Source organism: Tachyglossus aculeatus (genome assembly GCF_015852505.1).
Source record: "Tachyglossus aculeatus isolate mTacAcu1 chromosome 12 unlocalized genomic scaffold, mTacAcu1.pri SUPER_6_unloc_4, whole genome shotgun sequence".
Classification (NCBI taxonomy): domain Eukaryota; kingdom Metazoa; phylum Chordata; class Mammalia; order Monotremata; family Tachyglossidae; genus Tachyglossus; species Tachyglossus aculeatus.
In genome coordinates, this window is record NW_024044831.1 from 6633087 (window position 1) to 6705175 (window position 72089).

General features: G+C 42.9%; 5 pseudogenes; 4 read left to right on the forward strand and 1 right to left on the reverse strand.

Moving 5' to 3' along the window:
- The first annotated feature begins 10818 nt into the window (after window positions 1-10818).
- LOC119921718 lies at window positions 10819-11772 on the forward strand (annotated as a pseudogene).
- A 5403-nt stretch (window positions 11773-17175) lies between these two features.
- On the forward strand, window positions 17176-17915 carry LOC119921698 (annotated as a pseudogene).
- A 2937-nt stretch (window positions 17916-20852) lies between these two features.
- On the forward strand, window positions 20853-44987 carry LOC119921699 (annotated as a pseudogene).
- A 7557-nt stretch (window positions 44988-52544) lies between these two features.
- Window positions 52545-53481, forward strand: LOC119921700 (annotated as a pseudogene).
- A 16305-nt stretch (window positions 53482-69786) lies between these two features.
- LOC119921701 overlaps window positions 69787-72089 on the reverse strand; it is a 6607-nt pseudogene continuing 4304 nt past the window's right edge.

The following is a 72089-nucleotide window of genomic DNA, read 5'->3' on the forward strand; positions in this document are numbered from 1 at the left end:
AGGCTCGTATCTCCTCCTGCCTTCAGGACATCTCCATTTGGACGTCTGCCCGCCATCTAAAACTCAACATATCCAAGACTGAGCTGCTTATCTCCCTTCCAAACCCTGTCCTCTCCTTGACTTTCACATCACTGTACAAGGCAATACCATCCTTCCTGTCTCACAAGCCTGCAACCTTCGTGCCATCCTTGACCCCACTCTCTCATTCACCCCACACATCCAATACATCACCAAACATGCTGTTCTCACCTCCACAACATCACCAAAATCCGCCCCTTTCCACTCCATCCAAACTGCTACCTTACTAGTTCAATCTCTCATACATTCATTCAATCGTATTTATTGAGCTCTTACTGTGTGCAGAGTGCTGTACTAAGCGCTTGGGAAGTACAAGTCGGCAACATATAGAGACGGTCCCTACCGAAGAATGGGCTCACAGCCTACATGGGGGAGACAGATAACAAAACAAGACATGTAGACAGGTGTCAAAACAGTCAGAATAAATGGAATTACAGCTATATGCACGTCATTAACCAAATAAATTGAGTAGTAAATATGTATAAGTAAATAAATAGAGTAATAAATCTGTACAAATATATACAAGTGTGGGGAGGGTACGGGGAAAGGGCAGATGGGGGATGGGGAGGAGGAGAGAAAAAGGGGGGGCTCAGTCTGGGAAGGCCTACTGGAGGAGGTGAGCTCTCAGTCGGGTTTTGAAAGGAGGACGTTAGTTTCGTGGATATGTGGAGGGAGGGCATTCCAGGCCAGCGGAAGAACGTGGGCCAGGGGCGATAGTGGGACAGGAGAGAACGAGGCACAGTGAGCAGGTTAACAGCAGAGGAGCGGAGGGTGCAGGCTGGGCTGTAGAAGGAGAGAAGGGAGGTGAGGTAGGAGGGGGAGAAGTGATGGAGAACCTTGAAGCCGAGAGTGAGCAGTTTTTGCTTGATTCTTAGGTTGACAGGCAACCACTGGAGATTTTTGAAGAGGGGAGTAACATACCCAGAGCCTTTCTGTACAAAGATAATCCAGGCAGCAGAGGAAAGTATAGACTGAAGCGGGGGGAGACAGGAGGATGGGAGATTAGAGAGGAGGCTGATGCAGTAATCCAATCGGGAAAGGATAAGAGATTGAACCAGCAAGGTAGCGGTTTGGATGGAGAGGAACGGGCAGATCTTGGCGATGTTGTGGAGGTGAGAACGGCAGGTTTTGATGATGGACTGGATGTGTGGGGTGAATGAGAGAGCGGGGTCGAGGATAACACCAAGGTTGCGGGTTTGTGAGTTGGGAAGAATGTTAGTGCTGTCTAAAGTGACAGGAAAGTCAGGGAGAGGACAGGGACGATAAGGAGCTCAGTCTTGGGCATATTGAGTTTTAGTTGGAGGGCAGACATCCAGATCGAGGTGTCCTGAAGGCAAGAGGAGAGCCAGCGCTTAGAACAGTGCTTTGCACTTAGTAAGTGCTTAACAAATGCCATTATTATTATTATATGAGCCTGGAGGGAGGGAAAGAGAGTATAGGCAGAGATGTAAATTTGGGTGTCATCAGCATAGAGATGATAGTTGAAGCTTTGAGAGCAAATGAGTTCACCAAGGGAGTGAGTGTAGACAGAGAACAGAAGGGGACGAAGAACTGACCCTTGAGGAACCCCTACAGTAAGGGGATGGGAGAGGGAGGAGGATCCCTCAAAGGAGACGGAGAATAAACTGACAGAATGATCAGAGAAGAACCAAGTGAGGAAGGAGCCAGTGAAGCCAAGGTTGGATAGCATGTTTAGGAGAAGGGGGTGATCCACAGTGTCGAAGGCAGCTGAGAGGTCGAGAAGTATTAGGATAGAGTAGGAGCCATTGGACCTGGCAAGAAGGAGGTCATTGGTGACCTTTGAAAGGGCAGTTTCAGTGGACTGTAGGGAGCAGAATCCAGATTAGAGGGGGTCTAGGAGAGAGTTGCGGTTGAGGAATTTGAGGCAGCAAGTGTAGGTGACTCCTTCTAGGAGTTTGGAAAGGAAGGGTAGGAGGGAGATAGGGTGATAACTAGAAGGGGCAATGGGGTCAAGGGAGGGTTTTTTTAGGATGGGGGACACGTGGGCATGTTTGAAGGCAGAGGGGAAGGAACCAGTGGAGAGTGAGTGGTTGCAAATGGAATTTAAGGAGGGGAGGAGGGAAGGGGCGAGAGATTTCATAAAATGAGAGGGAATGCGGTCTGAAACACAGGTGGATGGAATAGCACTTGAGAGGAGGGAGGAGATCTCATTTGAAGATACTGCTGAGAAGAATGGAGAGTAGTGGAGGAGGTTGAGAATGGGGGGTATGGAGAAGGGGGATGGGTGACTTTGGGGAGCTCAGACGTAATGTAGTTAATATTACTAATGAAGTAGGAGGCCAGATCTTTGTGGGTGAGGGATGGAGGAGGAGGAGGAACGGGGGCCTGAGAAGGGAGTTTAATGTACGGAACAGCTGACAGGGATGATGGACATGGGTGTCAATAAGGGAGGAGAAATAGTTTTTCCTGGCAGAGGAGAGGGCAGAATTAAGGAAGGAAAGGATACATTTAAAGTGAACAAGTTTCGCTTAATGTTTAAACTTGCCAGCAGCGTTCAGCAGTTCAAGCATAAGAGTGAAGGAGGCGGGCAGTGACAGTAATGCAAGGCTGTGGGTTAGTGGTGCGAGAGCGGTGAAAGGAGAGGGGAACAAGCGCATTGAGTTGAGTAAAGAGGATGGAGTTGAGAGCAGTAATCTGGTCATCAAGAGTGGCTAGAGAGGAGAGGGAGGCGAGGTGGGGTGTGATGCACTGAGAGAGACTGTGGGGGCGGTGGAATACCGCATCAGCCTCCTTTATGATCTCCCATCCCCGTCTCTCCCTCCTTCAGTCTATATACTTCAGTATACTTCACTCTGCTGCCCAGATTATCTTTGTACAGAGATGCTCTGGGCACATCACTCCACTCATCAAGAATCTCCAGTGGTTGCTTGTCAACCTTCGAATCATGCAAAAACTCCTCACTCTCGGCTTCAAGGCTCTCCATCACCTCGTCCCATTCTACTTCATCTCCCTTCTCTCCTTATACAGCCCAGCCCACCCAGTCCACTCCTCTGCTGCTAACCTCCTCACTGTGTCTCATTCTCACCTGTCCCTTCATCGAACCCTGGCCCACGTCCTTTCTCTGGCCTGGAATGCCCTCCCTCCACATATCCGCCAAACTAACTCTCTTCCTCCCTTCAAAAACCTACTGAGAGCTCACCTCCTCCAGGAGGCCTTCCCAGACTGAGCCCTCCCTTTTTTCTCTCCTCCTCTCCCCCTCCTCTCCCTATCGCCCCGTCTCCCTCCCTCTGTCCTACCCTCTTCTGCTCCCCACGGCACTTGTATATGTTTGTACATATTTATTACTCTATTTTATTTGTACATATTTACTATATTCATTTTATTTAATGATGTGTATACATCTATAATTCTATTTATTCTGATGGTATTGACACCTATCTACTTGTTTTGTTTTGTTGTCTGTCTCCCCCTTCTAGACTATGAGCCCGTTGTTGGGCTAGTACAGTGCTCTACACACAGTAAGCCCTTAATAATATGATTGAATGAATTAATGAATAGAACTATACCCAAAACCTTTCTCTGGGGCTGAAGGTTTGTTTTTTCCAATGAAGATATTAAATGATAGGTATTTCTTCTGAAAGTGAAACCTAATTTCGAATTGATCGATTAGAGAAGGCCATTTTTTTATCTGTTTCACAAAGAGAATGTGACACCCAAACAAATTAGTCACTGTAGGCTGTGCCCATACTTGAGAAATGGAAAGCAGGACCAATTTCTAGTACAATGAATAAGGGAAAATCATGGCCTAGAGGAAAGAGCATGAGCCTAGGAGTCACAGGACCTGTGTTCCTATCCTGACTCCACCATTTACCATCTCTGAGACTTTGGGCAAGTCAGTTAATTTCTCAGTGCTGTAGTTTCCTCATCTATAAAATGAGGATTCAATACCTGTTCCTACTCCTACTTAGACTGTGAGCCGCATTTGAGACCTCAATGTCTTGAAATTACTCTAGCACTTAATGCAGTGCTTGGCAGATAGTAAGGGCTTAACAAATAACACAATTATTGTTACTAGTGAAGGAACCAAAATACCAAACTTGTTATTGAGGAAAAGGAGTATTTATTAATCCAAATTATTCAGTTTGGTGGCCCATAATCATTAATTTCTCTACATCATCATTTATTATCAATTACAATTGAACTCATAAAAAACAGATGTTACACTCATTTGCTTTAACTATTAAACAACACATATAAACTCAAAAATTGAGCAATTGTTGACTGAATTTGTTTGATGTTAATAGATATTCAGACTAAGGAATCACTTTTTCCTCACCAGGAGGGAAGTTGCCTCAACTGTCCACTTCACAGTGCCCTTGAAACCCCCTCCTTTCTCCAACTTGGCCTTGTACTTTTGAATTTCTTGCAAACAACACAGAAAATATGATTCTCTGGTCCTCAGCTTTCAAGTGATTATGAATCTTTACTGCTGGGGGATTACAGGGCATTGTTGTCTAAATAAGAAACAATTTCCATCTTCCCTCTGGAGATGACACTAATTTAAATAATTCTTTGCATCTTGAGATCGTTTGCATTCTATATATCCCATGGGAAATGGGAGGAAACTAAAACCACAACATCATTTCAACGAGAACCACCTGAGTGAAGAAAAGCAGGATTTGCACAGTGATTAGCTGCATCCCCTTCCCTAGGGGGGAGGGTAGTAGGTTGGGGAGAGAAGCGGGGGTGTCCCACCTGACCTCTGGAAACAATTTCCATCTACCCTCTGGAGACGACACTCATTTAAAAGATTCTTCACATCTTGAGATCCTTTGCATTCTATGTATCCCATGGGAAATGGGAGCAAACAAAACCCCAGCAACATTTCAACTAGAACCATCTGAATGAAGAAAAGCAGCTTTTCCTCTACAGGTAGGTTGGACCACTGGGCTTATTTTCCACACTAAATCAACTCATTTAGTTCAGCAAAAAACTGTGATAACCAGAAAGTTATCCAAGTTTCCATTTTTGTTGTTCATTTAAGACTCATTCAAGATTGGGAAGCAGCGCGGCTCAGTGGAAAGAGCACGGGCTTTAGAGTCAGTGGTCATGGGTTCAAATCACGGCTCCACCAATTGTCAGCTGTGTAACATTGGGCAAGTCCCTTCACTTCTCTGGGCCTCTGTTACCACATCTGGAAAATGGAGATTAAGACTGTGAGCCCCCTGTGGAACTACCTGATCACATTGTAACCTCCCCAACGCTTAGAACAGTGCTTTGCACATAGTAAGCACTTAATAAATGCCATCATTATTATTATTATTAACCAATAGGATTCTTGTTGAATTTTTGAGTAATTTGTATCTTTGATAATCATAATAATGCTGGCCTGCCCTCTCCCTGACTTTCCCATCTCTGTTGACGGCACTACCATCCTTCCCGTCTCACAAGCCCGCAACCTTGGTGTCATCCTCGACTCCGCTCTCTCTCATTCACGCCTCACATCCAAGCTGTCACCAAAACCTGCCGGTCTCAGCTCCGCAACATTGCCAAGATCCGCCCTTTTCTCTCCATCCATACCGCTACCCTGCTCGTTCAAGCTCTCATCCTATCCCCTCTGGACTACTGCATCAGCCTTCTCTCTGATCTCCCATCCTCGTATCTCTCCCCACTTCAATCCATACTTCATACTGCTGACCGGATTGTCTTTGTCCAGAAACGCTCTGGGCATGTTACTCCCCTCCTCAAAAATCTCCAATGGCTACCAATCAATCTGCGCATCAGGCAGAAACTCCTCACCCTGGGCTTCAAGGCTCTCCATCACCTCGCCCCCTCCTATCTCACCTCCCTTTTCTCCTTCTACAGCCCAGCCCGCATCATCTGCTCCTCTGCTGCTAATCTCCTCACCGTACCTCGTTCTCGCCTGTCCCGCCATCGACTCCCGGCCCACGTCCTCCCCCGGGCCTGGAATGCCCTCTCTCTGCCCATCCGCCAAGATAGCTCTCTTCCTCCCTTGAAGGCCCTAATGAGAGCTCACCTCCTCCAGGAGACCTTCCCAGACTGAGCCCCTTCCTTCCTCTCCCCCTCATCCCACTCTCCATCCCCCCATCTTACCTTCTACCCTTCCCCACAGCACCTGTATATATGTATATATGTTTGTACATATTTATTACTCTATTTATTTATTTATTTATTTTACTTGTACATATCTATTCTATTTATTTTATTTTGTTAGTATGTTTGGTCTTGTTCTCTGTCTCCCCCTTTTAGACTGTGAGCCCACTGTTGGGTAGGGACTGTCTCTATATGTTGCCAACTTGTACTTCCCAAGAGCTTAGTACAGTGCTCTGCACACAGTAAGTGCTCAATAAATACGATTGATTGATTGATTGATTGGTATACGTTAAGCACTTACTATGAGTGCTTCTATGTGTTGGTATGTGTTCTAAGAGCTAGGGTAGTTACAAGGTGATTAGGTTGTCTCACATGGCGCTCACAATCTTAATCCCCATTTTACAGATGAGGTAAATGAGGCACAGAGAAATTAAGTGACTTGCCCAAAGTCACACAGTTGACAAGTGGCAGATTCGGGATTAGAACCCACGACCTCTGACTCCCAAGGCTGTACTCTTTCTGCTAAGCCATGCTGCTTCTCCAATGCTACAGAGAATGTGGATAGAGCCGAGGAGTCAGAAGGTGTTGGATTTTGATTCCAGCTCCGCCACTTGTCTGCCACTTGATTTCCCAAACTAAGGCACTAAAAAGTGAAGTGACTTGCCCTAGGTCAGGCAGCAGGCAAGTGACAGAGCTGGGATTGGAATCCAGGTCTTCTGACCCCTTGACCAGTGCTAATTGTGCTACTCCATGCTGCTGAATTTCAGTGATCTTAGAACTGACTGGGACATATCCAGGTGATTTACGTGTAGCTGGCAGTCCTCAGACTTACTAATCAATTGCTTCCTGAAACTTGCGTTTTAAGCCATAACAATTTGTCAGAAACCAATTGTTTTACTGGCATTTATTATAAACACTTACTGTGTGTCAAACACAGTTCTAGGCGGCTAAGGTAGATACAATTTAATGAGGTTAGATACAGTCCATGTCCCACATGTGGCTCATTTTATTTTATTTTATTTTATTTTATTTTATTTATTTGTCTACCTATTTATATCACTGTCTGTCTTCCGCTTTAGACTGTGAGCTCAGTGTAGGCAGGAATGTGTCTGTTGCTTTAATGTTCTCTCCCAAACGCTTAGTACAGTGCTTTGCACACTGTAAGCTCATTAAATGCAATTGAATGAATGAATGAATGTGTCACATTCTAAACAGGAGGGAAAGCGAGTATTTAATCCTGATTTTACAGTTGAGGAAATTGAGACACAAAGAAGTGAAGAGACTTTCTAAAGATCATACAGCAAGCAATTGGCAGAGCTGGGATTAGAACTCAGGTCCTCTGACTCCCAAACCTGCGCTGTTTCTACTAGACCATGCTGCTTTTCGATTTTCTTCTGGAACAATGTTCTGAATAGAAACTAGTTCCCGTATCAGAGTTGGAGAGTCTACTCTTTCCAAAATTCCCCATAATTGTGTACTCAATCAATGAGAGATAAATAATACAGTTGGATTAATGCCTTTATATCGAGTCAGAGAAGTTCCACAACAGGATAGCAGACTTTTACTTCTCCAAAATCACAATGGATGTATCCACTCCTGCTAGTGATCCCAACTGGCAGTAAAAAATTTCCTCAATCAATTAGTGGTATTAATTAACCGTTAATTAATTATCCCAACAATCCTCTGTTTCATCACTCCACCCCTCTTCCAACTTCCTCCTTTCCCCCTTTGTTTTCTCATTTGTCTATAATTCCTGTGCATCCCCTCAATCATTCAATCGGTATGTTTTTAATGACATTTGTTTAGTGCTTACCATGTGCCAGGCACTGAAGTAAGCCCTGTAGATATAAAATAATCAAATTTGGTACAGTTCTTGTCCCTCTTAGGGCTCACAGTCATAATCCCCATTTAATAGGGGAGAGAACTGAGGAACAGAGAAGGGACTTGCCTAAGATCATGGAGCTGACAAGTAGCAGAGCCAGGATTAAAGCCCAGGTCCTCTGACTCCCAGGTCTGTGCTCTTTTGAGTGTTTAGTGTATGCCTTATGTGCTAAGTGCTCAAGAATTCAAAAATAATTGTTCAGCCATATGCTCCCCAGAACCAGTGCCATAAAAATACTGGTATTTACTTTGTGCTCGCTATGAACCAGGACCACACATAGCTCACAGTCTAAGAGGGAAGGAGAACAGACAACTTATTGCCATTTTGCAAAGTAAGAAACTGAGTCCCAAACATGTATAAGGACTTGCCCAACCAAGATCACACATCAGGCAAGTGGCAGAACTGGGACTAGAACCCAAATCCTTTGACTTCTAGCCCTGTGATCCTTATACTAGACCACCCTGCCTCCAGTGCCTTAAAGTGAGTTAGTGCTGGATACTTAATGTCCTTGGAACCTGAGGTTCTTTGGAACCTACTTGGAAAAAGAAACTGTGAAACAAATTCACTAATTGTGGAAAAGCTAAATCCTGTTGATGTTAAAGATTTATAGATATTAGAGGAGAAACGGTGGCCTAGTGTGAAGAGCTCAGGACTGGGATTCAGAGGACCTGGGTTCCATTCCTGTTTCTTCCACTTCTCTGCATGGTGACTTTGAACAATTCATTTGACTTCTCTGTGTCTCAGTGACCTCATTTGTAAAATGAGGATTAAATATCTGTCTTTCCTCTTACATGTACTGTGAGTCCCATGGTGGGGCAGGGTCTGGGTCCAACCTGATTAAGTCGTATTTACCCCAGAGCTTAGAACAATGTTTGAAACTCAGAAAGTGTTTAAAAAATATCATCATGAAAAATCTCAAAATAAATGTTTAGATAGACCTTTCTGAACAGAATGATATTTCTTATGTGAACTAATTTTCATCAAGTCAGGTTCAGGTAATTAAAGGTTTAGATGGCAACAACTAATTTTGTAGGTCATTCCAGTCATTGGTTGAATTTTTGTCCAACCACTCTATAAATTTATCTAAACAATAATGCAAATTCCTTAAACCAAGGTAACTGGTTATTTATAGTCATCTAGATCATCAAGCTCTCCATTCTTGCAGAAAGGAATTTACTGCTTAGACTCCTGCATGGGCTTTCTCCTCCACATTCCTCTGAAGAAGGAGATGCAAATCAAAGACAGGGTCAGAGCATAACAATGTAAGCTGTCAATATGACCTGAATGAACTTGTCTTGACCTGATGAAACTGATTCTGCCCCAAGACAAGTGGAGAGTGGGTTGCTCCATTTAAGGAAGGATATGCATATGGATATGGGGAGGTTCTGTCACACCAAGCCTCCCAAACCCCTGGTTTCAATACAAAGATTGAGAAGCAGGGTTGTCTGATGGGAAAAGTATAGGCCTGGGAATCAGAGGACATGTGTTTTAATCTCGGCTCTGCCACATGTCTGCTGGGTGAACTTGGGTAATTCACTTAACTTCCTCACACCTCAGTTATCTCATATGTAAAATAGAGATTTACTGTGAGCCTCACGTGGGACAGGGCCTGTGTCCAAACTGATTACCTTGTGTCTACCCTAGTGCTTGACACACAGTCAGCATTTAACAAATACTACAGTTAAGTATTTTAAGGTTGACTTAGTGATTAATCAAGTTGTATAGTAACAATAATAAAAATAAAATAAATAATTATGGTATTTGTTTAGTGCTTACCATGTGTCAATACCTATACTAAATGTTGAGGTAGATACAAGTTAATCAGGTTGGACATACTCCCTTTCCTGCATGGGGCTCATAGTCTAAGTAGGAGGGAGAGCAGGTATTGAATTTCCATTTCACAGTCGAAACAGGCACAGCAAAATTAAATGACTTGCCCAAGGTAACACATCAGGCAATAGGTAGATGAGATTAGAATACAGGTCCTCTGACCCCCAGGCCCCTACTCTTTCTACAAGGCCATACTACTTCTCTAATATGTAATATACATACAATACAAAATATACATATAATGTAATAATAATAATGATGATGACATTAAGCGCTTACTATGTGCATCATCATCATCATCATCAATCGTATTTATTGCAAAGCACTGGTCTAAGCTCTGATGAGGTTACAAGGTGATCAGATGGTCCCATGGGGGGTTCACAGTCTTAATCCCCATTTTACAGATGAGGGAACTGAGGCCCAGAGAAGTTAAGTCTTTTAGACTGTGAGCCCACTGTTGGGTAGGGACTTTCTCTATATGTTGCCAACTTGTACTTCCCAAGGGCTTAGTACAGTGCTCTGCACACAGTAAGCGCTCAATAAATATGACTGATTGATTAAGTGACTTGCTCATAATCACACAGCTAACAATTGGTGGAGCCAGATTTGAAACCATGACCTCTGACTCCAAAGCCCATGCTCTTTCCACTGAGCCTCTGCTTCTCTACAAGTTAATATAGATAAGCATTAAAACATTCACCCTGGGGGGAAATGCAGAGATTTCATACAATATTAACATTTAATATTTTATGATAAGCACTTGAACAAGGCATCACTAAACACATGGGCGAGTACTACCTTACTCCAATGCAATTGTTAATTATTTGATAATAAAACTATCAAATAGTACATAGTAATATCTTAGCAAATATCATTAAAAAGCAACCATCGCCCTGCTCAGAAGACAGTTGCCTACTAAGACACCTGTTTTCTTTCTCAAGCAGCTGATGCAGATGGAATGCATGGCAGAGAGAAACCTGACCTATGTGACTGTGTTTGTTCTCTCGGGAATCTCAAACCATCCAGAATGGCATATTCCTCTCTTCCTGGTGTGTCTAATCATCTATTTTATTACAACAATAGGAAATCTTGGGATAATGACGATTACCTATATAGATTCCCAACTGAATGTTACGATGTATTTTTTCCTCCAGCATTTGGCTTTCATCAATCTAGTTAATTCCACCGCCATTGCCCCCAAAATGTTGGTGAACACCTTAGCAAAGAATAAAACCATTTCCTATTATGAATGTGCTTCACAGATAGGCTGCTTTTCAACTTTAATTATTGCAGAGATTTTCATGCTCACTACTATGGCCTCTGACCGATACATGGCTATCTGTAAGCCATTGCTTTATAGGGTGATCATCTCGAGGGGAGTTTGTACCTTAATGGTTATTCTTATATACACCTATAGCTTCATTGAAGGAGTGATTGTCTCAACTTATGTAGTTTCAGTGTCTTACTGTTCCTCAAATGTAATCAACCATTTCTATTGTAATCATTTCCCTCTGCTGGCACTTTCCTGCTCTGATACCCACATACCAGAGACAATCATTTTTACATTTTCTGGCAGTAATTTGATTTTCACCCTTACAGTTGGTCCGGTGTCGTATTTTTCTATCATCCTGGCCATTGTGAGGATCCGCTCATCGGAGGAGAGGTAGAAAGCCTTCTCCACTTGTACTTCTCACTTGATGGCTGTAACAGTTTTCTATGGGACTCTCTTTTTCAAGTACCTGAAGCCCCAAGGCAGTCACTCCTTGGATATAGATAAAATGGCTTCTGTGTTCTATACTCTCGTGATCCCCATGCTGAATCCCTTGACCTACAGCCTGAAGAACAAGGAAGTAAAAGATGCTCTGAAAAGACTCTTGACTAATTCCTATCAATCTTTCAAAATATGAATATAAGAACTGTTTAATAAAATCATAGTCAGTAATAAAAGGGTTCTCGTAATGTTTTATTGTTTTAGTATTCTAGTTTCATGGACCCTATGTGAAATGGGTGCTTCTGAACTCTGACACATTGAAATATGTTCTATTCTTCACTGTACTTCATAGTTTGGTGATTACACTCATCAGGTTTTTAGATAAATTGTTTTAAGAATGAGGTGAGATCTACACTCTACATTCTAATTTTGTTTCAGCCCAATATGATTTTCTTATAAACAGTTGATTTAATAATGATATCCATAACATTCCTATAAAATGGTACTGTAGTTTTTCAAAATTATTCCACATCATTTATTTGTGGGTAGCTGAAGTGTAGGAATTTTTCAAATCTCTATACAGTGACAATTTGGAAGGCCAAATGACCTGATTTAGATTATCACATTTTGGACACATAATCAGGAGAAATAATTCTTTGGAGAAGACACTAATGCTAGGAAAAGTCCAGGGAAAATGTGGAAGAGGCAGGCCGGCAGCTAGATGGATAGGGACCATAACAAAGATAACAGAAGAACCATTAGAAAGGTTAAAGATTATGGCAGAGGGCAGTATGTTCTGGAGAAAGTATATACATGGAGTCAGTGTGAATCAGAAATGACTCGACGGCACTTACTAATAATAAAACAATTACAATCTTCTCCAAGGCAAATGATTCCCATGTTTTGTGTATTTCTTTTTGGTTCCCCTTTCCCTATGATCCGTTCATCATTTTCACTTTTACTGATCTGCTCTGTCATATTTGTAGTTCTGTAAATGCAAGGTAGCTTAAAAGGTACAAAGTGGAGGTTTCATCATTATGGTATTTGTTAGTCAATCAGTTGTATTTACTGAATGCTAAGTGCATGCAGAACACTGTACTAAGTGTTTGGAAGAGTAAAATACAACAATATAACAAAGTCAGTAGACACACTCTTCACCCACCACGAGCTCACAATCTAGAAGGGGAAACAGACATTAACGTAAATAAATAACGTATATGGACATAAGTGCTGTAGGTCTATGGGTGGGATGAATAAAGGGAGCAAATCAGGTTGATGCAGAAGAGAGTGGGCGAAGAGAAAATGAGGGCTCAGCCAGGGAAAGCCTCTTGGCAGAGATATGCTTTGAAGATGGGGTAAGTAATTGTCAGATGTGACAAGGATATTCCAGGACAGAGGCATGACATGGGCCAGAGGTCAGCAGCGAGATAGACGAGTTCAAGGTTTGCATTAGAAGAGCAAAATGTGTGTGCTGGGATGTAGTAGGAGAGCAGCGAAGTGAGGAAGGAGGGGGCAAGGTGATTGAGTGCTTTAAAGCAGATGGTAAGGAGTTTCTGTGTGATATGGAGGTAGATCCTCTCCATCCCAACCGCTACCCTGCTCATTCAAGCTCTCATCCTATCCCGTCTGGACTACTGCATCAGCCTTCTCTCTGATCTCCCATCCTCGTGTCTCTCTCCACTTCAATCCATACTTCATGCTGCTGCCCGGATTATCTTTGTCCAGAAACGCTCTGGGCATATTACTCCCCTCCTCAAAAATCTCCAGTGGCTACCAATCAATCTGCGCATCAGGCAGAAACTCCTCACCCTGGGCTTCAAGGCTCTCCATCACCTCGCCCCCTCCTACCTCACCTCCCTTCTCTCCTTCTACAGCCCAGCCCGCACCCTCCGCTCCTCCACCGCTAATCTCCTCACCGTACCTTGCTCTCGCCTGTCCCGCCATCGACCCCCGGCCCACGTCATCCCCCGGGCCTGGAATGCCCTCCCTCTGCCCATCCGCCAAGCTAGCTCTCTTCCTCCCTTCAAGGTCCTGCTGAGAGCTCACCTCCTCCGGGAGGCCTTCCCAGACTGAACCCCTTTCTTCCTCTCCCCCTCGTCCCCCTCTCCATCCCCCATCTTACCTCTTTCCCTTCCCCTCAGCACCTGTATATATGTATATATGTTTGTACATATTTATTACTCTATTTATTTATTTATTTATTTTATTTGTACATATCTATTCTATTTATTTTATTCTGTTAGTATGTTTGGTTTTGTTCTCTGTCTCCCCCTTTTAGACTGTGAGCCCACTGTTGGGTAGGGACTGTCTCTATATGTTGCCAATTTGTACTTCCCAAGCGCCTAGTACAGTGCTCTGCACATAGTAAGCGCTCAATAAATACGATTGATGATGATGATAGATCGGAAGCCACTGGAGTTTCTTGAGAAGTGGGTAAATATTTTGTAAAAAAATGATTCATCACCATCAGTGATGAAATGTTCTAATCTAAGAACCACCAATGGCATCTTGCATGTTGGATAAACTCAGTAGGAAGCCTGAACAGAATAGATCTCTGTAATGTGTTTCTGATGCTCTCATTCTTCACAAAGGACACAATGTACCTGTTTGTCTTGGCAACTCCTCCAAGCTATGGAAATCATGGGTATGTCAGAGAATACTTCCCAAAGGCTCATGGAAAAAATAAATGTAGCCCCAGAGATAACTCTGAGTGGAAATTCTGGTTTCTTCACATCTAACATGTTAGAATCAGATTGATTTGAAGACTGTGAGCATCAAATGTTGTGATACGATTGATTGATTGATTGAAAGACTGTGGGGCATGATTCTGCTCAAATTTGGGGAAAAGAAATAGTATAGAAAGACCAAGGATGACTTCAGGATACTGAGAGGTGGGTGAGCAGGATTCAGCTGCCAGTCCTGAATGTCGGACAAGGAAACCTTGTCTCCTAGATCCACTCCTCTATGGAGAAAGGGGGAAAGGAAATAGATGGATGATGGAGGAGGGGGTTTCACCAAGGCACTGAGCCTGAAACGATCAAGGACAGAAAGAAGTGGGGAAGGTTAAGGTGATAGTCTTTTGGTGGAGGCGGTTGTAGACCAGCATTTTTGGGTCCACATGTGAATTGAAAGGCCCCAAACATAATTATTCAACTGAGGATTGAGGAAATATCAATTCTTTTTCCTCTCCTCTCCTATATGAGGCTATTCCATTCACACTTAGTTCTGCAAAGGGGACAAAGGAGAGGAGAATCGGGAGTGTATACTCAAAGTTTCTCCCGGACTATGAGGAAAGGCATTCTTTAGAAAGTTATATGTGGCTGTATGGATTTTCAGATCGATAGCATGTGCTCCCATTAGTATGAAACTTGCCTAGTGCAAAATTTGAAAATTCATTCATTCATTCAATAGTATTTATTGACTTCTTACTATGTGCAGAGCACTGTACTAAGCACTTGGGAAGTACAAGTTGGCAACACATAGAGATGGTCCCTACCCAACAGCGGGCTCACAGTCTAGAAGGGGGAGACAGACAACAAAACAAAACATATTAACAAAATAAAATAAATAGAATAAATATGTCCAAATAAAATAAATGGAGTAATAAATACGTGCAATATATATATATATATATAGAGAGAGAGAGACAGGTGTTGTGTGGAGGGGAAGAAGGCAAGGCAGGGTGGATGGGAAAGGGGAGGAGGAGAGTAAGGAGGGGGCTCCATCTGAGAAGGCCAGAAAATCGGATTTGTTTTAAGGATGAACAAATGTCTGGAAGATTTTATTGAAAAACGGGCCAAGGATGACGGTTTTATAAATGGTTGTGATCATTCCCATGATTTCTCTCTGGTATTTTTATTGTGGTAGTAGTTGTAATAATGATAGAATTTATTAACCAGTTAGTATGATTATGCATGAATATTAATGTTAATGTGTTACTGTTCAGATTCAATGAGGTTAGGAAACTTCATGTTCCGGCAATATATGTATTTTGGGAGTGTACTGAGAAAGTGTCTGGCCAAGACTATGTCCATATGGGCTAAGTGAAGTAGAGTTTTAAATTATATTATTGTCATTATCATTGTCACCAGCAGCAGTATAAGGATATCTTTAGCATTTACTGGCAGCGAACAAAGTGTTTGGGAAGATACAATAGGCCTTAAAGACATTTCCTGACCTGGAGAAGCTTACAAACCATGGGAGATGAGCAGAAACATATTTTCAAATTTACATTCAGCAAAAGAGTAAAGAACATTGAAATAAAATTAGAAAACAAAAGCCATTAAATACCTAATATGGATACATAATAATAGTCATGTTACTTAATTAGAATTGAGGTGGCATGCCCAGTTAGATGTTGAATTAGTTGGTAAAGTCTCCTAAGGAAGGTGACTTTTTGAGAGGGAGATACATGATTTAGTGGATTGGCAGGAGGAGGAGTATGACGAAGGGAAGGTTTGAACAACAGATGTGAGAGAGGAGTGAGCTAGGCATCGTTAGAAAATCACATAATAATAATAATAATGGTATTTGTTAAGCACTCACTATGTGCCGAGCCCTGTTATAAGCGCTGGGGTAGATACAACGTAGTCAGGTTGTCCCATGTGGGGCTCATAATCTTAATCCCCATTTTACAGATGAGGTAAATGAGGTACACAGCAGGCAAGTGGCAGAGCTGGGATTTGAACCCATATCCTCTGACTCAAAAGCCCAGGTTCTTTTCACTAAGGCACACTGCTTCTCATAGTCATCCTGTTTCTCATAGCCACAAAATGAAGTGTATTAGCTGCAGAGTAGCAGGAGAAGAATGGATAACTAAGAATGAAGCAACGGATGGAGAACCTTGAAGAAAAATGTTGTGGGTTTGCTTTCACTTAAGAAGAAATAGGTAGATATTGGATGCTTGGAAGGATGAGAATATCTTTCATATGTCACTCAGAAAAGGTGATATGTCAACTGTATGAAGGAAAAATTGGAGAGGCATAAGGGAGAGAAGCAACATTCAGGTGCAAAATCTATTGTGAAAGGAATAGAGTTGTGTGGGTTTTTTTAATTCTCATTTATCTAAATTGCCTAGTACTCAAACTCACCCAGATTACTCATGCTTCCATTTCTCTGTGCTTGTGGAGAATAAATAAGAAGGAATGTTTAAGCAAAGAAAGTTTAAAGTCAAGGTAAAATTTGCAAAACATCTTGAAATTTAGACAATATGGACTGGTTGCATTCAAGGGAATCCAGTCCATATTTTACTTTAAAACTGTCTAATGAATTGGGTCATTTTCATTTAAGGAAAATGAAGAAAATAGAAGTTTGACACATTGAACAAGTATACTGACTTCATAAATAAATGTCTGATAAATGTCTATGTAAGGCTAAATGATTTTACAAATGATAAAATGATCATTTCAGCTTAGTTCTTAATTTCAAAACTCTTTACAATTTACAGATTGAACATGATGGCAGTGAACATGCAGAATGACTTTACTATAATTGAGTTTGTTCTGATGGGATTCCCGGTTCCTGAGGAGTTACAGATCATCCTGTTCTTGCTGTTTCTAGCCATCTATCTTTTCACTTTGGTGGGGAACCTGGGCATAGAATGGACTGCTGGCTTCACAACCCCGTGTACTATTTCTTGAGTGTCTTATGTTTCCTGGATGCCTGCTACTCATCATTGGTCACCCCCAAGATGTTGGTGAATTTTTTTAGTGGGGAATAAATCCAACTCCTTTTCTGGCTGTACCACATAAATGCTTCTCTTCATGACTTTTGGAACCACTGAATGTTTTCTCCTGGCTGCCATGGCTTATGATCGCTATGTGGCCATTTCTAATCCTCTGCTCTACATGGTCGTTATGTCACCCAGAATCTAGGTGTTGCTCATCATTGACTCTTATATTGGTGACGTCCTGCTTGGCATCTTACATACAGCTGCCACCTTCAGTTTATCCTCCTGTGGCTCCAATGAAATTAGACATTTTTTCTGTGATATCCCCCCATTCTTATCCCTCTCCTGCTCTGATACACACATCAAGGAACTGTTCCTCTTCAATTTTGTGAGTGCTATTGAGGTGGTCACCATCCTGATTGTGCTCATCTCTTACGGCTACATCCTGGCTGCCATCCTGAGGATCTGCTCTGCTCAACGGAGACACAAGAATTTTTCATCCTGTGCCTCGCGCCTGGAGGGAGTATCCATATATCACAGTATGATAACAGCAGCATACGTCAGACCCAGTTGAAGCTACACTCTGGAGCATGGCATGGTGGTGTCTATTTTATACCGTTGTGATTCCCATGATAAATCCAGTCATTTACAGTCTAGGAACAAGGATGTGAAGGACGCTTTTAAAAAAGATATAGAGAAACATTTTTAGTGATGAAGCATATAAGGAATAATAGACTCCTCATAGGGCTATGACTCTAACACACAATGTGAATCAATCAATCAATCGTATTTATTGAGTGCTTACTGTGTGCAGAGCACTGTACTAAGCGCTTGGGAAGTACAAGTTGGCAACATATAAAGACAGTCCCTACCCAACAGTGGGCTCACAGTCTAGAAGTGAGGAGACTTGAGTTCTAATCTCAGTGCCACCACATCTGCTGTGTGACATTGGACAAGTCATTTAAATTCTCTGTGACTCAGTTTTCTCATTTGTATAATTAAAATTAAATACCTATTCTTTCACCTCTTTAGGCTTTGAACCCCATGTTGGACTTATCTCAACTGATTATGTTATGTCCGCCCCAGTGCTTAAAACAGAGTAAACATTTAACAAATGGCATAATATTCATTAATATTACAACTAACCACAACTCACATTAGTAAAAACAAATGTTTTAAAACTGATCTATGTTCTGGGTTTCAATGATAGGAACGGATTTAAATTCCTTTCAATTCACCCATAGTGAATTAACTAATCAGGAATGAATACTTCTTGTGAATAGGGAACTCGTCTACCAACCCTCTTATTTTCATTAATGCATTCATTTATTCATTCATTCATTCATTTATTGAGTGCTTACTAAGTGCAGAGCACTGTAATAAACACTTAGAAAAGTACAATACAACAATAAACAGAAACATTCCCTGCCCACAATGAGCTTACAATCTTGAGAGGTCAGACCGACATCAATACAGACATATAAATGTCAGATATGGAAATAAGTGCTGTGGGGCTGGGATGAGGGAAGCAACAAGGGGAGCAAGTCAGGGTTTTCAAGCACTTAATGATTCATATTGTACTCTCCCAGGCACTTAGTACAGTGTTCTGCATATGGAAAGTCTTCAATAAATATGATTGATTGATTATCTCAAAAGCAATAGCAAAATGACCGGTCTCTTGCTGTACACTACAATCACCTCATCTCATTATTTAATCGTTATCAATGAGCACAGTTATTCCTGGACTTTCTCACAACAGGTGGGAAGTAGGGGATAGCAATACTAGGCTAGAAGGAATCACAAAAGCAGGAGCAGTTGGCAAGGAGAAGCCCAGAACTGTGCAGCCCTGGACTCCCTTAATCCTGGGGTTCTGGAGGCTGGGATTTGAGGGGGTCTCCTTATATATTGGAGAAATGTTTGCCTTTTCAAACACCCCTCATATCTACAAGAGAAGCCTTAGCAGAGAATGTGTCTGTCATGTTGTTACGTTTTAACTCTAACAGGTGCTTAGTACAGTGCCCTGCACACAGTAAGTGATCAGTAAATAAAATTGGTTGATTAACTGTTTGATGTCCAGTAAGATGAGAGGGAGAGAAGAAGCCTCTAACAGTAATTACAGTATTTTTTAAGCTCTTACTATATACCATGTATTGTATGAAGCACTGGGGTAGATACAATTTGAGGATAATGTACAAAGTTCTGGGGGAGCATGGCTAGAATGCTAGTGAAGCTGTGGCTTTGATTCACCAAGGTGCCTTTTATCTGAAGAGGTAAGGGACCAAGGACTTCGCCTTCCAAGCAGTGAACTGTGGTTCATTACCATATAGTTTAAAAATTTATGTTTTTGGATTTGAATTGTTGAATTTTAATATTTTTTTCCAGATGGTGTGTTAGCAGTTTGTTCCATATGCTTATTCCTTCCTCTTCTGGGTCAGTAATGCTACTACTACTACTTCTAGTAATAATAAATTCAATCAATGGTATTTATTGAGCAGTTTCTATATGCAGAGTCCTGTACTAAGTGATTGGGAGAGTACAATACAACAGAATTAGCAGGCACACCATCATTATAATGATAATAATAATAATAATAATAATATTTGTCAAACATTTACTATTATCCAAGAGCTGTACAAATTGCTGAGGTAGTTACAAGATAAACAGGTCCCAGTTAGGTCTCACAATCTAAGTAGAAGGGAAAAGAGGTATTGATTCCCCATTTTGTAGATGAGGGAACTGAAGCACAGATGATTTAATTGGTTTACCCAAAGTCAAACAGCAGACAAGTCCTCTGGTTCCCAGGGCCATGTTCTTTCCATTAGGCCACCATGCTTCTCAACCTTGTCTTAGTTGAGCTTCATGAAATCACATCAGCACTTAGAAAAAGAATAAAAAATTTCGAACAATGCCTTGCACAGAGTAAGCCCTTAATAAATATTCGTGATGATGATGATATTAAAGTAGGTAAAGAAACATAGTTTCCTGACATGAGACTTAAAGCTCATTGTGGACAGGGACTGTATCCTTTTACTGTTACATTGAACTCTCCCAAGCACTTAATACAGTATTCTGCACACAGTAAGTGCTCAATAAATATGATTGAATGAATAAATGAATGAGAGAAAGAAGAAAATCAAGGGAATTTAAAATCAAATCCCAGAACATCAGTATTTCCAAGTTTGGCACAATAAACCCTCATTTGTTTTTATCACAGAATGAATCTGTGTTTTCATGTAAGCAACATTTCATCAGAAACAGCCTATTTGTAGAAATGTGAATTCTAATAATTTGCCTTAACTTGCCTGTCTGATTGTGATATAAAAGTAATGCATCACCTAACCAATGAACAGTGTTGAAAAATAAATGCTCAATGAAAATAATATAACTACGGCTCATTCCCTTCAACAAATCCCCCCAAACTTGGATTTATGTACATTTAAACCATTGTTCTAGCCTGCACTTGATAATGATAATAATAATCGAGCCTGCAGGTGAGTAATAAGAGAAGGATACAGTAGTGCAGATGATGCAGGTCAAGGTATTTTTGGCATTACAGCATAGTGAGCAATGTAAACGTTTAAACCTCTGATCCTGAACTAAACATCGAAATGACTGGGAAATTAAACTTTGCTGATAGTGTTGGAGAAAGAGGCAAAAATTGTGGCTACAAGAAAAATGAGTAATACAGTGATGTAGGAAAATGTGAGTTGTTCCAGTGTTGAATTTGGTTATAAACTGATCATCATTATCTAATTTTGGTCTCATTTTTCCGCTGTAGATTTAGTCTTAGTTGTGCCGATGCACATACTCAATTCATCACTAAAACCTGTCTGTTTGATCTTCACAACTTCATAAAGGGTTAAAATTCACCCTTTCCTCTCCATTCAAACTGCTGCCACGTTAATCCAATCACTTATCCCTCCTTAACTGCTGTATCAGCCCCCTTGCTGACATCCCACCCTCCTGTCTCTCCCCTCTCCAATCCATACATCACTCTGCTACCTGGATCATTTTTCTACAAAAATATTCGGGCTATGTTTCCACCCACCATAGAAACTTCCAGTGCTTGCCTATCCACTTTTGCATCCAACAGAAACTGCTCACCATTGGCTTTAAAGTACTCAATCATCTTGCCCCCTTTTACCTCTCCTACTACAATCCAGCCAGCACACTTTCCTCTTCTAATGCTAACCTTCTCACTGTAATTAGATCTCATTTATCTCACCACTGACCTCTCACCCAGGTCCTGCCTCTTGCCTGGAACACCCTCCTTCCTTATATCCAACAATTACTCTCCTCCCATTCAAAATCTCATTGAAGGCCCATCTCCTCCAAAAGGCCTTTCCGGACTAAGCTCTCTTTTCCTTTTCTTCAACTCCCTTCTGCATTTCCTTGACTTGTCCCCTTAATTTATCTCCCCACCACCAGCCCCTCAGCACTTACATACATATAATTTATTTATTTCTATTAATGTCTGTCTCCCTCACTAGACTGTAAGCTTGGTTTGGTCAGGGAATGTGTCTGTTATATTGTACTGTACTCTCCCAAGTGCTCATAGTGCTCTGCACACGCTAGGTGGTCAATAAGTATGATTGACTGACTGACTTGCCTACCTGCGCTTGGGATGGATGACATGTACCAGTCCCTCTTGGTTTGTTTGAATTTGCAAGTTGACTGATTAATTTATTGATGAATGAAATTAAATTCTTCCCAACAGCATGCCCTCTTTTCCTAACATAAGTAATTAATATAGCTCTCAATAACACTTCAATAGTTTGCAAACCTTCTACTTTAGATTGAGATAGCATCATGATTGAAATAATTTATGGTTCATGTTACTGCATGGTACTGTTTTGTTACTGAATAGTAACTGCATGGTGCTATTAAATCTTGTTAAAATTTAGGAATCGATTACTTGAAACTGAAGACTTAAAGCCTCTCTCTATTTCACAGTAAGCACTTAGTAAACATTCCTCTAACTACTACTGGGATTTTTTTACTGATGCTCTCATTATTCCCAAAGTACATTCTTCCAAGTACATGTGAATGTCTAGATAACTCACCAGAGATATGGATCACCTGGGTGTGTCAGAAATTAGTTCCCTTGGGCTCATAGTACAAAATTAATAGAGCTGCAGAGATAACTTAAAAGGAAATTTCTGTTTCATTTCCTTGTAGAGCTTCATGAGAAGATTGTCTTGGAGCTTGTACCTTTAGAAGGGAATATCCAATAAAGTTTTTGGTTAATTTATACAGACTGGATCCTGAAGGATTGTGTAATATGACTCTGTTTAGACTTGGGGAAAAGAAGCAGTAAGAGCAGAAAAACCAAGAATGACTCCGAGATCCTAGGGGAAGGTTAGAAGAGAAAGGAGTCTCTCCTGAATGTAGAACGAGGAAGCTCTGCCAAGCAAATTCACTCTGCTATGGTCTATAAAGTGTGAGTGGGAAGGAGAGATCAAGAAAGTAGGAGTTTCAGTGAAATGATTGAACTGGAAAAGATTATAGAACAGAGAATGGGGAGGGAGGTAAGGAGCCAAGTCAGGAAGTGGGGACACTGAAGTGCTAATCTCCAACAAGAAGTCCCTGGGTCCCCTGATTCTAAATTGAGACAATCCAACCTCTGATGGCAAGTATTCAGGCCTTGCCATGTTTTGGAACTCTAATACCAGGCTACACCAGATCGTGGAGTTATAATCCCTGGGACTCACCCTACTATTCATTCATTCAATCATATTTATTGAGCAGTTACTGTGTGCAGAGCACTGTACTAAACGTTTGAAAAGTGCAATTCAGCAACAGAGACAATCCCTGCTCACAGTGGGCTCACAGTCAAGATGACAGGCTCACACTGTGATCTCGTTTTCGGGCTACCCAAGGAGAAACCGTCAGCCTGTGAGACAGATATTCTCCTGATTCAACTTTCCTGCTAGATAATACTAAGGCACGTTTTTTACTTATATTTCAAGGAAAAAGTGTCATTTATAATGAAAGCATTCTTTAGTGAAGTTATTTATGCTATATACGTATATATATTTCCAACTTCAAAAATAAAAATGCACCTAATATATGATGCATTTTTATTTTTGAAGTTGGAAGTCCTAGGAAGTGATTCAGGTGAGGATTGCTAATTGAATTTGTAGAAGGGATGGATGAAGGTCTGATAAGGGGAATTGAAGTAGGCATTAAACCACTGGGTTTTATAAATGCAAGGGATAACAGGAGATCTTTATATTATATTTAAATTGGGTGTCGAAAATAGTCCGGCCACTTTATGTATTAATGCATTGAAATTGTGGTGTCGAGATAAATGGCTAGTGAGTCAAAATAATTGACTAGAAAAATGGGGAAGGAAAAAGAGCCAAACAAATGATAAAATTGCAACCTTAATTGTAATTCCAGGCACATTACATCGCTTATAAAAGCTACAATTTTTGTTTTCCTCCAGGACTGCATGCAGATGATGAGGGCTATGCATAATCACTCTAATCTATCAATCGTATTTATTGAGCACTTACTGTGTGCAGAACACTGTACTAAGCGCTTGGGAAGTACAAGCTGGCAACATGTAGAGACAGTCCCTACCCAACAGTGGGCTCACAGTCTAGAAGGGGGAGACAGAGAACAAAGCCAAACAAAATAAAATAAATATTTTATTAATAAAATATTTTATTTTATTTTAAAAAATATTTTAATAAAATATTTTATTTTAAAATATTATATTTTATTTTATAAATAAAATAAATAACCAAAATAAAATAAATAGAATAGATAGGTACAAGTAAAATAAATAAATAGAGTAATAAATATGTACAAACATATATACATATATACAGGTGCTGTGGGGAAGGGAAGGAGGTAAGACGGGGGGATGGAGACGGGGACGAGGGGGAGAGGAAGGAAGGGGCTCAGTGTGGGAAGTCCTCCTGGAGTAGGTGAGCTCTCAGTAGGGCCTTGAAGGGAGGAAGAGAGCTAGCTTGGCGGATGGGCAGAGGGAATGTATTCCAGGTCCGGGGTCGATGGCGGGACAGGAAGGCTGAGTAGGTGCAAATGAGGTTGTCGTTAATGTAACTTGGTGATAACAACGGCCTTTTTCCCGGGGGGAGTCAGTCAGCACCGGACCGGGAAGGGGGGTTGGGGGGCACTATAAGGACGGTCGCTTAAGTGGGGGGTGTGTGGAAGCAGGGGCCGTCTATGGCGGCGCTCAGAGGAGAGGAGCCTTCCGGGAGCAGCGGGGGTCACGCGGTGTGATGGCGGGCGGGCGGGCCTTTTGGGAACGGAGTCCCGGGTGTCTATGGTGGCACTCTGAGGAGAGGATCATTCCTGGAGCAGCGGGGGCCACGCGGTGTGATGGCGGGCGGGCCTCTCGGGAACGGAGTCCCGGGCGTCTGTGGCGGCGCTATGAGGAGAGGATCATTCCGGGGGCAGCGGGGGCCACTTGGTGTGATGGCGGGCGGGAGGGCGGGACTCTCGGGAACGGAGTCCCGGGCGTCTGTGGCGGCACTCTGAGGAGAGGATCCTTCCGGGAGCAGCGGGGGCCACTTGGTGTGATGGCGGACGGGCCTCTCGGGAACGGAGTCCCGGGCGTCTATAGGGGCGCTCTGAGAAGAGGATCCTTCCGGGAGCAGCAAGGCCGCGCGGACCTCTCAGTGACTCAGCCACTCTACCATGGCTGAGTTTGTTCTGATGGGATTCCCGGTTCCTGGGGAGCTACATATCATCCTGTTCTTGCTGTTTCTAGCCATCTACATTTTCACTTTGGTGGGGAACCTGGGAATGGTTCTGCTAACCAGTATGGACTCCCGGCTTCATAACCCCATGTATTACTTCTTGAGTGTCTTATCTTTCCTAGTTGCCTGCTACTCCTCAGTTGTCACCCCCAAGATGTTGCTGAATTGTTTAGTGGGGAATACATCCATCTCTTTTTCTGACCATGCTGCACAAATGCTTTTCTTGGTAACTTTTGGAACCACTGAGTGCTTTCTTCTGGCTGCCAGGGCTTATGATCACTATGTAGCCATTTCTAACCCTCTGCTCTACATGGCCATTATTTCACCCAGAATCTATGTGCCTCTCATCATTGATTCGCATATTGTTGGCATGCTACATGGTATTTTTCACACAGTTGCCACCTTCAGTTCATTCTTCTGTGGCTCCAACGAAATCAGACATTTTTTCTGTGCTATCTCCCCACTCTTATCCCTCTCCTGCTCTGATACGCACATCAGTCACATGTTACTCTTCAATTTTGTGAGTGCTATTGAGATGGTCACCGTCCTGATTGTGCTCATCTCCTATGGCTATATCCTGGATGCCATCCTGAGGATCCTGAGGATCTGCTCCACGCAAGAGAGACACAAGGCTTTCTCAACCTGTGCCTCCCATCTAGAGGGAGACGATATATCACAGTACATTACTCGCTGCATACATCAGACCCAATTCGAGCTACACTCTGGAGCATGGCATGGTGGTGTCTCTATTATATGCCATTGTGATTCCAGTGTTGAATCTGTTAAAATACAGTTTGAGGAACAAGGATGTGGAGGAAGCCTTTAAAAAAGCATTAAAAACAGTCTGCTTCTAGTGGTGAAATTGTGTTATCAGCTTTCTTACCAAAAAGATTTAAATTCTCCTTTTCAGTTTATCTGTCCTAAATGAGTTCTTCTACAAGTCTCCAGGGGCACCTCATGAGCTGTCTTCTTGTTTTGTAAATCTCCACTCCTTGATTTTACTGTTTTGCTGTTCTATTTCAGTACATTATGTAATGTACAATAATTTATTCAGGTTTTTCTTTTTAGCAGGAAACAATCTACATTCTATCTATTGTATCCTTAAAATCTTATCCATTTCAAATACCCCTGTACTTCATTAGTCATAGGTTTTGGAGTGCCATATAGTACCCCACAGAATGTCTTGAGTGGCAAAATCACAAATGGAAAAGAAATCACTCAGGATTAGGTCCTCCCCTTTCCCTGGAGTTCTATTGGCCAGGTGGAAGCAGCGTAATTCAGTGGAAAGAGCCGGGCTTAGGAGACAGAGGTAATGGGTTCTAATACCGGCTCCACCACTTTTCAGCTGTGTGAATTTGGGCAAGTCACTTAACTTCTCTGGGCCACAGTTACCCATCTGTAAATTGGGGATTAAGACTGTCAGCCCCAAGTGGGACAACTTGATCAACTTGTATCTACCCCAGTGCTTAAAACAGTGCCTTACATATAGTAAGCACTTAACAAATACCATCATTATTATTAGAAGCCTCACATCCCTGCATCCTTGAATTTTGAATTAGCTGAGATCATGCTATATCCTACCAAGTTAAGCACTTACTGTGTGCCAAGAACTGTTTTAGTTCAAATGCTCTCCCCATTAGTGGGTCTGTCAAGTCAATTTTAGACAGTTTGAATTCTGAAGGACAAAATATAAAATCTTTATTCTACCTTAGCAGAGTTTTGTTTTTTTTTGGCCTGAATTGCCCTGTGTCTTAACTGTTCTCTCTGCTTCTTCATCTAATCACAGTGTGTAGTTCAAGGAGTGGAGCTTCCTTAGTTCTTTTTTTCATACTTTGTAAAGACACAATTTATTCATTTAAATTCCACACCCACACATTTTAAAATAGTAATAATGTCACATTGCGCTTACTATGTGCTAAAGTCCATATTATAAGACCTGAGATAGAGACAACAATGATAATAATTTTGATGTTTGTTAAGGGTTTACTGTGTGCCTACCACTGTTCCAAGTGCTGGGGTACATACAAGGTAATCAGGTTGGACCAAGGCCCTGTCCCAGAAAGGGCTAACAGTATTAATCCCCATTTTACAGATGAGGTAACTGAGGCACAGATAAGTGAAGTGACTTGCCCAAGGTCACACAACAGACATGTAGCAGAGAGCTGAGCTTAGAATCCATGTCCTTTGACTCCCAGGCCCGAGCTCATTCCACGAGGCCACGATACAGTATTTTTGTACTTGGAATAACAGTGCCCTGGAACAAAAGCTTCATCTTTACTTACCCATTATCTCTCGAGGGAGCACAGTAGCCATCAACATTTTCACTGACAGAACTCTTTCAGAGGTTCATTAATAATAAGGAGCAATCATATATGCACAAAGAGGGGCTGGAATGGAGAATAATAATAATAATTATGGTATTTGTTAAGCACTTACTATGTGTCAAACACTGTTCTAAGCGCTGGGGTAAATACAAAGTAATCAGGTTTTCCCACGTGGGGCTCAGTCTCAATCCTCATTTTACAGATGAGGTAACTGAGGCACAGAGAAGTTAAGTGACTTACCCAAGGTCACACAGCAGACAAGTGGTGGAGACTGTATGCCCTTATGTCGTTTTCTCTTCAATGCTCAAATCAGTTATTCAGTCACTCAATCATAATAATAATAATGGCATTTATTAAGTGCTTACTGTGTGCAAAGCACTGTTCTAAGCACTGGGGAGGATACAAGGTGATCAGGTTGTCCCATGTGGGGCTCACAGTCTTAATCCCCATTTTACAGATGAAGGAACTAAGGCCCAGAGAATTGAAGTGACTTGCCCAAAGTCACACAGCTGACAAGTGGCGAAGATGGGATTTGAACCCTTGACCTCTGACTCCAAAGCCGACGCTCATTCCACTGAGCCACGCTGCTCCTCTAATCAGGTTTATTGAGCACTTAGATTGTGAGCAGAGCACTGTACTAAGCACTTGGGGGACACTATAACAATGCAACAGACACATTCCCTGCCCACAATGAACCTGGAGTCTAGAGTTAGATTCATGTGAATGCTCACCCAGATACCAGAAGGAGACTGGAGGCCACTGCTTAAAATTACATGACACAGATAGTGCTCTGCACACAGTAAGTGCTCAATAAATACCATTTGTTGATTAAAAATTAGTAACCCATTCCTCCTTTACAATACACTTCAACTATAACTCAAAGCAGTGGAAACAAGTCAGCCAAGTGAACTATCTGCATTCATTCATTCAATCGTATTTATTGAGCACTTACTCTGTGAAGATCACTGTACTAAGCATTTGGGAAGTACAAGTTGGCAACATATAGAGATGGTCCCTACCCAAGAACGGGCTCACAGTCTAGAAGAGGGAGACAGACAACAAAACAAAACATGTAGACAGGTGTCAAAATCATCAGAACAAAAAAGAGTTATAGCTATATGCAAATCATTAATAAAATAAATAGAATAGTAAATATGTACAAGTAAAATGAATAGGGTAATAAATCTGTACAAACATATAGACAGGTGCTGTGGGAAGGGGAAGGAGGTAGGGCGGGGGGATGGGGAGGGGAAGAGGAAAAAGGAGGCTCAGTCTGGGAAGGCTTCCTGGAAGAGGTGAGCTCTCAGTAGGGCTTCGAAGGGAGGAAGAGAGCTAGCTTGGTGGATGTGTGGAGGGAGGGCATTCCATTCATTCATTCATTCAATCGCATTTATTGAGTGCTTACTGTGTGCAGAGCACTGCACTAAGCGCTTGGGAAGTACAATTTGGCAACATTCCAGGCCAGGGGGAGGGCATGGGCTGGGGGTGGATGGCGGGACAGGAGAGAACGAGACACTGTGAGGAGGTTAGCGGCAGAGGAGCGGAGGGTGCAGGCTGGGCTGTAAAAGGAGAGAAAGGAGGTGAGGTACGAGGGGGTGAGGCATATTTATTGAGTGCTTACTGTGTGCAGAGCACTGTACTAAGCGCTTGGGAAGTACAAGTTGGCAACATATAGAGCCAGTCCCTACCCAACAGTAGGCTCACAGTTTAGAAGGGGAGGAAAGACAACAAAACATATTAACAAAATAAAATACATAGAATAAATACGTATAAGTAAAATAGAGTAATAAATACGTACAAACATATATACATATATACAGGTGCTGTGGGGAGGGGAAGGAGGTAAGGTGGGGGGGATGGAGAGGGGGAAGAGGGGGAACATATAGAGCTGGTCCCTACCCAACAGCGGGCTCACAGTCTGGAAGGAGGAGACAGACAACAAAACAAAACAGATTAACAAAATAAAATAAATAGAATAGTAAATATGTAATATACGATTGAATGAATGAGTGAATCCCGCATAAGCTTGCCTTCAACCTCATGAAATAAATAACTTCAAACCCAGGAAATAGAAATTCCTTGCCTTAGGTGAGTGCTATTAATGAATTACTATGGTCTTTGGAATTCTTTTTTATTGTTATTATTATCATTATTATAATGTTGTCACAAATTTTCTGGGCCTCAGTTACCTCATCTGTAAACCGGGGGGGAAGACTATGATCTCCATGAGGGACAGGTACTGTGTCCAACCTGATTAGCTTGTATCTACTCTAGTGCTTAGTACAATGCCTGGCACATAGTAAGTGCTTAACAGATACTATTAAGAAAGCAAACAAAAAAGGAAAAACCAAACAACATAAAGGGTACCTAACTGTTTACCAGGAAGGAATAGAAAACAGCCAGAATCCTCCTAGACTGACTATTAAAGAATATAGTAAACCGTGTAGTTCCCAAATCACCATGTAGCTTCAGAATAAAATGTAGAAAAGCAGATGCCATGATCAGTTGAACAGATAACACAAGCGCACAGGCAACACACAAGCATCTTTGTTGTAGATATAACTTTACAAAACTAGTTGATACCATCAGCACACTTGTGTCCTGACAATTATAGTACTAGTTAAGTTAGATGGACAACAGCAGTACATCAAAATCCAAGCTCTGCTCCTCAGCAGTGTGATTAGTAGAGCAGGATTTCGAAGTACCCTTTAGAATCCTTTCCTAATCATCAGAGGTAGCAAAGCAATCTGTTTCATTCTGCTGGGCTTGAGGATTAAACAAGAACTGAAAGGTTTTCTGATAGTCTTCTAATACACTGGGAAACCTCCAACTCAGCAGACTTTAAACATGGTCAAAATTCATTTGAGGTAATCCTCAGGAACTTTTAAAACTTGAGGAAAGTCTGGCAGAAGACATGCAGGTGATTGTGAAGTGCTTCACAGAGGCAGCATGGAATTAAGGACTGTCATTAAGTCTGAGGACCATGAAACAGTGCTAAAAGTCGCAAATGCCACCGCACTGCAGAGGACAATGTTGCATGTGCACAATGTGGAATGGACTATTTTTACTCACCTTTTTAGGCCACATCCATATATATGCTTGGACAGTTATATAAAGGTAATTCATATCCCTACATTCCATTAACATGGGATTATTTCCAGACAATAATAATTTCATGAGGACCACGTGAACTCATTCACTCCCACGGCTTCAACTATCATCTCTACGCTGATGACACCCAAATCTACATCTCTGCCCCTGCTCTCTCTCCCTCCCTTCAGGCTAGTGTCTCCTCCTGCCTTCAGGACATCTCCATCTGGATGTCTGCCCGCCATCTAAAACTCAATATATCCAAGACTAAACTCCTTATCTTCCCTCCCAAACCCTGCCCTCTCACCGACTTTCCGATTACTGTTGATGACACTACCATCCTTCCTGTCTCACAAGCCCGCAATCTTGGTTTCATCCTCGACTATGCTCTCTCGTTCACCCCTCACATTCAATCTGTCACCAAAAACTGCCAATCTCACCTCCACAACATTGCCAAGATCCACCCTTTCCTCTCCATCCAAACTGCTACCCTGCTGGTTCAATCTCTCATCCTATCCCGACTGGAGTACTGCATCAGCCACCTCTCTAATCTCCCATCCTCCTGTCTCTCCCCACTTCAATCTATACTTCATGCTGCTGCCCGGATCATCTTTGTGCAAAAATGCTCGGGGAATATTACTCCCCTCCTAAAAAATCTCCAGGGGCTACCAATCAACCTATGCATCGGGCAAAGACTACTCACTCTCGGCTTCAAGGCTCTTCATCACCTCGCCTCCTCCTACCTCACCTTCTTTCTCTTCTTCTACAGCCCAGCCCGCACCCTCCGCTCCTCTGCCGTTAACCTCCTCACTGTGCCTCATTCTCGCCTGTCCCGCCGTCGAGGTAGGTACAGTATAATCAGGTCGTGCCTGGGGCTCACAGTCTGAGTGGGAGGGAGAGAAACCACTGAATTCCCGTTTTGCAGATGAGGGAACTGAGATACAGAGAAGTGAAGTGACTTTCCCAAGATCACACAGCAGGTACATGGGATTAGAAATCAGATCCTCTGACTCTAGACTGTAATCCCATTGCGGACAAGGATTATCTCTCTTTATTGCTGAATTATATGTTCCAAGTGCTTAGTACAGTGCACTGTACACAGTGTACTCAATAAATACGACTGAATGAATGAATGAATGAAAAACATTTTCATTCTCTGGATGAGCGACATGACTCATTTGTGCTCAGTTTTGTGCCTGCAGAAGTCGTCCTGCTGGCCAAAATAGGATTAGATTGCTCCCAACCATCTTTAAGCCCATGGCCTGCAACATAGTGAGGTCCTTAGACTTTCAGTCAGTGCCTTTGCTGTGAGCATAGTGTGACCACCTTCCAAGTGAGAAGGCCATTCATTTTGCTGCTTCATTTGAGAAAAGCATGGTATAGTGGATAGAGCATTGGCCAGGTTGTCAGAAGGTCATGGGGTCTAATCTTGGCTCTGCCACTTGTCTGCTATGTGACCTTGGGCAAGTCACTTTATTTCTTTGTGCCTTAATGACCTTATCCATAAAATAGGGATTGAGATTGTGAGCCCCATGTGGGACAGGGACAATGTTCAACCTGATTTGCTTGTATCCACCCCAGTGTTTAGTCCAGTGTCTGGCATACAGTAAGCACTTAACAAATACCACAATTATGATTTATTTCACGACCAGATTTAGGCCCAGAAGTCAACAGTTTTGAGATCTTTCTTTTAAGGAAGAAAGTTTCTCATCTATTGTTCCTGATTTTCAGAGACACTACTTTCCCTCTTCATTCGTCCCCTTCCCCTAGTTAATCCTTTGTTCCTATTCTACCTTGTCTATCATTTTGTTACTATTTTAATGCTATTTTTTATACACTTAAAATGTGCCAGACACTGTATTAAGTGCTGGGGTAGATACAACCTAGTCAGTTTGGTCCCTGTCCCTGTCACACATAGGGCTTAATCTCCATTTTACAGATGAAGTAACTGAGGCCCAAAGTAATAATAATAACGATGACATTTATTAAGTGCTTACTATGTGCAAAGCACTGTTCTAAGCACTGGGGAGGTTACAAGGTGATCAGGTTGTCCCACGGGGGGCTCACAGTCTTAATCCCCATTTTACAGATGAGGTAACTGAGTCACAGAGAAGTTGTGACTTGCCCAAAGTCATGCAGCTGACAATTGGTGGAGCCGGGATTTGAACCCATGACCACTCGCTCCAAATGCCCTGCTCTTGCCACTGAGCCACACAGCTTCTCTAGTAGTTAAAGTATTAAATGACTTGTCCAAGGTCACCCAGCAGACATGTGACAGAGTCAGGATTAGAACCCAAGTCCTTCTGAGTCTCAGGCCTGTGCTCTGTCTGATATTATTTCTTACCCTGCCCCTTAAGTAATTGCTTTTGTCCTTTGTACTGTGCATATGTGGCTATGTCCTCAAAACCTGTCATTTAAAGAATATATTATTGTTGTTGATGATGATGAATGCTAATGTTTATCCACCCATGCCTTTGCATCTACATTGTATTATTCTTGTTTTCTATGATAGACTATATGCTCATGTTAGGCAGGATTCATATTATTTTTGATTACTTTTTGTTTAACGCTTGGCTGAGATGTTCAAAAAATGACAATTCTGAGCCAGGTACAGTAATAAGTGAAGTAATTCAAGTAATTATCCAGATATTTCAAGAAAGAAAATACATTTTCTTCAGTTATTTGAAAACTTCTAGAGAAATAGTTTTTTGTTTTTCCTGAATTACCAGAGTCATCACCTCCTGTCACAATTTAATTTATCTAGTTATCTAGTATAGACTGGGAATTTGATTCAGATACTATACATGATGTTTTCATTTAGACAGTGTTTACTTATTTTGTCATGTCAGCAAACTTCTTGAATGCTTTGAACACTCCCAATCAATCAATCAATCATATTTATTGAGCACTTACAGTGTGCTGAGCACTGTACTAAATGCTTGGGAAGTACAAGTTGGCAACATGTAGAGACAATCCCCACACAACAGTGGGCTCACAGTCTAAAAGGGGGAGACAAAGAACAAAACCAAACATACTAACAAAATAAAATAAATAGAACAGATATGTACAAGTAAAATAAATAAATAAAGAAATAAATGAATAGAATAATAAATATGTACAAACATATGTACATATATACAGGTGCTGTGGGGAAGGGAAGGAGGTAAGATGGGGGGATGGGGGGAGACGAGGGGGAGAGGAAGGAGGGGGCTCAGTCTGGGAAGACCTCCTGGAGGAGGTGAGCTCTCAGTAGGGCCTTGAAGGGAGGAAGAGAGCTAGCTTGGTGGATGGGCAGAGGGAGGGCATTCCAGGCCCGAGGGATGACGTGGGCCGGGGGTCGATGGCGGGACAGGCAAGAAGGAGGCACGGTGAGGAGTTTAGCGGCAGAGGAGCGGAGGGTGCGGGGTGGGCTATAGAAGGAGAGAAGGGAGGTGAGGTAGGAGGGGGCAAGGTGATGGAGAGCCTTATAGTCGAGGGTGAGGAGTTTCTGCCTAATGCGCAGATTGATTGGTAGCCACTGGAGATTTTTGAGGAGGGGAGTAACATGCCCAGAGCGTTTCTGGACAAAGACAATCCGGGCAGCAGCATGAAGTATGGATTGAAGTGGGGAGAGACATGAGGATGGGAGATCAGAGAGAAGGCTGATACAGTAGTCCAGACGGGATAGGGTGAGAGCTTGAATGAGCAGGGTAGCAGTTTGAATGGAGAGGAAAGGGCGGAGCTTGGCAATGTTGCGGAGCTGAGACCGGCAGGTTTTGGTGACGGCTTGGATGTGAGGGGTGAATGAGAGAGCGGAGTCGAGGATGACACCAAGGTTGCGGGCTTGTGAGACGGGAAGGATGGTAGTGCCGTCAACAGAGATGGGAAAGTCCGGGAGAGGGCAGGGTTTGGGAGGGAAGACAAGGAGTTCAGTCTTGGACATGTTGAGTTTTAGGTGGCGGGCAGACATCCAGATGGAGATGTCCTGAAGGCAGGAGGAGATGCGAGCCTGGAGAGAGGGGGAGAGAGCAAGGGCAGAAATGTAGATTTGGGTGTCATCAGTGTAGAGGTGATAGTTGAAGCTGTGGGAGCGAATGAGGTCACCAAGGGAGTGAGTGTAGATCGATAACAGAAGGGGACCAAGAACTGAACCTTGGGGAACCACAACAGTAAGGGGATGGGAGGGGGAGGAGGAGCCTGCAAAAGAGACTGAGAATGAACGACTGGAGAGAAAAGAGGAGAACCAGGAGAGGACAGAGTCTGTGAAGCCAAGGTCGGATAGCGTGTTGAGGAGAAGGGGGTGGTCCACAGTGTCGAAGGCAGCTGAGAGGTCGAGGAGGATTAGGATCGAGTAAGAGGCGTTGGATTTGGCAAGCAGGAGGTCATTGGTGACCTTTGAGAGAACAGCTTCCGTGGAATGTAGGGGACGGAAGCCAGACTGGAGGGGGTCAAAGAGAGAGTTGGTGTTGAGGAATTCGAGGCAGCGCGTGTAGACAACTCATTCAAGGAGTTTGGAAAGGAATGGTAGGAGGGAGATGGGCCGATAACGGGAAGGTGAGGTGGGGTCAAGAGAGGGTTTTTTTTGGATGGGAGAGACGTGGGCATGTTTGAAGGCAGAAGAGAAGGAACCAGTGGAGAGTGAGTGGTTGAAGATGCATGTTAAGGAGGGGAGAAGGGACGGAGCGAGAGATTTCATGAGATGAGAGGGAATGGGGTCAGAAGCACAGATGGCCGGAGTAACACTTGAGAGGAGAGAGGAGAGCTCCTCTGAGGATACTGCTGGGAAAGATGGGAGAGTAGCAGAGAGTGTTGAGAGCCGGGGGGTTGGAGAAAGGGGGGGGGGGGTGACTTTGGGGAGGTCGGACCTGATGGATTTAATTTTGTTAATGAAGTAGGAGGCCAGATCGTTGGGAGTGAGGTAAGGAGGAGGGGGAGGAACAGGGGGTTTGAGAAGGGAGTTGAATGTACGGAAGAGCTGACGGGGATGATGGGCATGGGTGTTAATAAGGGAGGAGAAATAGTTTTGTCTGGCAGAGGAGAGGGCTGAGTTAAGGCAGGAAAGGATAATCTTGAAGTGAACGAAGTTGGCATGGTGTTTAGACTTTCGCCAGCAGCGTTCGGCAGCTCGAGCATAAGAGCGAAGGAGGCGGACAGTGGCTGTGATCCAGGGCTGTGGGTTAGTGGTACGAGAGCGGTGACGGGAAAGGGGAGCGAGTGAGTCTAGCTGAGTAGAAAGGGTAGAGTTGAGAGCAGTAATCCGATCATCAAGACTGGGTAGAGAGGAGAGGAAGGCGAGGTGGGGTGTGAGGCGCTCAGAAAGATGGATGGGGTCAAGAGAGCGGAGATCTCTGTGAGGGAGTAATATGGATTTACAGGGGAAAGGAGTGTGAGTGAGGAGACAGGTGAGAAGTTTATGATCAGAGAGAGGGATTTCAGAGTTGGTGAGGGTGGACACAGTGCAGCGATAGGAGATGATGAGGTGGAGGGTATGACCTAGTTGGTGAGTGGTTGAGGTGGGGTGGAGCAAGAGGTTGGCAGCGTCGAGGAGATATAGAAGGCAGGCGGCAGAGGAGTCATCAGGGATATGCATGTGGATATAGAAGTCTCCGAGGATCAGAGAGGGCATGGAAAAGGAGAGAAGGAAGGTGAGGAAGGGGTCAAAATCATTAAAGTAGTTGGAGGTGGGGCCCGGGGGCGGGGGCGATAGATGACGGCTACAAGAATCTGGACGGGGCGGTAGAGGCGAATAATGTGGGCTTCAAAGGAAGGGAAGGAAAGGGAAGGGGGAGGAGGGATAGTGCGATAGCGACATTGGGGGGCAAGAAGGAAACCGACACCTCCTCCTTTTCCAGTGAGTCTGGGGGAGTGGGAGAAGAAGCGGCCTCCACTGGAGAGAGCAGCAGAAGATACCGTGTCGTCCGGAGACAACCATATTTCAGTTAGGACGAGGAGGAGTAGAGAGCTGGAAAGGTCCAGGATGAAAGGGATGTTACTTAAAATGGAGCGGGGGTTCCAGAGGCCACACGTGGCAGCAGCCGTCGAGGGAGGGGAGGGAGGGGGAAGGGTGCGAGGGGTAGGGAGGGTTTGGATTGGGATGAGTTGGCGTAATATGTAATAGAGTAATAGAGTAATAAATATGTACAAACATATATACATATATACAGGTGCTGTGGGGAAAGGAAGGAGGTAAGATGAGGGGATGGAGAGGGGGACGAAGGGGAGAGGAAGAAGGGGTCTCAGTCTGGGAAGTCTTCCTGGGTAAGCTCTCAGTAGGGCCTCGAACGGAGGAAGAGAGCCAGCTTGGTGGATGGGCAGAGGGAGGGCATTCCAGGCCAAGGTGATGAGGTGGGCCGGGGGTTGATGGCGGTCCAGGCGAGAACGAGGCACGGTGAGGTGATTAGCGGCAGAGGAGCAGAGGGTGCGGGCTGGGCTGTAGAAGGAGAGAAGGGAGATGAGGTAAGAGGGGGCTAGGTGATGGAGAGCCTTGAGGCCGAGGGTGAGGAGTTTCTGCCTGATGCGCAGATTGATTGGCAGCCACTGGAGATTTTTGAGGAGGGGTGTAACATGCCCAGAGCGTTTCTGGACAAAGACAATCCGGGCAGCGGCATGAAGTATGGATTGAAGTGGGGAGAGACACGAGGATGACAGATCGGAGAGGAGGCTGATGCAGTTGTCCAGACGGGATAAGATGAGAGCTTGAACGAGCAGGGTAGCAGTTTGGATGGAGAGGAAAGGGTGGATCTTGGCAATGTTGGGGAGCTGAGACCGGCAGGTTTTGGTGATGGCTTGGATGTGAGGGGTGAATGAGAGAGCAGAGTCGAGGATGAAACCAAGGTTGCGGGCTTGTGAGACGGGAAGGATGGTAATGCCATCAACAGTTATGGGAAATTCAGGGAGAGGGCAGGGTTTCTTTGCATCGGCCTGACAAATGTGAGTACTGGTCAGGCAGGCATGTCCTAGTGAGCAACAATATTGTCCTCATCCACTTCTACACAAGACTGTCCTTTAGACGCCCACAGTGTAGGTCAGACCTCATAGTCAAAGAAACATTTTTTTTTTCCTTTTTACTTGCCCAAGTCTCCCTTCCCCTCCACCACTGTCAACTTGTCCCTGCCCCATTTCATCTCGATTCTGTTTGTTAAAATTGTTTTAGTCAAGTTTTGCAAACCCAAAAAAGGACTGTTGTTGAGATCAGGGAACCCCTCCAATCAAATTGTCCATCAGTACAGAGCATCAGCTACACTGATTCCCCACCCTCCTCACTCTACCTAGCCGGGAAATGGGGAGGGAAATTGCTAGGTACCAGATCCTAACTCTGGTGGAGGGTGCCAATTGAAACTCAGAAAAAGAGCAGTGTGATCTGGTGGCAAAAGCATAGGCCTGATGATCTGTGGACCTGGATTCCAAATCCAGCTCTGGCACTTGTCCACTGTGTGACCTCAGCCAAGTCGCTTAACTTCTCTGTGGCTCAGTTTCTTCAGTGATAAAATGTGGATTATATCCTACCCTCTCCTATTTAGACTGTGAGATCTCTGTGAGACAGGGACTGTGTTCAACCTGATAAAACTTGAATCTACCCCAGCACTTATAACATCCACATCCAAGAACAGTGCTTGACATATAATAAGCACTAAAAAAACCCATAAAAAACAAAAAACCGAGGATGAATTTTATGACTCATTCATTCATTCACTTGCATTTATTGAGTGCTTACTGTGTGCAGAGCACTGTACTAAGCGCTTGGGAAGTACAAGTTGGCAACATATAGAGACGGTCCCTACCCAACAGTGGGCTCACAGTCTAGAAGGGGGAGACAGAGAACAAAACAAATCATATTAACAAAATAAAATAAGTAGAATAAATATGTACAAGTAAAATAAATAAAAGTAAAAAAAATTATGATGGTTGTGATTGGAATTTAATTGAGGGTCACATTTACTGGCTTCAAGGCTCTCCACCACATTACTTCACCTTATATGTTTGCCGTCTTCATTTGCTACTCCCCAGCCCTCACTCTTCATTCCTCCAATGTTAATCTTCTAACTGTACAATGCTTTCAATTCTCCCATCTCTCCCCTTTATGCTCACACCATTTTCCTGTCCTAGAGCTTTTTATTTCCACAAATCTGACAGACTAATAAATAATTTCCTCCTATTCCTAACCTTTCTGAAAGGTCCACCTCTTCCAACATACTTTCCCCAATTAATTCCCAGCTTCCCAAGCCATGTAAACCTGCCAGCCATTTCTATCACTTCAGTACCTATTTCTGTCATCCTCAGGACTTCTGTACATGCATTTATTCAATTATATATTCAATTGTTTATTTTGATCTGCTGTTTCTAAGTACTCATGTCAAACTACTTCACTAGAAAGTATAAGCACCTTATTAGTTCATTCAATTTTATTTATTGAGCACTTAATGCATGCAGAGCACTTTGCCAAGTACTTGGGAGAGTTCAGTATAGTAACAAACAGACACATTCCATACCCACGAGGAGCTTACAGTCCTATGGGGAGATAATGTGTCTGTTGCTTTTTACTTCCTAAGTGCTTAATACAACAGCAGTGACATGCTATTACTAATATCAATCAATGCTATTTATCAAGGACTTACCATGTGCAGAGCACTATACTAAGGACTTGGAAGAGTACAGTATAAGAGAGTTGGTAGACACTTTCCCCATACACAGCGAGCCAACAGTCCAGAGGGAAAAATGAAGACTGGGGAAGAGGACACTTTTTTCCAGCTCTTTCAGATGAAACAACTACCACCACCCACTACCTCCAGCTGATCTCCCTTTATCTTGATTACAATGAGCTATTTAGGAGCACTTGGTTGCTTTTTAAAAAAAATAGCACTACTACACTAACCACAACATTTTATTATTACTACTAGTAGAAGGAAAAGAATCCAAGATGATAGACAAAGATATTACCTAAATGCTAAAATGAAAAATGATATTTGCCCTCAGACTTTTTTCCCCAAAACTCCTGCTCTAATGCTTCCATTCAGAGCCACTTTAATCACTGTCCACAGGGAAATCTCAGTGGGAAAAAGCCCATCCAACCCCCTGTACAGCCCTGCACTGAGTTGCTTTCTAATAATAATAATAATAATAATGGTATTTGTTAGGCACTTACTATGTGCCAAGCACTGTTCTAAGCGCTGGGGTAGATGCAACGTATTCAGGTTGTCCCACGTGGGGCTTACTGTCTTCATCCCCACTTTACAGATGAGGTAACTGAGACACAGATAAGTGAAATGATTGCCCAAAGTCACACAGCTAACAAGTAGCAGATTTAGGATTAGAACCCATGACCTCTGGTTCCTAACCTTGTGCTCTTTCCACTGAGTTATGTTGCTCCAACTATATAAATTTCAACACACAAATAACAAATCAGCGATTATTCAGTAGGATTAATTGCAACTCCTCTGCTCTCCTGAGGATAAAATGCTTCAGAGATCAGGTTCCATATATCATCAAACAGAAGATAAAAACCTCCTCACCCTTCACAATAGCAGCTTCAGAAACTAAAGAAGAAATGCCCCCCTCCATCTGTATGTAAGTATTAGGATTCAAGTTGTCAAGAGGAGAAACATTGAGCCCAGTCAAAATGCACTTGGGAAGAGTGTGGGTGGTATTTTTGTTGGTTTTCTTCAATAACGTAGCAGACTCAAGAACTAACAAGTATATTGAATCAGTAAAGCTATGACTAGGTATGGTATGCTTGTCTTCTGTTGTTTTCCATTGTACACATGTTTAATTATAATTTTAATTATGATGCCTTCCTTGTTTAGAAATAACTGGTGATACTACACTGGAAAGCTCTCCCTGATATCAAACTGGTTTACAATGGCTGAAGGGCTGTTCTTATTGGGGGTCAAAAAATTTATTTGCAACCTCAAAGGATGAGAGCTTTTTCTTTAAATTATCTCTCCTATACATAAATGTATTTAATGAAAAACAGACTTACCCTCTTAATACGAAGAAGGAGTGTCACAGACATTCTCTTCTGGCTTCAAATGTCACATGGAGCTTGGGACATTTTCTACTCCATTGGAAATTGGTTATGCATGAGAGGTTTAAGAAACGCCACTTAAAAACAATGTTCCGTACATTTTAAGTTGTCTGCACCGTTGTCGTTAACAGCAAGATGGCATCTATGATTGGATGAAATAGTGAATAACATGCTTTTTCGTCATGAGCAGGAGTGATTTTTCTGTAAAAATGTAATTATATTTTTGTTTCATGGAAAGTAATCTCTATTTTAAATCATTTGGGACTGATCAACTTGTATCTACCCCAGCACCCAGAACATGCTTGACACAAAGTAAGTGCTGAACAAATGTAATGATGCTTGTAATAATATTTTAGACGAGTCCATGCAAATTGACATTGTTATATAACCCAAACCATCTATTAGCCCAATATATTTTTATTTCATCTGTGTCACTCTCAGGATCCATAAGCCAGTCAGTTACTTGTCTAACAACTGACTTCAGTTGTCACTACCCTGACCATGCCTTGTAGCCACAGGGCAGGTTTGGCTTCTGAGTTAGAAGATGGTCAGATTTCCTGGGCTGATTTCATTGTTTATAAGACAAAAACCAATGAATTGGCCAATAGATCAGTTAGAGTCCTCTCCCTTCAGTGAATCAATAAAATACTTCCAAATACTTTTCCCGTGAGATGTATTGAAATATAGACTGTTTGCATCCATCTGCACTAGTTGGTTTCTCCGTAAAAATTGTGATCCTCACCAAGACTGAGCTTTGATTGTGTTTGAATGGAGAAAAGTAAATGGAAAATTGAGGGAAATATTTTGATTATTTTGGGAAAACAAAGCTTTCCCTTAGAAATAGAGATTTGAGGGACCCAGATTTGCATTATTAGCTGCAGTACAGGTCGAAGTTGAATTATAAGATTGGAATTATAAGATTAAAGAGTTCTTGAGAGGTCATGCACTCTCCATTTCCCTTTCTAGCACTGTATAGTATGAGCTCAGCCTCTTGTATTACACAAACAAATCCACGTTAGTAACTTCACTGTACAGACATGGAATGGGTGATCAACATCAATCAGTGATATTTACTGAGCACTTATTGTGTGCACAGCGCTATACTGAGCAGTTGAGAGAGTAGATTAGCATCTCCTCAAAGCTTCAAAGCTCTCCATCACCTTGTCCCCTCATACCTCACCTTCCTTCTCTCCTTCTACAGCCCAGCCCTACACTGTCACCTGTTCCGCTGCCGTTGACCCCTGGCCTACGTCCTACCTCTGGCCTGGAATGCCCTCCCTCCTCACATCCACCAAACAAGCTCACTTCCTTCCTTCAAATCCCTACTGAGAGCTCATCTCCAGAAGGCCTTCTCAGTCTAAGCCCCCCTTTCCCTCTGCTCCTCCTCCCCTCACCATCACCCCTACTCCTTCCCTCTGCTCTACCCCCTTCCCCACCCCACAGTACTTGTGTATATTTCTTCTTGATTATTATTCTATTCATTTTTTAATGATGTGTAGATATCTATAATTCTATTTATCTATTTTGTTGCTATTGACACCTGTCTACTTGTTCTGTTTTGTTGTCTATCTCCCCACTTCTAGACTGTGAGCCCGTTGTTGGGTAGGGATTATCTCTATATGTTGCCGAATTGTACTTACCAAGCGCTTAGTACAGTGCTTTGCACACAGCCAGCACTCAATAAATATGATTGAATGAATGAATGAATTGCAATCAAATTGATAGATACAATCCCTGCCCACAGGAGTTTGCAATGTAGTGCAATGGTAAATTCTGAATGGTTCAAGATACAATCCATTACTAAATAATAATAATAATAATAATAATAATAATAATAATAATAATTTCGGTATTTAAGTGCTTCCTATGTGCCAGGCATTGTACTAAGCACTGGGGTGGGTACAAGAAAATTGGCTTGGACACAGTCCCTATTCCATATGGGGCTCACAGTCTTAATCCCCATTTTACAGATGAGGTAACAGGCACAGAGAAGTGAAGTGATTTAACCAAGGTCACACAGCAAGCAAGCAATGGAGCTGGGATTAGAACCCAAGTCTTTCTGACTCCCAGACCCGTGCTCTGTCCTGTAGGCCACAAATGTTTCTGTCAGAACTCACTCTTCTGATGGGAAATTTTGGTCCACAGCAGTATTCATTTATTCATTCAGCCTTATTTTTTGAGCATTTACTGTGTGCAGAGCACTGTACTAAAAGTTTGGAAAGTAGAATTGAGCAAAAAATAAGAGACCCTCCCTACCCAACCACGGCTGTATCTCACTGAGTGTTTTTCAACGTAGGATTTGTCCCCTTAAAGTTTTGGAGTGTGGAGAGGGAACTTGGGGGAAGACAGTGGAGAAGAGTTTCTATACTCCCCAACTGAATTCTCATCTATAGAAAATGAGCACCTTGGTACCACTAGGTTCATGTGCTGGCTAAATCTATTTTGTTGCATTTAAAGGACATTCCTGTGAACCACTGAATGATTTGTACATCAGTGACATTTATTGAGCCCTTACTGTATGCAGGGTACACAGTATTTGTCCCAAAACATCTATCTACCCAATATATTTTGAGCTTTTCTGGTGGCTTTCGGGGTCTGCAAGTCAGTCACTCAGTAGTGACAAATAAAGTCAGTTGATGGATGTGGCCATGCTTTTTAGCACTATACTAAAGTGCTCTGGACACAAAAGGATCTGGGTTCTAATTCTGGTTCCACCACCTGTCTGCTATGTGACCTTGGGAAACTCACTTAGCTTCTCTGTGCCTCAGTTCCCTCATCTGTAAAATGGGGATTGATACTGTGAACTCCATGTGGGACATGGATTATGTCCAACCTGCTTATCTTGTAATAATAATAATAATGGCATTTGTTAAGCACTTACTATGTGCCAAATACTGTTTTAAGCACTGGGGTACATATATGGTAATCAGGCCATCCCACGTGAGGCTCAAAATATTAACCTCCATTTGGCAAATGAGGTACCTGAGGCACAGAGAAGTTAAGTGACTTGCCCAAAGTCACACAGCTGATAAGTGGCATAGCTGGGATTAGAACCCACAACCTCTGACTCTCAAGTCCATGATCCTGCCACTAAGCCATGCCACTTCTTGTATCTACCCCAGTGCTGAGTACAGTGCCTGGTACATGGTAAATGCTTAGCCAATAGCATAAAAAAACTGCTTGGAAGGTACAAGAGAAATAGGAATAAGCCCTGTCCTCAACAAGTTTACAATCTACTTACTGTGTGCAGAGCACTGTACTAAGCACTTGGGAGAGTACAATGCAATAGTATTGGTAGATATAATTTCTGCCCTGAAGGATATTACAGTTTAGTGGGGGGCGGGGGAGGGAAGAGGATGTCATAGGGGGCCTAAATAGTTCAGTCCAGCCCTATGTCTCTAGGAGCTGCCCAGCCTCAGATAGGGATTATCTAACTGGAAGCTATCGCAACTAAGATCCTTTCACCTAGTCCATGAGCTTCTAAATACCTCAGGAAAGAAGAAAACATATGCCTTAGTCGAGGTAATACACCCAGAGATAGGAATTCCCTAGTACCCCTTGTATAACTAGGAAGAAACGAAGTGACCTCTAGTAACAATAATAGCGTTTTATTTAGTAGTAAAAGTTTTTAGTGCTTGCTAGGTGCAAAGATGGTTGCTCAGCACAGGGAAAGAAAAACATAGATGACTTTTAGACATGGTTCCTGATCCCCAGTGTGCTCACAATCTAAGAAGCATGGCTTGAGGAGTCAGGGAGGGAGGGCGAGAACAGTATTGGCAACAGACATGAGCCCATTATTGAGTAGCGACTGTCTCTATGTGTTGCCGACTTGTACTTCCCAAGCGCTTAATACAGTGCTCTGCACACAGTAAGCACTCAATAAATACGATTGAATGAATGATAGAAGCGCGATCAAAAATACAAGACCAAATGACAGCAAACATACTTATTATGGGCAGGGAATGTGCCTGCTATTACTGTTGTGTTTCATATTCCCAAGCACTTAGTACAATGCTCTGCACATAGTGCTCAATTAATACGGTTAATCGATGCAAGGAGTACCAGGATTTCAGACTCATCCACATAACATTCCCAAAAGTCACAGGTGCAGCCATGCTAGTGTCCTTCTCAAACTTCTAAAAGTCCAGAAGATCACATGCATGGTGGTCGAGTCCTTGCCTGGGCTGGAGTAGTCGACATCACAACAAATGATTCATTTAGGAAGGGTATAAACTGGTGCATATGGATACAAACTTTAGCTTCTTAATACAAGGACCTGTTCTTCCTTGCAAGATGCTGGCTTCAAACCATGTGGCTCTGGTGTTTCGAGAGGATTCCAAACAAAAAGATCTTGAGATGACTAAGGATGACCACAGTATGTGAAATTTCCCTCCTCTACTCGATGTAGGTTAACAAACACAGTAACGTAGAGGAACACTTTCTACAGAAAGAAAGATGTGTATGTGTGCTTATTTATCTGTGAATTAATTTTCCATATATCCTGTAGAATGGCGATGCACTGCAAGAAATCCGGATTCTCCAACAACTGCTTTCATTGATACTGCAGGGCTCCTAGTTCCCCAACCTGGAATCTTCTAAAAACATCCTCCTTTAAAAAGAAATAATAATGGCAAATGATATTTATTGAAGCGTCAAGGATTTTGTAACACCACTCATTCTCATGAGGAAGGTAACTCCCACAATTCATCTGCAGCTGGACCCCGGCATAAAGGACATCCAAATCAAGATGATGGCTGAGAGAAATTTTACCTTGCTGACTGAATTCATTTTTGTAGGATTCACAGATTATCGACCTCTCAGAGTTAACCTTTAACTGGTGTTTCTTGGGGTTTATGTATCAACTTTGGCGGAGAATATTGGAATAATGGTTTTGGTCAATACCAATTCAAGTCTTCAAACCCCTATGTACTATTTTCTCAGTAATTTGTCTTTCCTGGACATCAGTTATTCAACAGCCATTGCTCCCAAAATGCTAGTGAACCTCTTAGCAACCAAAAGAAGCATTTCTTTGTATGGTTGTGCACTACAGATGCATTTCTTCAGTTGCTTTGCAGTCGCCAAATGCCTTATTTTGGTGGCAGTGGCATACGATTGCTAAGTGGCTATCAGCAACCCATTGCTTTACTCAACACTCATGTCTCAGAGGGTCTGTGTTGTTTTTATAGTTGGAGTGTATGCAAGCGGGAGCATCACCTCAATTGTGCATGTTTGCCTTACATTCAGGTTGCCATTGTGCGTCTCCATCTGATAAATCTTTTTTTGTGTGAAATTCGGCCTTCGTTAGCAATGTCCTGTGCTGACACCCATTTAAATGAGCTCTTGCTTTTTCTTTTATGTGGCTTCATCCAAACAAGCACTTTTATGATAATCTTCACATGTATCTATTCTTATCATTGTCTTGAATATCAATCTTCAGGAGCAAGAAGCAAAACCTTATCCACTTGCTTCCCACCTAGTAGCTGTCACTTCATTCTATGGGACCCTTCTGTTCATGTACTTATGCGCTATTGCTATCTATTCCCTGGACACAGACAAAGTTGTTGCTGGGTTTTATACTGCAGTCTTTCCCATGTTTTACCCAGTTATCTACAGCATGAGGAATAAAGTTGCAGAAAATGCTGTCAAGAAACTGTTACAGAGAAAATGTTTCTCCAAATGAATATGGTTTTCTTCTTTTTCAAAAGCCTTTAGAAAGGGAGTTTCAAGAAAGCAAATTAGTGCCATGTATTCTATTATGGTGAGTGACTTGTGGTGAAGGATTTATTTAACAAGGTGAAATAAAAATTTGAGCAGCAATCAAATTTGAACGAAGGTGATTCAAGGGTCCAGGTCATTTTTTTCTTCAAGAGTAGCTTTTTGGTCTTCATGACATGGATAAGTGCCATAACACTTCCCTTCACTTGGTTGAGGAACACACTGCCTGAGAGCAAGAATGTGTTCCTTAAAATGTATTGAATTTCACTGAAATGTAGATAGCACCCTGATAATATTTGATGCTTCAGGATGGAACAGGTATTTTTTAGCCAAACATACCAACGAATTTCCAATCTTTTTACTATTATTATTACTTTTTAAATAGTATTTATTAAGCACTTACTATGGTCTAAGTATGGACTAAGTACTATGGGCTTAGTACTACTCTACTAAACACCGAGGTAGGTACAATAATTAGGCTGAACACAGTCCCTGTTCCACATAGAACTCACAGTCTTCATCCCCATTTTACAGAAGAGATAACTGAGGCACAGAAAAGTGAAATGACATCCCCAAGGTCACAAAGCAGACAAGTGGCAAGGCAGGGATTAGAATACAGATCCTTCTGACTCTCAGGCCCGGGCTCTATATGAATAAAATATTCTGTATTACAGTTTGCTTTACCAGCAAATTAAGTAGCCATATTTATCCCTACCACTTAAGGCTATCTATACTGTTACTGCCATCTTCTCCGTCAACGTCTTTCTCTTCTCTCCACTGTCACCCACCCACTCTCATACAGAGACCCACTCATATATCTAGAGACCACTTGCACCTCTGATGATACACATATACACAAATTTGAAGAAGTGTGGCTTAGTGGAAAGAGCCCAGGCTTGGAAATCAGAGGATATGAGTTCTCATCCCGGCTTCACCACTTGTCTACTGTTTGACCTTGGGCAAGTCAATTCACTTCTCTGAGCCTCAGTTACCTCATCTGTAAAATGAGGATTAAGACTGTGAGCCCCACGTGGGACAACCCGATTACTTTGTAATTACCCAATGCTTAGAACAATGCTTGGCACATAGTAAGCACTTAACAAATACCATAAGTATTATTATTACACAAATACAACCATGCACACAGACAAAAACATGAAAATAAGTGAACTGACACTCAGCTACGACCTTAGAGACCAGCACGCTCTAAATTACACACCTTGGGATGGGAAGGTAGGGCCAAGTCTGTTTTCCAGTGTTGAATCCTGATTTATTCATGCACCTTCTATATTAGAGTGGATTTTATGGTCTGCTAAACTGAATTCATTCCTCAGGAGATTCCAGTAGATGATATAATTCAATTTGACTGCTAGAGAATGTGTGATGCTCTTTTCCTCCTAAGCTTTAAAAGAGAATTTTTTTTCCTCCAAAAACAGAGTCTTAATAGTTCTGGTTTTTTCAACAGTTTGCATGGCCACATCATGCATTAGTGTTGATAACAGAGTTTACTGTGAATTGGTAACATTTATTTATATTAATGTCTCTCCTTCTACATTGTAAACTCATTGTAGGCTGGGCACATGTCTACCAACTCTTTTAAACTGTACTCTCTCAAATGCATAGTACTGTGCTCTGCACATAGTAAGCACTCAATAAATTTCAGTGATGATGATGATCAGTTGAACTAGTTAATTTCACCCCTCTCCATTCTATATGTCATTCTGTTGCCCAAAAGAGAATTTTGAAAAATGCCATTCTGCTTTTATCTCCACTGTTTAAACTATAGTAGTTACCCATGCCTCTCTGCAGCACCCAGAGACTCCTAAATCAGTGGGTTTTAAGCCACTAAATTAATTCTCTTCTTCCTACGTATCCACTCTCTTCTCCCACTACACCCCAGCTCACACTCTTCACTCCTCTCAAGCTAACCAACTCACATCCAGCCAAGCTGCCACTATTCCATCGAGAAAGAGAAAGTACACACAGTGGCTTATATCCAATATAATATATAACCGGGTTGACCCTCCTGATTTGCAACCTGAGGAACAGGGATGGTCTTGTCTCTCATACTGCCAACATTTTCCCCATGACATTCCCTCTGCCTGGAACTCCCTCCCACTTCAAATCAGAATCCCACTTCAAATCTCCAGTGGCTACCAATCAATCTGCACATCAGACAGAAACTCCTCACCCTGGGCTTCAAGGCTCTCCATCACCTCGCCCCCTCCTACCTCACCTCCCTTCTCTCCTTCTACAGCCCACCGCACACCCTCTGCTCCTCTGCTGCTAATCTCCTCACCGTACCTCGTTCTCACCTGTCCCGCCATCGACCCCTGGCCCATGTCATCCCCCGGGCCTGGAAAGCCCTCCCTCTGCCCATCCGCCAAGCTAGCTCTCTTCCTCCCTTCAAGGCCCTACTGAGAGCTCACCTCCTCCAGGAGGCCTTCCCAGACTGAGCCCCTTCCTTCCTCTCCCCCTCATCCCCCTCTCCATCCCCCCATCTTACCTCCTTCCCTTTCCCACAGCACCTGTATATATGTATATATGTTTATAAATATTTATCACTCTATTTATTTATTTATTTATTTTGCTTGTACATATCTATTCTATTTATTTTATTTTGTTAGTATGTTTGGTTTTGTTCTCTGTCTCCCCCTTTTAGACTGTAAGCCCACTATTGGGTAGGGACTGTCTCTATATGTTGCCAACTTGTACTTCCCAAGCGCTTAGTACAGTGCTCTGCACACAGTAAGTGCACAATAAATACGATTGATGATGATGATGAATGACCATCTTCCTCATTCTTCTCAGGTTCAAAACCCTCTTATATTCACATCTTCTCCAAAGAGACTTTCTCTGTTAATTGCTATTCTCCTCAGGTTAAATCACTCCATCTGCTATCTTAACAGTTCTGCATTACCTGTGCACTTCTGAATTCACAATGTAAAAGAGCACTTATGTACAGACCTTTGAGTGCATCACTCTATTTCTTAAGCCCTAACTGATCTACATATCCAACTGATCACATTTTAAAAAGTATGATAATTGTTAAGTACTTACTATGTGTCAAGTACTGTATTAAGCCCTGGGGTTGAATCAAGATAATCAGGTTAGACACAATCCCTATCCCACGTAGTGCTCACAGTCTCAATACCCATTTTACATATGAGGTAACTGAGGAACATGGAATTTAAATGACTTGCCCAAGGCCACACAACAGATGAGTGGCAGAGCCAGGATTAGAATCCAGATCTTCCGACTCTCAGGTCTGTGCTCTGTCTACCAGACCATACTGCTTCTCTACAGGTCACATTGCTTCGTTCCTCCTTCTCTGAAAAAAAGTTTTGGTCTTTATGCAGAGCACTGTCTACTATCATACATTAGTGATTATACATTCACTTTAATACAAACAAGGACATACAGACATTTAGCACTGTCATTGCTCTCCCCTAAAGGTTGGGGTCGGTCAGTCCCAAAGTTAAAAAGAAGGGGAATCTACAGTATTACCATCAGAGAAGTCTGAGCCCAGGGGACCCAAAAGGCAAGTTAATGATCCAATCTGTGGATCGCCTGAGTTTCGGGACTGTGTTATGAGCCAAGGAGTTTGTCCCCAAGTGATCCTCAATCCAATATAAAAACATCTTCATTACCCATATACACTGCTAAGGCTGAATCCTCCCAGCAACAGGCGTTTAATCATTCTGGACTTTGCATGATTAAAGACAGCGAGGATTTCTTTGCCATTCTAACACCCTCATCTGATATGGGAAGTCTATCAGTGTGAAAGATTGGAGGGAAGAATATTCTGCTCTCCATTTACTGGCTAGGTCTCTGCAGGCACATGAAGTGGAGAGTCGAACTAGATCTAGTGATTCTGATTAAAATTGATGGGAAAAATTCCTCTATTATGAAAGTCAGTGGCTATATTTATTTTTTTACTTGTAGAGTAGAATTGCAAGACAAAAATCAAAGCTACTAAACAGGTGAGGACATTTTGAGTGAAATTAGTATGTGGTTATGTTAACATATATCTGGCTATTTGGACTTTCAAATGCAAGATTACACCACCTAAAAAGTTAGAGCAATGAATACCATCAGGTGGTTTCTCATTGAATAAGGGAGATCTATGTCATACCCTTCCTAGCTTGGAGCACAGTGGAAAAGAGGCTTTTCTAAATTTTGTCCCTTTCCTTACACCCCATTCCTAGCTGAATCTCAGCAGTGGAAGCCCAGTATTCTACAGCTCTTTGGAGCCATTCTGAACATCACCAGTTCCACAGTGCACAATGGAGAAGCATGGTCTAAGACATCTGATGGTTTTTAAATGGAGGAAGGTGGAAGAGTCTGATTTACAAGTAAAAATTGTTGAGATCACAGCCAATCTTTCAAGAATAAAGTTAGTCAATTTACCAGCCAGTTAACGGGACATATTAATAATGATAACAGTAGTATTAGGTGCTTTCTATGAACCAGACACTGCACTAAGCGCTAGGAAGTCTATCAGTCCCTGTCCCACATGGGGCTCACAGTCTTAATTCCCATTTTACAGATGAGGAAACTGAGGAGATGAAGTAACTTATCCAAGGTCACTAGCCAGGATTAGAAGGTGGATCCTTTTGACTCCCAGTCCCATGCTAAATCCACTAAGCCATGCTGCTTCCCTACATACTGAGCACGCCCTCAATGGAAAGTGCTGTGCTTTCTCTGCCCTCCCAGGGGAAGAACTGCAAATTCTTCAAATACGATTTATTCATTTCAGTCTACTCAAACTGCCAAATTTTCTCCTTGAGGCTTTATATTACAACTCAGCTTCTTGGGGGTCCCTTAAAACAAAGGTATTTTTAGGGTGGTAAAACTTTTGTTCTTCTTGCTTTCTGCCATTGATACACAGCAGAGAGCAAAATATATTAATGAGGCCAGAAGATGATTTAAATAACAATAATTAAAAAATGATAATAATGATGATAGTAATAATTTCTGCCCTCTGTACTTGAGACAACTGGGCTGACTAATAGGGATGTCATAAGGACTTAGAGAAAGGAGAATTCATATCCGTCCCTCTTATGTTCAGCATAAGAAATCAAGGGGTGGGCCTGGGGGTCAGGAGGCCTGGGTTATAAACCTAACTCTACCCCTTTCCTGCTGTGTGATCTTGGGAAAGTCACTTCTCTGTGTTCCCTTATCTGCAAAAGTGGGGATTCAATATATGTTCTCCCTTTTTGAGCCCTATGTGGGACCCTATTATCTTGCATCCACTGCAGTGCTTAGAACAGTGTTTGTCACATAGTAAGTGCTTAACAAATATATTATTATAATAATTATTATTGTGTGGACAGTCAGGAGGCAACATTTAACACCATGGCTGGCATGTGGTTGGATCAGGGGGGCAGACATACACTCTTGGAGTATCTCCAGAATGCTGATTCCTATTGCTCTGTCCCCCAGTTGATCTTTTGTCTATGTATCGAGAGATCAACACCATCAAAGGTCAGAGTAGGCAGCAGGACATGTGGCTTCTGTCCTTGGAATGGCCACCTCTTTCTAATCAAGAATTAATTGGGAAGAGATCGGGAATAAGAGTGGTTGCTTTCTCCTCCATAGTTCCTAAACTACTCCAAAATGGAGAGTAAGACTCAGTTATTATAGAAAAATAGTATTTGTTTTCATGGCCACAAAATAACTTTGGTTTCTGATTCAGGTTTCTTTCAAATTCCACATCCTGAGGTTGCATAGCTGCATAGGGTATGGTTATGAGTCGTCTCAATGATTTTACCTTTCAGTTTCCAAACTAGGAAAGAGGTGTTTCAAGTAAGCCCACAGGCTATGGATCACTATCCATAGAAACAGTAGTAGCAGCTGGAAAAAAAATCAAAACAAAACCAAAAAATACATCTGGAAGGAATTTAGGTAAGTTCTCTGGGCTGACTGTATTAGCGGAGGTTTGGGGCTAAGCACTCTCTCAGTGAATATGTTCCTCTTACCATTGATTGATTGATTCATTGATGGGCCAGGAAAGTGTCTTTTGCTCCTATTGTACTCTCCAAAGTCCTTAGTTCAGTACATGGCAGTCAAGAGGCACTTAATAAATACCATTACTACTACAATCCCTGTCAGTAGAGCACAGAAGACCTTGGTTCAAATCTCAGCTCTGTTACCTTTTCTGTGACCTAGTCACTTATCATCTCTAGGCCTAAGTTTCCTCATAGGTAAAATGGGGATTAGGCTGAATCCCGTGGGGCAGCCTGTATGTCCCATTTTATCATTTTCAGTCTACCTTGGCACTTACACAGTGCTTAGCAAATAATAAGTGTTTCACAAATACTCCAATTATTGCTCTCTTTCATAGTTTAATAAATATGTTTAATAAATGATACGATCGATTATTGTTGACATCATTTTGCTTTCTATTTAAAATGAACATCCATTTGAAAATCTGAATACATGGCTGGAAGCAACAACACATCAATGATTGAGTTCCTGCTTGTGGGCCTGACAAATCGTCCAGAATTGCAGATGCCTCTCTTTGCCCTGTTCTTGATCATTTATCTGGTCACTACGATAGGAAATGTGTGTATGATCCCATTAATTCAGATTGATGCCACCCTTCACACTCCCATGTACTTCTTTCTGTGTAACCTCGCACTCTGTGATATCTGCTACTCGACTGTCCTGGCCCCTAAAATGCTGATTAATTTCCTTTTGGAACGTAAGTCCAGCTCATTTATTGACTGTGTCTTTCAGAGTTTCTTTTTTCCCGTTTATATTACTACTGAGGGCCTTCTCCTGGCTATCATGGCATATGACCGCTATACAGCAATTGTCAACCCCCTATTATATACAGCTATCATGACCCCAAAGATCTGCCTTCAGCTAGTGCTTGCATGTTACCTGGGAGGTCTTGCCAATTTGTTGACACACACAATTGGATTACTGAGGTTGAATTGTTGTGGACCTAGTGTCGTCAATCATTTCTTCTGTGATATCCCCCCTCTCCTGAAACTCCTGTTCTGACTCCCACACCAATGAGCTGCTGCTTTTGACCTTCTCTGGAGCGATTGCAGCAATCACCTTAATTATCATCGTGATCTCTTATGTCCAAATTGTCACCACCATCCTCAGGATAGGCTCAGTCAAGGGGAGATACAAATCCTTCTCCACTTGCGCCTCCCACTTGACAGCTGTGATCTTGTTCTATGGCTCTCTGTCGTTCAGCTACATTCAGCCCAGTTCCCAGTATTCCCTGGAGCAAGAGAAAGTATCTGCAGTGGTTTACACCCTGGTCATCCCCATGCTAAACCCCCTGATTTACAGCCTGAGGAACAAGGATGTGAAGGAGGCTTTGAAAAGGTCAATAAAGTGGAAAAAATGCCAGCAATAATTACATCAAAACCTCCTTTAAGCAACGCCAGTAGTTCCTGTCCCACCCAGAACTCACAGTAGGAGGGAGAACAGGTATTGGATCGCCATTATATAGATGAGGAAAATGAGGCACAGATTAGTTGAGTGTCTTCCCCCAGTTTACACAGCAGGTAAATGGCAGAGCTGGGATTAGAGCTTTGTCCTCTGACTCCCTGGCCTGTGTTCTTTTTACTAGACTGCACTGATTCTCTAGTGAACAATAAATGGACAACAATGAACAATAAATGAATGAGAATAGTAACACAGATGTTCATAATAGGAAGGCAAAAAGAAATCATAGAAGAGCTCTAGGGTAAAACATTTTCTGTGTAAACAAGGGTATATAAAGCACAAATTAATGGGTGAACATCTCCAAGATATTAAATCCAACATTTTTCAGGTGATTTCTTGTGAAAACTCTAAACTGTAAGGTCCTCCTCCAGATTGAAAACTCCTTGTTGGCAGGGAATATGTCTACTAACTCTGTTGCATTGTACTTTTCCAAGCACTTTGCAAAATGCTGTGCACACACTAAGTGCTCAATACATAACACGGATTGATTGACTGATGTCCATAACAAAATATTCTCACAGTGTTTCTGCTTTATGATCGCTCTGCTCTCTATTACATATTTGGGATGTTAGGAATAAGGTTAGTGTTCTAGAACCAAGATTCTGCTATTTCCTATAAGCTATGGCTCTTTCTGTAACTTTATCTTTATTATGCTGAGAACACTTGTCCAGCTTTGTGCCAAAAAGGAATTGGGTGGCCACCCTATACATGGTGGAACCCTAACTTCCCAAATACCTCACTGCACCAAAGGCAGAATTTATGTCAGGGCTGATGGCCCTTCTCGGAGCAGGCCAAGAGAATTTGCACTTTACAAGGCCACTGATGGAGCTCGGGGGTTGGAGGGCTTTATGATGGATGAATCTGTTGGGAAGTGGCTCCAAACTGCCCAGTGAGCACATTTAAACCTTACACCAAATCAAATGTTTAGTATAACATTCATAACTTCCCTCTCCACTACATTGTCCTTCCCTCCCTTTTTTCCCTCATTCCCTTCCCTTCCCTTCTCTGTCTCTCCATTTCTCTCTTCCGACCATTCGTTCCTTCAGTTCTATTCTTCCTTCTTGCATCAGGACTGCTCGGAACCTGGTGTAGCTAGCTGTGGGAGAAGCTTCAGGTTTCTTGAAATTATAGGCAAGTAGCAATAACAGAAAGCAACAGGCAAGGTACAGAATCATACAGTTGTGAGTAAGCTTCTTCCTTAGATTGGAAGTTGAGAGCAGAGATAATGTGTTTTATTTCCTTTTCATAGTTGTATTCTCAATAACACAACTTTTGATACTTTTCAGACTGATGCCAGACTTCATTTTCACTCCTGTAAAGAATGCACTGTAGGTTTCGGCTGTTTGAATTCATTTTTGAAACAGGCAGGAACATAAGAAATAGGGAGATCCCTATTGGGATCCAATAGCTTTGGAATGAAGGTCCTAGGCCCGGGAGTCAGAGAACCTGAGTCTAATCCCGGCTCCCCACTTAATTCCTGTGCAATGTTAGGCAAGTCACTTAACTTCCCTGAACCTCAGTTTCCTCATCTATAAAATGGAGATTAAATACCTGTTCCTTCTCCTACTTTAACTGTATAATAATAATAATAGTAATGGCATTTATTAAGCGCTTATTATGCGCAAAGCACTGTTCTAAGCGCTGGGGAGGTTACAAGGTGATCAGGTTGTCCCACGGGGGGCTCCCAGTCTTCATCCCCATTTTACAGATGAGGGAACTGAGGCCCAGAGAAGTGAAGTGACTTGCCCAAGTCACACAGCTGAAAAGTGGGGAGTCAGAAACTATGATCTGATTGTGTTGTATCCACTACAGAGCTTAGTACAGTGCTTTACACAGAGTAAATACTTAACAAGTACCCCAATTATTGTTATTATTATTATTACTATTATTATTTTTATTAGAGAAAAGTGTCCAGGGTGGTGGTGCAGGTAGGGGGTCGGATGGAGAGAATGCATTTGGAATTCTGTGAGGAAATCCAAATAATCTCAAACTCCAGAACTCTGAATGTAGTTACACACTTCCATGTGGGCTGGGCTAAAATGCTGTAGCTTTACAGGAAGGAGGACACATAGGTAAATTTTAAGGGTCCTAGAGCAGCTAAATTTGCTCTTTTGTGAGATAACACTCAAACTCTGATTCACCCCAAGACTGAATCCGTGTTGAGCCCTTTATTAGACTCTGTATCCCAGCAGAGGCCCCTTGTGGCCCAAGGCTCCATGTGGCTCTGTATTGACTCAACAGTCTCTGTGCAGTGCACAAACACACAGGAGAAATCAGTGTGATTTTCAGAAAAGGAATTCTATTCAGACTGATATGGGTGATTCTGGAAGTGGAGGGGTCCCACCTTCTTTTGGAATTCTCAAAAGGAACCAAAATATATTTTAAAAATTCTGTCAAGGAAATGGTTGAAAAGAGAAAGAAAGGGACACAATCAGGGAGGTAAGGGTAGCAATAGTCAACAAGTAATAGTATTTATTGAGAGCCTGCTGTGTGTAGAGTGCTATATTAAGCATGTGGAATAGAACAGAGGAGTTTGAAGACAGGATCCCTACCCTCAGGGTGCTTAGAGTCTAATGAGGGAGCACATGAAGGCCTCCTGGAGGAGATGAGCTGTCAGTAGGGCCTTGAAGGGAGGAAGAGAGCTAGCTTGGTGGATGGGCAGAGGGAGGGCATTCCAGGCCCGGGGGAGGCCGGGGGTCGATGGCGGGACAGGAAGGCTGAGTAGGTGCGAATGAGGTTGTCGTTAATGTAACTTGGTGATAACAAGGGCCTTTTTCCCGAGGTGGTGGTGGCGGGGAGTCAGTCAGGACAGGACCGGGAAGAGGGGTTGGGGGGCACTATAAGGAAGGTCGCTTAAGTGGGTGGGGGTGGAAGCAGGGGGCGTCTATGGCGGCGCTCGGGGGGGATAGGAGCCTTCCGGGAGCAGCGGGGGCCACATGGTGTGATGGCGGGCGGGCCTCTCGGGAACGAAGTCCCGGGCGTCTATGGCGGCCCTCTCTGGCTCTCTGAGGAGCGGATCCTTCCGAGAGCAGCGGGGTCCATGCGGTAAGATGGCGGGCGGGCCTCTCGGGAACGGAGTCCCGGGCGTCTATGGGGGCGCTCTGAGGAGAGGATCATTCCTGGAGCAGCGGGGGCCACGCGGTGTTATGGCAGGCGGGTGGGCCTCTCAGGAACGGAGTCCCGGGCGTCTATGGCGGCGCGCTCTGAGGAGAGGATCCATCCAGGAGCAGCAAGGCCGCGCGGTGTCATGGCGGGCGGGCCTCTCGGGAACGGAGTCCCGGGCGTCTGTGGCGGTGCTCTGAGGAGAGGAGCCTTACGGGAGCAGCGGGGGCCACGCGGTGTGCTGGCGGGCGGGCGGGCGTCTCGGGAACGGAGTCCCGGGAGTCTATGGCGGTGCGCTCTGAGGAGAGGATCCTTCAGGCAGCAGCGGGGGCCACGCGTTGTGATGGTGGGCGGGCGGGCCTCTCGGAAACGGAGTCCCGGGCGTCTATGGAGGCGCGCTCTGAGGAGAGGATCCTTCCGGCAGCAGCAAGGCTGCGCGGTGTGATGGCAGGCGGGCGAGCCTCTCGGGAACAGAGTCTCGGGCGTCATAGAAGGAAGGGCCATGGTGAGAGCAGGGAAAGAAGGGAGGGAAGGAGTCTGTTCCGGGCATGGAATAGGCAGGCTTCCTTTCCTTCAGGTCCCACCCACTGCTTCCACACTTTCTCCACCCCTGGGAAAGTGAAGTAGAAGGCAGAAGGGGAGAAAGAATAAGAGTAAGAGTGGAGCTGGGAGACAACCAAATTCATTAATTCATTCAATCATATTTATTGAGCGTTTACTGTGTGCCGAGCATTGTATTAAGTTCTTGGAAAGTACAATTCAGCAACAAATAGAGAAAATCCCTACCCAACAATGGGCTCACAATCTAGAAGGGGGGAGACGGATATCAAAACAAGTAAACAGGCATCAATAGCATTAATAGAAATGAATAGAATTGTAGATATATGCACATCATTAATAAAATAAATAGAATGATAAATATGTACATATATACACACGTGTTGTGGGAAGGGGAGGGGGTAGAACAAAGGGAGGTAGTCAGGACAATTGGGAGGAGAGGTGGAGCAGAGAAAAAGGGGGTCTTAGTCTGGGAAGGCCTCCTGGAGGAGGTGAGCTTTCAGTAGGTCTTTGAAGGGGGGAAGTGTGCTTCTTTGGCAGATGTAAGGAGGGAGGGCATTCCAGGCCTGAAGTAGGATGTGGGCCAGGGGTCGATGACAGGACAGACAAGAACGTGCCACAGTGAGAAGGTTAGCACCAGAAGAGTGGAATGTCTGGGCTGGGCTGGGCTGGCCTGGGCTGGGCTGGAGAGAAGGGAGTTGAGGTAGGAGGGGGCAAGGTGATTCTCAAAGTTCCAGAAACCCACTTCTTGACCCATTCAGGGACAGCGGAGCAGCATGGCATGGAGGATAGAGCACAGTCCTGGGAGTCAAAAGGTAATGGGTTCTAATCCTAGTTTTGCCACTTGTCTGCTGTGAGTCTTTGGGCAAGACACTTCACTTCTATGGGTCTCAGTTGCCTCAACTGTAAAATGAAGATTGAAACTACGAGCCCCATGTGGGACAGGGACAATTTCCAACCCAATTTGCTTTGTATACTACCCCAGCATTTTGTACAATGCCTGACACATGGGAATGACTTAACAAATACCATTATTATTATTATTATTATTATTATTATTATTATTATTGTTATTATTATTATTGGATCACAAGGCCATGTGCAACTTCCCACAAAGTCACCTTGGCAAACTTCCAGGGGAGTCTCCTGAAGCTTTCTGGGATGACTTGGGGTGGTTCAGGAAGCTTTGGACCACACCCAGATCTTCTGAAGCACAGGGCCAGATGGATGAGATGGGGTTATTCAATAATTCTTGCATTCATTCATTCGAATTTACTGAGGACTTACCGTGTGCAGAGCATTGTACTAAGACCTTAGAAAGTACAATACAGTAATAAAGAGAGACAATCCCTGCCCACAAGAGACAGGAAAGGTTGAGCATTTCATCGTAATAATAATTAAAAGAATATCACCTTGTATTTGCATAGATCTTACATTTTTCCAAAGTGCTTTCAATCAATCAATCATATTTATTGAGCGCTTACTGTGTGCAGAGCACTGTACTAAGCGCTTGGGAAGTACAAGTTGGCAACATATAGAGACAGTCCCTACCCAACAGTGGGCTCACAGTCTAAAAGGGGGAGACAGAGAACAGAACCAAACATACTCACAAAATAAAATGAATAGAATAGATATGTACAAGTAAAATAAATAAATAGATAAATAGAGTAATAAATATGTACAAACATATATACATATACACAGGTGCTGTGGGGAAGGGAAGGAGGTAAGATGGAGGAGATGGAGATGGGGACGAGGGGGAGACGAAGGAGGGGGCTCAGTCTGGGAAGGCCTCCTGGAGGAGGTGAGCTCTCAGTAGGGCCTTGAAGGGAGGAAGAGAGCTAGCTTGACAGATGGGCAGAGGGAGGGCATTCCAGGCCCGGGGGATGACGTGGGTCGGGGGTCGATGGCGGGACAGGCGAGAACGAGGTACGGTAAGGAGATTAGCGGCAGAGGAGCGGAGGGTGCGGGGTGGGCTGTAGAAGGAGAGAAGGGAGGTGAGGTAGGAGGGGGGGAGGTGATGGAGAGCCTTGAAGCCGAGGGTGAGGAGTTTCTGCCTATGCGCAGATTGATTGGTAACCACTGGAGATTTTTGAGGAGGGGCGTAACATGCCCAGAGCATTTCTGGACAAAGACAATCCAGGCAGCATCATGAAGTATGGATTGAAGTGGGGAGAGACATTAGGATGGAAGATCAGAGAGAAGGCTGATACAGTAGTCCAGACGGGATGGGATGAGAGCTTGAACGAACAGGGTAGCAGTTTGGATGGAGAGGAAAGGGCGGATCTTGGCAATGTCACATCAAGCATACCATTTTGCCTATGAAAGACATCTAAGGTAGGGAGAGGTAGCTATTAATATTATTACCAACATTTTAGAGATGAAGAAACTGAGGCATAGCGAGGTTGTGACTTTCCCAATGCCACTCAACAGGCTAGTGGCAGAGCTGGGACTAATTCTTGTGTGTTCTGGTTCCCAGACTCATTGTCTTCCTACTCTTCGAAAACTTCCAGTGGTCGTCCATTTATTTCCTTCTTAAGCAGAATCTCCTTATCACGGATCATAAGGCACTCAATCAGCTCGACCCCGCCCTATCTAACATAACTCAATTCCTACTACAACCCAACCCGGGCACTTCGTTCCTCAAATGTCAACCTACTTACTGTTCCTGATCTCATCTCTCTCACCACTGACCTCTTGCTCTTCTCCTCCCACTTGCTTGGAACTTCCTTCCTCTTGATATTTGACAGATCACCACTCTCCCCATCTTTAAAGGGCTCCTCCAATCATATCTCCTCCAAGAAGACTTCCCTGACTAACCTCTCATTTCCCCACCCTGGTCACCCAAACGCCTGTGCTGCCTATGCACTTGGGTCTGTACACTTTAAGCATTTTGATATGCACTCTATCTTCAACTCCACAACACTCATGTCCGTATTCTTATACTCTGCTGTTTCCCCTTTCTATAATTTATTTTAATATCTGTCTCTGCCACTATATTGTAAGCTTCTTGAGGGCAGGGATCATATCTACCAACTCTATCAAATTCTACTCTCCCAAGAGCTCAATAAATGCCATTGATTGATGGACATAGTACAATCAAGGTTGCTTACAGAATGGTCTTGAACTTGCAGCCCCACTTCAGATAAAATACATTTTTTTATTTGGCTCTCCATGTTACGATTTATGTCATTTTATCATTGATGAAATAGATTTCTTGAAGGTGCACCAGATTGGGACTGATGAAAAACCTTTTTCTGGGAATAGGAAACGAATCACTAAAATAAGAAAGGAAAATAACAAACCACCAGAGCATTACCACACTCCAGAGAGGACACATCAATCAATCAATCAATCAATCGTATTTATTGAGCACTTACTGTGTGCAGAGGACTGTACTAAGCGCTTGGGAAGTACAAGTTGGCAACATACAGAGACGGTCCCTACCCAACAGTGGGCTCACAGTCTAGAAGGGGGAGACAGAGAACAAAACAAAACATATTAACAAAATAAAATAAATAGAATAGATATGTACAAGTAAAATAAATAAATAAAGTAATAAATATGTACAAAACATATATACATACATACAGGTGCTGTGGGGAAGGGAAGGAGGCAAGGCAGGGGGGATGGAGAGGGGGAGGAGGGGAAGAGGAAAGAGGGGGCTTAGTCTGGGAAGGCCTCCTGGAGGAGGTGAGCTCTCAGTAGGGCCTTGAAGGGAGGAAGAGAGCTAACTTGGTGGATGTCGGGAGGGAGGGCATTCCAGGCCAGGGGGATGAGGGGTTGACACATGTCATCAGAAGTCCCACAAGACATTTTAATGAATTGGATTCAGGCTCTGAGCTAGGATTCAGAGCTCTGAAGGTCTTAAGGGACTGTGTCCCCAAATGTCATTACATCCAATATTAAGAGAACCTATGGTGTCAACTCATGGCAGAACTGTCTGTCCCATGAAGGGGCTATCCATGCAAGGCTCAGAATCTAAGGATTTATGCATTTTGGAAATTACTGTCTGCTTTGGGTGTTATTCTTACATTGCATATTTACTGCCCTATTTGGGCTATTTAAATGTGAAACGAACTTTTTAGAATTCAATTTTCCAATTTTGCTCCAAACTAAATAATAGACTAAATTTCAATGAAAGAAGTTGTGATGCTCACTGGCTTTAAGGCTCAATACAGGTATGGGTACCCAAGGACCATCTTGCAGATATGCCCTATAGTTACTTTATATGAGAGTGATTTTATTGTATAAGTTATTCTGATAATCAGACACTGATGCAACTTTTAAAAAAATGATTTATTCAGACAAATGTGCTGTTATTCTGCAAGTTACTGAAATTTGTACTATTTTTAATATTCACCAATTTTTAGCAGCAAGTGTCTGAGACATTGTAAGAAACCATCCACATGCTTAATGAGTTTATATATTTGTAGGTTCTTTTGAAAAAATTATAACCATAGAGCAAGAAAAGTATTTAGCTCTGTGCATACAAAAGACGCATTTACATTTTTCAAATTCATTATTACGTTTCTGTAATTGACCACAGGGCAATAACTACTGACTGAAGATAAGCTCAATTAAGAGATTTCTGATTATATCTTGCCAATTGTTACATCAAAAGATGATGTTTTTCAAAAATTATTTTACTATTTTAATAGCTATTAAAATGCAAATATTTCAGGGTTTTGATAAAACATGGCTCTATGCCTACACTTCACTTACTTGGAGCCTTTATGAGAACTCTGTGATTTGCTATGCCAGCACCCATCATTTCTGGGAGGTTTCAATTTTCTTCAATCCAAATAGCTTTATGCTAAAGGGGAAAGAAAGATTTTGGAGGTTACTTTAAAATCAATTGCCTTCAGTTTTCTAAAAGAACAATCTTATTTATTGAACAGAGATTTTCTTAGAGGCCTACAGGTCAATGTTTTTAAGCACTTGATATCCACCTCATCCTCAGGCCCTTATCACATGTTCATATTCATTTCATATTCATAATGTATTTTAACATCTGTCTCTCCCTCTAGACTGTAAGTTCCTTGTGGGCAGTGTGTGTCTATCAACTCTGTTGCATTGTACTATCCTAAGTGCTTATTACAGTACTTTGCACATGGTAAATGCTTAATAAATACCATTTACTGATTGACTTATTCTAGACCTCTACAGTTCCATCAAGTTCTAAGGCTCTGAAGACCTCTGACCACTTATCCACAATGCTCTTTCACTTGCCTGCTAAACTGCTAAAATTATTGTACTTTTTTAAGGTTTAGAATGTTCAGATCAGAAACTGGAGAGATGGTGTATGTCTGATTCTAAATGGAGAAGGAAGAAACAATTTTAGAAATAAAATTTATTTTATAATTTATGAATTGAGATCTGAATTTGAGTGGAAATCAGCAATCATTAGGGCTTAGCATTTTAGAACAAATAAAGGTCACAGTTAGAGCCATTTGTTTATGATGCTCCAAAGTGTATAACCCAACACTTGGCACCCTTGAGTCAATGTTGAGAAAAGTATCCTAACCTCTAAGGCTTTTTGATTGTCAGGATACACCTCTGAAACAGGCAAACCCAGAAAGTTATGTATTTCTCATCCCCGGAGATCTTTAGGAAAAGAAAAGATCATCTGATCTGGATGGTTAATTCATTAAGAGAAGCAGTGTGGGTCAGTGGAAAGAGCATGGGCTTGGGAACAAGACAGAGGTCATGGGTTCTAATACCGGTTTCGTCGCTTGTCAGCTGTGTAACTTTGGGCAAGTCACTTCACTTCTCTGTGCCTCAATTACCTCATCTATAAAATGGGGATTAAGACTGTGAGCCCCCTGTGGGACAACCTGATCACCTTGTATCCTCCCAGTACTTAGAACAGTGCTTCGCACATAGTAAGAGCATAACATGTCATTATTATTATTATTATCATTCGTCTTTTTGGAGCCCTTCATCAGCTAATTGCTAATCACCCTGTTTTATACTTCCCTGTCATGTCAGTCCTTCTGCACCATCCAAGCCCTTAAGGACATATCATAGTATTTATATATTCATGTGTACGTGGCTTAGTGGAAAGAGCACGGCCTTGGGAGTCAGAGGTCATGGGTTCTAATCCCATCTCCTCCACTCATCAGCTGTGTGACATTGGGCAAGTCACTTCACTTCTCTGTGCCTCAGTTACCTCATCTGTAAAATGAGGATTAAGACTGTGAGCTCCACGTGGGACAACCTGATTAACTTGTGTATCTACCCCAGCACTTAAAACAGTGCTTGGCACATAGTAAGTGCTTAATGAATATCATCATTATTATTACTATTATTCAGTCCTATCAGAATTTTATTTTAGTGCATATCTCTCCTTAGACTGTGTAGCCCCACTTGGGATAGAGACTGTACCAACTTGATTACAAATTCCTTAATAATACTATTATTATTATGGAAGCCATGGATGTTTACAGGTAAATTCTAGTTCTAGTTCTCTGTCCTTACTAAGAAACATCCATTTTATAACTATGAAGTCAGGTGATTTTTTAAAAAAATATTTGAAATATTTGTTTTCTAGTAAGTTGAATGTGTGCCCTGGATTGGTTAGAACAGAGCTAGAACTTTCATCTTTTCAGACATCTGAAGTGGAGATAGGGTCACTGAATCAGATTTCTTTCTAAGCAAAGGTTTCTGGGAAGTTTGCTCAAGAACAGATTTCTAATTTAATCAGAATAGTACTTGTTGCCAATTTTTTTAAAACCAAGTCGTATTCTGTTACTTATAACCAGCCTCAAATAAGCTTTAGAAATAAACTTGTTACAGTGATTCAGTTGACAAGACAAATCACAAGAGTACTGATCATTATCACCTTACATTTACCAGTTTTTGACATAGTAAAACTCATTTGAGTTTTTAAAATCCCCTACTAATGTGATTCAATTCTGCCCACTGGATTTTTTGGCTTTATTAGAACACTTAAAAATCTTCTTTTAAAATTCTGAACAAACATTTATTTTAAGTGGTTGAGTCCCCCATATTTTGTTAGAACGATGTATAAGTTTCAAACTTGGGGTAGTCTGAGACAAAGCTATCAAAACTTAGAATTCTTGCCTTAGAATTTAGAACTTTATTTGCTGTTCAACTCTCCTCCAAATTGGGACTCAAGTTGAATTTGACATTTATTTATTTTAATACATTAGTCCATGAAAAATGAACTGCTTTCAATTTTACCGCTCTGACCAGTTTATAGACTCCTTTCTTTCAGGATTTCAGGATTAAAAAGGAAATCATGGACTATCAGAAGTTTCTGTTTGCCCATATGCCCCTGGAAAATGAACCTACCTGATATTTGAGAAGCAGTGTGGCTCAGTGGAAAGATCCTGGGCTTTGAAGTCAGAGGTCATGGGTTCAAATTCTGGCTCCACCAATTGCCAGCTGTGTGACTTTGGGCAAGTCACTTAACTTCTCCGGGCCTCAGTTACCCTAACTGTAAAATGGGTATTAAGACTGTGAGCCCCCCGTGGGACAAGCTGATCACTTTGTAATCTCCCCAGCGCTTAGAACAGTGCTTTGCACATAGTAAGTGCTTAATAAATGCTATTTTCATCATTTAGACTTACAGATGAACATTTTGATGTCATGCTTTCAGTTTCAAGAACAGAAGTATGGGGGACAAGGGTGGATAACCCGAACTTCAACCCTGAAGAATGAAGTAGTAGACTTCTCCAAAATGTTGGATAAAAATAGTTTAAATCTAGCATAACTGCTTGAAAGAAGAACAGTGAGGATCAAATGAATAAAGACCAAGAAACGGGTGAAAGTAAAACAAAACTAAGGACTTTTTAATGTGAATATCTTTAAAAGACTCCCTCGATGGTATACATATGCGTATATATATATATGTATGTATGTATGCATATATACATATATGCATTTCACAAGCAATTTGTCTGTAACTGTCTACAAATGTTGATACATTTTTCTATTATATGGGCTCATAAAAATATTTGGGATTTTGTAACTGACTAGTTCATTAAATGGCTGTAGGAAATCCCACTACAGTAACTGGATTCATTCTTGTGGGATTGAGCCTACAGAGAAGCACAGTCCAACTAGTAGTTGTAGTCTGTACATTACTTGAGGGCAGTGTCTGTGCCTACCTACTCTGTTGTATTGTACTCTCCCAAATGCTTATTACAATGCCCTGTACACAGGAAGCACTCAATAAATACCATCAATTGATTTACTGATAGCAGTAACAGTATTTACTGAGAGCTCCCTAGGTGCCCTGGGCCAATATAACATAACCTTATCCTCTATTTCCCGTTTCTGCAGTTTATTTTAATGTATCTTCCCCTGTAGAATGGAAGCTGCTTTTGGGCCAGGATCACATCTACCAACTCTACTATATCGCTCTTTCCCAGGGTTTAGTACAGTGTTCTGCACACAGTAAACACTTAAATACAACATTGATTGATTGCTATACAAAAGAACCCCAAGACACAATGAGTTTCCACTGTAAAGGTGGAGACAGACATAAAAATATTTACAAATAGAATAATCAGAATAAATAATTGAATGAAAATAAGCAGTGTAGCCTAATGGAAAGAGCATTGGTCTGGGCATCAGAGGAGCTGGGTGTTAATCAATCAGTTAATCGTATTTATTGAGTGCTTACTGTGTGCAGAGCACTGTACTAAGCGCTTGGGAAGTACAAGTTGGCAACATATAGAGACAGTCCCTACCCAACAGTGGGCTCACAGTCTAAAAGGCGGAGACAGAGAACAAAACCAAACATACTAACAAAATAAAATAAATAGAATAGATATGTACAAGTAAAATAAATAAATAAATAAATAAATAGAGTAATAAATGTGTACAAACATATATACATATATACAGGTGCTGTGGGGAAGGGAAGGAGGTAAGATGGGGGGATGGAGAGGGGGACGAGGGGGAGAGGAAGGAGGGGGCTCAGTCTGGGAAGGCCTCCTGGAGGAGGTGAGCTCTCAGTAGGGTCTTGAAGGGAGGAAGAGAGCTAGCTTGGCGGATGGGCAGAGGGAGGGCATTCCAGGCCCGGGGGATGACGTGGGTCGGGGGTCGATGGCGGGACAGGTGAGAACGAGGTACGGTGAGGAGATTAGCGGCAGAGGAGCACAGGGTGTGGGGTGGGCTGTAGAAGGAGAGAAAGGAGGTGAGGTAGGAGGGGGCGAGGTGATGGAGAGCCTTGAAGCCGAGGGTGAGGAGTTTCTGCCTGATGCGCAGATTGATTGGTAGCCATTGGAGATTTTTGAGGAGGGGAGTAACATGCCCAGAGCGTTTCTGGACAAAGACAATCCGGGCAGCAGCATGAAGTATGGATTGAAGTGGGGAGAGACATGAGGATGGGAGATCCTTACTCTGCCACTTTTCAACTGTGTTACCTTGGACAAGTCACTTAAATTCTCTGTGCCTCAGGTCCGTTATCTGCAAAATGGGGATTCAGTCCCTGTCCTCCTTTCAATTTAGATTGTGAGCCCTATGTAGGGCTTGATTATCTAGTGTCTATCCCAGTGCTTATTACAGTGCTTGGTACATAGTAAGTTCTTAACAAATAAAGTTATTATTATCATTATTGACAATGATGATAGTAATAATTAACATTCATATATAAATGCTGAGGATGGGTATATATAAATATGAAAATGCTAGGAGAAGCTGAATCCAGGGTGGCCTGCCTTGGCATACTCAGCAATGTTTACTCTCTTCGAAACAGAGCTGGGTGGCCCAGCCAGTCTGCCAGTGTGTTCCTATTGTGGTGAGACACTAATAATATTTATTATTACCGTGGTATTTGTTAAGGGTTTACTTGGTGCCAAGCACTGAGGTAGATACAAGATAATAGTTAAAGATAATGAGATCAGATATAATCCCTGGTTATGGAAATGTGATTTATTGCTTTCTGCTAGTTGAACAACCTGCAACGCTTCAACAAATCTTGGTCTTACATTCCCACCAAGAATGTTCTTTTATTAATTCTTCTTGCTTTTCTGTTTTTTAAAATATCATATTCCCCATTTGGATTGAATAGTGATTACTGTGAATATTAACTGTGGGAATTTGAGTTCTGTCCTGGTGCACATGCTTGGGCTACACCAGCGATAGAGAGGTTCCTGCCTTAAAAATGAAGAGGTAACTTTAGTTTGTCATTTTGCAACAGCTGTCGATGTCCGAAGTAGATTGAGCACTATTCCAACTTGGTCTAATGGGGGGGACTCGTCCCAGTCCTTTAAAACTCATCACACCCTCAACTGGCTCTAACCAGCTCCAGTTACAGAGGGAGGCCACAGGCAGAAATACCCTCAAAAGTTGCCGAGATGGATAAGATTTTCCCCTGCACCACTGATTCCAACTCTTCTCTCCCAGTCAGTCATTTAGTAATAATTTTTGAGCATTTACTTTGTGCAGAGCACTGTACTAAGTGCTTGGGAGAGTACATGCTGCTTGAGAAGCAGCATGGCGTAGTGGATAGAGCAAAGGCCTGGGAATCAGGAGGTAATGTGTTCTAATTCCATTCCACCACTTGTCTGCTGTGTGGCCTTGGGCATGTCACTTCACTTCTCCGTTCCTCAGTTACCTCATCTGGAAAATGGGGATCAAGACTGAGCCCCATGCAGGACAGGGACTGTGTCCAACCCAGTTTGCTTGTATCCACCACGGTGCTTAGTACAGTGCAGAATAGTACAGTGCCTGGAACATAGTAAGTGTTTAACAAATACCACAATTATTATTATTATACAACAGACAAGCACATTCCCTGCCCACAGTGAGCTTACATTCTAGATGGGGAGGCAGATATTAACATAAATAAAAAAATTACAGACATACATCAGTGCTGTGGGGCTGGTGGTGGGGGTGGGGGTGAATACAGGGAACAAGTCAGGGCAATGCAGAAAGGAGTGGGAGAAGAGGACAGGAGTGTCAAGTCAGGGAAGGTCTCTTGAAGGTTAATGTGCTTTCAATAAGGCTTTGAAGTAATTGTCTGTCTTATGTAAGAGCAATAATCTATCTTCCCTAGCCTCCCTACCCTTGACCCACAATCCCTCTCTGAAAAGCTGTGAACACCTCCCAACCTGGCCAGAAGAATCTCAGATAAGTGGTGGAAAATGCCAAGATTCCTCAAGGAAGCAAAAACAGGGCTTTCTCCTCTTTCTGGACAACTCTGGCAGTATGGTCAAGGCAGCAGTGTAGTTCAATGATTGGGGTAAGAACCTTAGTTGGGAAAAACTCCTATTTTCCTAACTCTTCTTCATGTCCATCCAAACCACAGTGAGCAGATTCAGCTCCTGGGAGTCCAGTTCAAGGTGAATGAAACTCCTTCCCTTCCCTCCCTTCCTCTTTTCCTTACTTCCCTTCCTTTCTTCTGATGTTAATATGAGTTCTTCATCCCTATAGCTCATACAATTGCTTCAACCTCACTGTCTCAGTCACATGAAAACTCCATTACTCAAGCCCTCCATTCACAGCTGAATAAGAAAAACGTCCTTAAATATAGGATTTTGTATGGAAAGATCAAATACAGCATTTCTTGTTAAGGGAAGCCCTCCCAATGGAAGAAGCCACACTGCAGGGGTTTCTAAGAGAGACAGCAATGGGTATTTTCTGAGACACAGCAAGCATGGGCTTGGGAATCAGAAGTCATGGGTTCTATTTCCGGCTCTGCCACTTGTCAGCTTTGTGACTTTGGGCATCTCACCTAACTTCTCTGTGCCTCAGTTGCCTCATCTGTAAAATGGGAATTAAGACTGTGAGCCCCACGTGGGACAACCTGATTACCTTATATCCCCCCAGCGCTTAGAACAGTGCTTGGCACATAGTAAGTGCTTAACAAATGCCATTATTGTCATAATTATTATTTCTAAGAGACCTCATCATCGATGATCATCAGTGATATTTATTGAGTGCTTACTATGTACAGAGCACTGTACTAAGAGCTTGGAAGAGTACAATACAAAATTTCCCAGAAAACACAGGCACAGGATTAGCTGGGAGACAAAGCTTCTGTTCAAGGGAGCATGGCACTGATTTTGGAAGATCCAGGGCTGAGTTGCAGGACATCTTAGTCAAGTCTCTCAGGTTCTCAAATACTTCCTCATTTCTTTTTCCAAGTCCCTTCCTACCTCTAAATTCGTTGTTCCTTATTAATCAATAGCATTTATTGATTGCTTTCTGTGGGTACTCTGTGATTAGGATAGAACAATAGAGTTATTATCTTACAACTTCCACCCTCATGTATCTAGCCTAGATTTTCCATTCATTCCTCCCCAACTAAATTCATCAGTCTTCTCCACTTCCTGACATTGGAATCAGACACGATATTTTCCTCTGTGCTCTGATCTCTTCCTTTGCCCCTGATCAGAAACCAGGATAGGGTGGGTAGTGTAGCTCCTCAAGAAAAAGAATCACCTCTTTTACTTCTGTATTTTCTCGCTATGGTCAGGGAACATGTCTGCTAATTCTGTGGTATTTATCCCTCCCAAATGCTTAGGACAGTGGACTGAATATAGTAAGTGCTCAGTAAATACCATCGATTGATTTCTCAAGCATCTAATACTGAACATTGCACACAGTAGATGCTCACGAAATGCTGTTGATGCTGATAATGCAAAGAGCCAAGGACGTACGTGAGCTGAACAGGGAGGTATAATCAAAGAACTGTCAAGACTATCACAGTAAGGTGAAGAATACCAGAGGCCCTGGAAACAAGAAAGCAAGTCACTGCCATGGGGTAGTATGCAGTGATGAAGTAGACCATAGTGAAGAGAGTTGACTGTGCAACAGAGTTCAGTAGAACACAGAATCCAGACATCCAAAAAGACTTTTGGCAGATTAATAATATGAAATGACAAGTTAACTGAGGCCAAACCTTGTTGGAGTCCATGACGGGATTGTTGTGGTATCTAAACTTGAACATGACTGTAATGTTTGTACTTTTTAAAATATCATATTTGTTCAGCACTTACTATGTGCCAGACACTGTGCTAAGCGATGGGGTTAATCAGGTTGGTTGTCATCTCTGTCCCACATCGGACTTACAGTCTTAACTCCCATTTTACAGATGAGGGAACTGAGGCCCAGAGAAGTAAAGTGATTTGCCCAAGATCACACAGCAGACAAGCGGCAGAGCCACCATTAGAAACCAAGTGCTTCTGACTCCCAGTCTGATGTTCTACCACTAGGCCAGGTTGCTACGTATTTTCAAGATCTGCATCCAGCTCCTAAAGTCAGTATGATCTATGAACCACACTCAATATCAAATGGCAGGAAGAAATTCCCGTTCCCGAGAGGCCCGCCCGCCCGTCATCACACCGCGTGGCCCCCGCTGCTCCTGGAAGGATCCTCTCCTCAGAGCGCCACCATAGACGCCCAGGACCCCGTTCCCGTGAGGCCCGCCATCACACCGCGCGGACTTGCTGCTCCCGGAAGGATCCTCTCCTCAGAGCGTCGCCATAGACGCCCGGGACTCCGTTCCCGAGAGGCCCGCCCGCCATCACACCGCGTGGCTCGCGCTGCTACCGGAAGGCTCCCCTCCTCAGGGTGCCCCCATAGACGCCCCCTGCTTCCACCCCCACCCCACTTAAGCGACCTTCCTTAAAGTGCCCTCCATCCCCCCCCTTCCCGGTCCGGTCCTGACTGACTCTCCCCCTCGCCACCCACCCCGGGAAAAAGGCCCTTGTTAGCACCATGTTACATTAACGACAACCTCATTCGCATCTCCTCAGCCCTCCCATGCTAGTTGGCTGTTCGCTCCTCTCCCCAGGTATCTCTGCTCCCTGACCCCCATTAACAGGCCCACCCTACTCCAGCACATAATAGTTTGTATCTGCTCTCTGTGACATCATTATCTGCCAATTTTATTATTGCCATAGCATATTGATTGTTTAACTACACCCTGTGATGTCATCGCCTACTTATATCATTGCTACTGTTTTATTGCTTCTGCATCTCAATTGTTAACCTCCCGCTATACTGTCACTCGCCCTGCTGACCTCAAGATGAACTTTCAATTCCCTTGCTCCCAACTGCCATTCCCATTCTTCACCTTCCCCTTCCCCTCTCCCACCCAGCTTTTTCCCTCCCTCTCACCCACCAAGACCACTCCCCCTCATCCCCTACCCAGGATCCCTCTGTACCAGAGCCAGTCCTCCACTCCTCCCTCCCGGCCCCCTCCCTCCCCTTCTCCCCGCCCCCACCCCATCCCAGTTCTCCTTTCCCATCGCAACCCCTCTTCCCAGTCTCCCCGCCCAGGCCCCCGCTAACTCATCCCAATCCAAACCCTCCCCACCCCTCGCACCCTTCCCCCTCCCTCCCCTCTCTCGACAGCTGCTGCCAAGTGTGGCTTCTGGGGAACCCCCGCTCCGTTTTAAGTAAGATCCCTTGCATCCTGGACCTATTCCTTTCCAGCTCTCTACTCCTCCTCGCCTTAACTGAAACATGGCTGTCTCCAGACGACACGGTCTCTTCTGCTGCTCTCTCCAGTGGAGGCCTCTTCTTCTCCCACTCCCTGAGACTCACTGGAAAAGGAGGAGGTGTCGGTTGCCTTCTCACCCCCCAATGTCACTTTCGCACTATCCCTCCTCCCCTTCCCCTTCCCTTCCCTCCCTTGTAAGCCCACATTATTCGCCTCTACCACCCCCTCCAGATTCTTGTAGCCGTCATCTACCGCCCTCCCGGCCCCACTTCCAACTTCTTTAACGACTTTGACTCCTTCCTCACCTTCCTTCTCTCCTTCTCCATGCCCACTTTGATCCTCGGAGACTTCAACATCCACATGGATATCCCTGATGACTCCTTTGCCGCCTGTCTTCTATCTCTCCTCGACGCTGCCAACCTCTTCCTCCA